Raw genomic sequence first — 72089 nt, forward strand, 5'->3', positions numbered from 1 at the left:
CTGTTTCCCTCCCACCCATGCCCTCCATGTGGCCCCGGGCACTGGTAACCCACGCTACGTCACTGGGTTGAAGTGAGCCATGTCTAAATGCTATTGAAAGCACCAAGCCCTACGTTAATCACAAAGAACATCTTTTGTTTGGGTTTCAATTTGTGATGGTGTCATCTCTCTCTCCCCCCCCCAAATAATAATAACAAAATTGGGCTGGCTTTAGTGCAGAGATGGGAAACTTTTTCTCCAGTAAGGCAACATTCCACTAGGGTAATCTGCCTCTGGGGGAGGCCAGAGAGGTTGGTGGGTGATCCAGTGGCAAAATAAATTTGGATTTACTGAACAGACTGCCCTGCTTCAGTTTTCATTGTGGCTACCTCCGATTGGAATTCTGAGCAATTCTATGCAGATGTAAGTCTCTCTGCGTTTGATGGAATAAACATACAGAGGATTATATTACCCCCCCCTTTTTTTACTATGGCAAGTGAAATTAATTCTTGTTTGACTTTAGTGTGCCACAAACGTACAAGCCTACAAATGCATGTGCACACATAATACACACAGAGAGAGCGGAAGCATACCAATTTGTACACAGACAGTTGAGTAAAAACTTCTTTCCCTCAAGGAATACTGCCGGGGTAGTGGTGAGGAAAATGGTTTTTTAAAAAACCTTTTTATCAAATAAAATATGATGCTTTCCAGTTGTTCTGAAGCTTCATAGAAAAGACCAAAAAATAGACACTTTATAAAGCCAGGAAAAATAAGGAGGGGATTAGCAGAAAATCTTGGGGGGGGGGTGGCTTTTAAAACTTAATTCTTTCCTTGGTATGAGGCAAGCACCAATGATCTGGTAACAAGAGTGGTTGGTGGGGTGGCATGAGTGATGGGGTACTGGTCACCCGGCTTTCCAACACCAAACATCAATGCCTGTTACTGAAAGTAGGAGAGACTTGAGACTCAGCTACATTACCGGTAGTCAGAATACAACGTTTTGTATGCATTGTAAACATGCAACACCAGATGGTGTTGTAGAGCAGAAAACTTTTCTATGCGGTTTTACATAGGTTTTTTTTTCTTTTGTTATAAGGATTTAATTTACAACTTATTTATAGCACCCTAGGTGAGGTGTTCAACACTGTGGTGGAAGCATCAGGGTAGCTCTGCTGCCATGCCTGCAGAGCAACAAGCTCCCCACTGCCTCTTCCCTCATTCACCCCTGGTAGTTAGATGAAAGGCTCAGGGCTGGTAAGCAAGATAAGTAATGCCACCCTTCCTGCTCCACCAAGCACTGCTGTCTGAATGTTCTTCTCTTGTTCACACTGAAATCAAAGCAGAAGAAGGACTTAAGAACGCCCACAGTGTCTGCTTGCTCATCTCCCACCACTAAAACTACCTCCCACTTACTTTTTCTTGCTGTTCCAGTGGTATGAAAAATGGAAGAAGGCAGGTTGGTCTCTCTTCTTCCCCTCTCTGATGCTAAAAATTCTAAATAAAAAAAAATCCTTCTAGTACCACCTTAGAGACCAACTATGTTTGTCATAGGTATGAGCTTTTGTGTGCATGCACACTTCTTCAGATACCTGAAGAAGTATCTGGAGGTATCTGAAGAAGTGTGCATGCACACGAAAGCTCATACCTATGACAAACTTAGTTGGTCTATAAGGTGCTACTGGAAGGATTTTTTTTATTTTGTTTTGACTGCGTCAGACCAACACGGCTACCTACCTGTAGCTAAACATCCTGTTAATTCTGCTTGTGCTGTGTTGGAGTTGGGTCACTGTGCATCATGTTGTTATATTGTAACATGCCCTGGGATTATTTTAAATAAGTGTGAGGCTAGAAATTTCTTAAATAAATAAATACTTTTTTCTGAAATAAGTAGTGGGGGAATACAAAACTAGTGGTAATTCTTTCTTTCTTCTTCTTAGTGCTGAAATTGGAACTTCAGGTTTAGGGCCAAATGTGACCCTCTGGTCCTTGGGACTCTCACCAGGACACACCCAGTGCACAGCTATGCCATCTTTTCCCAAGGCACACCTCTCACTAGCCTTGCTTCACACCCTCCTTGAGTGTTCTTGCCTGGCTGGAATATGTCCTTGAACTCTGATCCTGCCTATTGCTTGTCTGAATGAAGGATGGAGATATGTGTGGGACTGTGTGGAAACTAGTCTGCCATTAAAAGGTAAGGTTTGCTTTTATTGTGCCTTCCACTTTTGCCTCTGACCCCACCCACCCACTGCCATATGCCCCTTCCAGACAGCTGCCCACAAGGCAGGTCACCCTCAGTCTGAAAAAGAGTTTCTCACTCATCCTGGAGATAGAGAAGAGACATAATTTCTCTCTCCCCAACAACAACATCATTTGTACAAACCTCTGATGTTGCAAAGCTAATGCAAGAGAAGAAGTCAATCCTGCTTTGTAGACAAATGCAACACATGCAACGGAAGAAATGTCAGATCCAGAGTTTCCATTAATGAGGCATCCCTGCCTGCATAGCCAATCCATTTGCTGTACGCTCCCTGGGAGGGGGGGGGCTTCTTCTCTCTGATTTATATGCAAGTTATCTGAGACATGCTGAGAAAGACAAAGAAATAAAACAGATGGGCTTGACAGATGAAACCATCACCCTCTGGTTCTTTTTTGGCCAAGAGAGCCATTAAACCTGTGAACTAGTCGCTTGAGGGGTGTAGAACACCATCAGGTACAGGTTGATGTGTCATTAGGCAGAGGAGAAAATAACAAGCTAAGCTTTCTTAGGCTGCTGCAGACTGATGAGTATAAGGCTGCAATCCTCATGCTGCTAACTTTGGAGAAGTTCCAGCAAATATTACTGTTTTAGGTGAGTTCTTGTTGAGATGGAAAAGCTGGGTCTGAGGAGCTACATGCCACTTTATACTGTCTCTTCCCAAATCCCACCTAATAGAAAATTAGGGGGTCAGGAAGAAGAGTTCTAGGCTGTGTAGACTGATGTCAACACCCTGTACTGCACAGGGAATTAATTGCATGGTGCAGCATTCCATCTTGATAACACCTGCCCCAGAATTGTGCAGGCCAGACAGGGATGGGAATATCTGTCAATTTTGGTTTCTCTCAGTTTCTAGTCCCCCCCCCCCGGTTTTTAGTTCAGTTCTCCACATTTCCACATCGATTTGCATTAAGAAAGCACACACATATTTGCATGCATTTTTTGTTTGGTATGTGCATTTTTGCAGAGCATTCCTATGCACATTCTACCATAGTATATACATATTGGTATACATTACTTCGCTGAAGCATTGCAAAGTGTGGAGAAGGTGAGTTTCAAAGCATGGCTGTGTTTCTTTTCACATATCGTTTCAGAAAGCATAAAGCGAATAGGTTTGAAATGTGAACTGGATTGAATTTCTCCCCCACCCCCACCCCCAAGTCCAGATACACCCCCAAGTCCAGACCACTGAGAACTTAATATTTATTATCCTGTTGATGTGTTACAGACCTTACAACAGGCTTGTAAGGTAGGTCTCTATTATTATTATCTCCATAAAAGGTAAAGGTAAAGGTCCCCTGACAGTTAAGTCCAGTCGCAAATGACTCTGGGGTTGCAGTGCTCATTTCGCTTTACTGGCCAAGGGAGCCAACGTACAGCTTCTGGGTCATGTGCCCATCATGACTAAGCCACTTCTGGTGAAACCAAAGTAGCACACAGAAACGCCGTTTACCTTACCTATTTATCTACTTGTACTTTGATGTGCTTTCGAACTGCTAGGTTGGCAGGAGCTGGAACCGAGCAATGGGAGCTCATCCCGTTGCGGGGATTTGAACCGCCGACCTTCCGATCAGCAAGCCCAAGGCTCAGTGGTTTACACCACATGCCACCTGCTATTGCTACCCTATTATCAGGTATTGTGTTCTCCTAATTGTGTCTATTATGTATTGACAATTATAAAAGCATCAAACAGCACTTCGCACAGGTTTGCACTGGATTCTTTTCAGGATTTGGTTAATTGCTAAAATAAGCTATACATTGCTGTGATTAATTTAACAGAGGATTTTTAATAATAATAATAATAATAATAATAATAATAATAATAATAATCTGGGGAAATGTTTAAGCTTCCTCATTCATTGGCTGCTCTGATAAAAATGAAATGATGCTGTTTCCAAGGTGGCAGTTATACAGCTTTGAGGATAGAGTGCTCAGAAAGCCTCCATTGTTATAGAAATGTCAACAGATCTGACAATATCAGCAAAGGGAGAGAACTTCTGGATGCATACATGCTGAACACATTGACACCTCATGGCCTCCACCTGATTGATAGCACCAACATTGCCAAGCTTTGGTGAATGAAACCCTTCTGTTTTGTTAATTGTAGATGTGTGTGTGCACGGGTATTACTTCCATCAGATGTGTGCCCAGCATAGCATAGGGGACACCAAAGATGAATAGAAGGCACACACCTTTATCACAACATAGGAAGCAGCCTTATACCTGGCCAGACTATCTGTTCATCTAGCACAGTTCTGTATATTCTGCCTGGTGGTGGCTACCCAAACATACTACCGGTACCTGTGATCCTTTTAAATGGAGATCCTAGGGCCGAGGTGGGTGCATTGCTCAAGGACTCCCTCCCCCCCCCAAAAAAAATCTAGTGAAGGCCAGCTCCTTCACTCATAGTAAAAAATCATGACTTTTATATAATTAAAATGGTGACTATAATAACAAATCTGAAACCATTTTCAGTGCTTCTGCACATTGCTAAGCATACAGCTTCTCTCATTTGTTTGATTTACAGCTGATATTCAGAGACCACAGTTTCTAAATGGGGGTGGAAAATTGAGTCATGTTTCAAATTAGTTCACATCAAGCCATAGCACCACTAATGCAAAGGTAAGAATGTTTTCTGAAGTGGGGAAAACAAAGTTAGAGGGGGATATTGTCTTGTTAAAATTAACCCCAAGCTGTCTCAAAAATTAATTACACCGTGGAGGAAGCTTTTCATTTTTCTAGTGTTCCAGTGTCAGCTTTTTCCTTATCTCTTACAGTCACACTTTTGACAATTGATTAGTACTGTTACTCTACAGAAGGAAAACACTAACGAACAGAGAGAAGATAGGGATTTAATTATTTTGGCGTTTTTGAAGTTGCTCAGGGCCTTCCAGAGTATGTGTCCAACCATGTTTGAAGCTTTCTGCAATATTCCCTGGCTAGGGAAAGCTCTTTAGTGTACCAAAGGAGAAACACATGGTTATAGATGGATAAATCTGTCAATTTTGGTTTCTCACAGTTTCTCATTTTTTCCAGTCTTCAGTTTGTCATATTTCCACATTGGACAGATGTTTTTGTTTTTGTTTTAAAGTCTATATGAAAATTAAGTGCCCATGTCTCCTTCTGATATCCACATTTCATGCTATCTTGCCCAATATGCACATTTTTTGTGAGCAATGTTCACTAATATAATATACACTTTTGTATGCACATTTTCCAAAACCATATGGATTTCTGTCCACATTTTCTTGGGCTTGAATAACTTCTGTCTGGATTTTACCTAAGATTCAAGTACGAATGAGGGAGAAATCATCACTCTGAGCAATTAAGCAGTAGGCAAGGTGCTGAAACGGGAGGAGACCAACTGAAATGGTTAGGGGTGGACCAGTGGTGGCCTGCAGGACACTCACTTGCCTCCCATAGGCAGAAGCCAGAAGCTGCTTTTCCCAAAGGGGATGGCAGTGTAAACCCCAGGCATCAAGGGACAGGAACAGTAAAGGAAGACTGTAGAGGAATCATAGTCATGCCTGATAAAAATCCTCCTATCCTCAATTCTGTCAGGCAGCTTGGAAGGAATTTGCGAATCCACCAGAAAATAGGACACCAATGATTGCTATCTCCCTGAGCACAACCCCAGCCTTTATTTAATGGTAGAACTCAATGTGATGTACATGGTAGAACTCAATGTGATGGGTGTATTCAATACTTCTCCTACTCAGTAGACCCATTGGAATTATTGGACATGAATAGCAAAGGTTCGTTACTTTCAGCGAGAATTAGTTGTACAATGGTACCAACTTAATCCGTTCCGGAGGTCCATTCTTAAACCAAAGCATTCTTAAACCAAGGCGTGCTTTCCCATAGCAGCGGGGGACTCAATTTACAAATGGAACACACTCAACAGGAAGTGGAACATGTTCTGCTTCCAAGGCAAAGTTCACAAACCAAAACACCTACTTCCGGGTTTGCAGTGTTCTTAATCCAAGTTGTTCATAAACTAAGCTGTTCTTAAACCAAGATACCACTGTATATAACCCCTGATTCCAAGATAGACTTTCACCCACTGATCAGACTTACATAGTTTCAGCAAGGTTTTTGCATCCTGTGCTCTCAGAACATGCAAAGACCGGCTTCTGCAGAAAAAAACTGGGAACTTGTAAACAGTTGCATGGACCTGCCTCTTGCTGATTTCAGCAGGGTTCATGTAGATTTGTGAACAGGACTTGTGGACTGAGAAGGCAATTTTTGAACAGGAAAAATCATCATAATTCATCAGCTAGATAGGTTTCTCAAACTAAGAAATGTATCACAATTAGTTCCACTGGAGCACTGATTGGAAATAAATTTCTTATAAACATGCTCCAGGCAGGTCTCTCAAACACCATACCAATTAATACATACATTTCAACTTTTCTGCCATTGGAAAATTGTATTCCTTATTCAGGCAGACAATAAATCATTATGAAAATACATACATCAGTGAAGCAGAAAATGGTAATTAATTGTACATGGGTATGGAAGGATTAAGAAGATTGAGCATAAATGGAAATGATCCGAACTTGCATTGGCTCAAGCTGATTTTCAGGCACCAAACCTTATTTGTTTACATGCATTAGTGCCCTTTGGATGCCCTAGGAAAAGGATAATGTGCTCTGAGCAAACAAAGGTCTGCTACAAGCTGATTGCATGTAATCGTTCTGCGAAAATATGCACGTGTTGGGGAGGGGGGTTATTTCTGTAAAAGCGTGACTATTATTTCTTTCCAGTAGCACCTTAGAGACCAACTAAGTTTGTCATTGGTATGAGCTTTTGTGTCCATGCACACTTCTTCAGATAGGTAGTTGGTCTCTAAGGTGCTACTGGAAAGATTTTTTTTTTTTTGTTTCGACTACGGCAGACCAACACGGCTACCTAGCTATTTGCTAAGTGTAGATCCCAGTGTTGTGGGCAACTAGATTTTCCTCCTGGAAAATAAATGCAAGGAAGATCTGCAGTTGGAATTTTATTATAAACAGGAGCAGATCTAACATTTCTCCCAGGTGGAGGCAAACACTTTGAATAACAATCTCTCTTTTCCTTTAAATATCAGTTTCCTTGACTTCCCCCCCCCAAAACCTTACATGTCAGTATCAGTGTGCATACCCCTAACTAGGATGAGCAAAGGTATGCAGAAATGCTTGTGTGGAAGGGGACTGTGGATGCACCTATGCATTGCACCTCTCCCATAACCTGTCGGCCAAGTACCTTCTCTATTCCAGTGCCTATTGAAGCTCTTCCCACTTCAATAGGCCTTTTAAGCAGATATTTTCATCTCAGTCTGTACCTGTATTGGATTTGGAAGGTTTATTTAAGGTTTTTTTCTTTTAGAAGTTAAATAGTGCTATTTTTATATAAAAAATGCTAATCAATTTGGGGATGTTTTATGTTATAGCTTAGTTAGAGCATGGTTCTGATAATGCCAAATTTTGGTGACATTTTCCCCCTGCAAACCTGTGGATAACTGAACTTAAAGAATGAGAAACAGAGAGAAAATGAAAATGACAGATTCATCAATTGCTACCTCCACCTCATTCTGTTAAAGTTTCCACCCAGGAACATGCTAAAGGCCAAGAGGAAAATCCCTTAAACAAAAACAAATAAATAATGCATTGTTAGTGGTTTTGCCAGTCATGTTTGGTTTGGCATACTTTGTACAACCTTGTCCTGCTGGCCTCAATTCTTCCTCCTAACCACTGCATTTGGCACCAAATAACCAAATGATAAGAGGCCTGAAAACACAATTATATCTTCTCATTGCAGACTGGGTTCAAAAAGAGGTAAAAGCAAATGCAGATGTTCAACATTAATGTTCAAGTAGCCATTAACACTAATGTTCAAATGGTAGCAAGCAAAGAGTGTTTGCTCAGGAGGAGGAGTGGATGTGAAAGAAGAAGAGCTAGATCAGAGACATGAGCACAGCAAACGTTTTTCACTGAGAAATGGCGACATAAATAATGGTCCACTGCCCACACATTTATAATTCTAGAGAAAATGTAGGAAGGCAGGGAGGGCCTCAGCCAGTCACCTAAAGGACAATGAATGCCAAGAGGTTAATTGATTGGTTGACTTCTAGGGTAACTGTTTGTGCTTTTGGGGTGGTGGTGGTAAAATGTTTTTTTTATTATCATTTAAATTTTGTAACGTACATAAAAACAGAGAGAACAATTACAGCAGACAAAAATTAAAAGCTGAAAAACAAAACTATGAAACAGGCACATAGAATGAGTAGTTGCACATGAGTTAAAATAACAAAGCCCAAGTAAGGACTCCGAACTTTATCAGATTGCATAGTTCCAGATTTGCCAGGCTTGTGACGAGGGCTGTCTTGAAAATGATGGTTTTGCTGTATCTATCATAAAGGAATGCCAAATCATATAAAAAATGTCTAGCAGTTCTAGTCCTTGTCAAAATCTCAAATTATGTGTGATTTTCTCCATTATAGCTGTATTCCAGAGTGAGCGGCACCAAGCGTCCAGTGTAAGATTCATGCTGCCAAGGTCATGTATGAGACCAACTGTTCGTGCTTTTGATGGACAACTGAGAGTGGTATCAAGTAAGTAAACAGGCAGCAAATGAGGCACATAGATACAGCCTTGTGGCCTCTCTCAACAGCATGCTGTATGTTTGGAGGCAGTACAGTCTGGAAGCTGTAGAGCAGGTAGTGACCCTGAATTGGCTAGTATGGTGTGGATCCTGCTTGGTGGTGTATAGATTTACAGTGTATAGTATCTACAGTACTTTCCCTCCAGACTGAGAGCATGTGCTTAACGCTGGCTGGCATCAACACTCAACAAAGTCCTGCCACTAAGCAATGCTAGGGTACATGATAACTGAATGCTAATGAAAAAATTCCTTCAGTAGCACCTTAAAGACCAACTAAGTTTATATTTTGGTATGAGCTTTCGTGTGCATGCACACTTCTTCAGATACACTGTGTGCATGCACACGAAAGCTCATACCAAAATATAAACTTAGTTGGTCTTTAAGGTGCTACTGAAGGAATTTTTTTATTTTGCTTCGACTCAGACCAACACGGCTACCTACCTGTAACTAGAACTATGAATGCTAATGGTATAACTAGATATAAAAACTGGCTGTATGATTGCTACAGAACTCAGTGGTACTCCTAAGCTGAATTTCTATGTTGATTCTAACATTTATCACAAAGTTGGGGGAACTTTTTTTTCAGCCTAAGAGCTACATTTTTTGGGGTGGGGTACCTTCCAGGGTCTGTATGTCAGTGATAGGTGGAGCCAGAAATAAAAATGGGTGGGGCAATTGATGTAAACCTTTGTATAGTAGGCTACTTTCTACCCATGCTCACACATCCCACTCTATTCTTTTCCATGCAAGCAAGAAGCAAATTTAAAGACACATTTTAGCCAGGTAAAGACATCTCCGGAGAGTATGAATCAGGATCACTGAAGGGCCTGATCTGGGGAAAGGGGACATGGCTGGGGAGAGTCCCACGGGCCAGGTGGATAGACTTGTAGGAGACACATTTGGCCCCTGGGCTTGATGTCCTATGTCCCTGATTTAGCATTTCTAATCATTTGATCAAGTCTCCCTTAGGACTGATGCACTAGAAATACCACTGTATTGTTCCATTATTTTATTTTTTATTTTTTTATTGTACAGAGCAATCAATAGCAACAGAGTGAAACACTTCGCTGCCTGGGTAGTAACAGCAATAGTAGAACTGAACTCTTTGGAATAGCTTTAGAAGCAGAGAGGACAATTCCAGGTGTTATTAGGACTAGAGTGATACACTTACATGGTAAGCTACAGGAGAAAGCTCTCTCCTCTGGAGAGGATAGAAAATGTGGCGTCTTTATGTGCAATGGATTCAAACTACAATAAAGAAGATTCCACCTAAACATTAGAAAGAACTTCCTGAGAGTAAGAGCTGTTCGGCAGTGGAATTTGCTACCAAGGAATGTGGTGGAGTCTCCTTCTTTGGAGGTCTTTAAGCAGAGGCTTGACAGGCATATGTCAAGAATGCTTTGATGGTGTTTCCTGCTCGGCAGGGGGTTGGACTGGATGGCCCTTGTGGTCTCTTCCAACTCTACGATTCTATGATTCTAAGTTTATTCAGCTACATTGACCCCCCCCCTCAAATACAAAGAAAGAAATGAGGTATATTGATGCAATTGTATATACAGCTTCATGAAGATTTTGTGAAGGCTACAGTCCACTGTGCATGCTGCAATTCTCACACTAATTTTTAGAAACTCTCCTGCCGGTAGTTAAACTGGAATTTAGGAGGAGCAGAAAACATGGTGCAGAGCACTGGATCAACTGAAGTCATTGTGCAACAGAATGTGTTTGCACAATAGAACTTCCCTTCTCTCACCTCTCCCTATTGTCCCCTTCCCTCAACCTTCTGGAACAGATTTCAAAAGATGGAGAAGAGGGAGGGGAAGTTCCATTGCACAAGCAGAATTTCTTATACTTTTATAAGGAATTTGTCAGATTCAGCCCAGAAAAATGAAAGGAATTGAACACAAAGGGAAATTTGCTCATACCTATCTTTCACCACTAATGTCCCAAGAAACAAGATACAGGATGTGTAGCGTATCTTACTCCAGAGTTACTCTCCCTCCACTCCCCTTCCTGGGATGCTTGTTTTTGGGATAGTGCATATTACTTGGGCATGTTACTTTTACCAGTTTCCTTCATAGCTAGGGTGACTATAATTTTGGTTTGAAGGCCACATATCCTGTGGAAAACCCTGTGTTGGGGCTGCATGGTAACACTGGGAGAGGATTAAGTGTAAAAGTGGGTGTAGACTGACATCTTGCTAAAAATACCTATTTAATTGAAATGAATTCATTATTTTCTCTTGCATTCAACACATACTTTATTTTTTGCCTTTATGATGAAAAGCACTAATAATTCATTTGTGCTTAAAAAACAACTCACCCACACCCCACAGAGGACGCTCACTTATAATTTATGTCCGATAAATTTCATCTTAATTCATTTGAAAAATAGTTACAAAGGGCATGTCTTCATCATGATTCAATATTTGCAATAGCATTTCAGTTGGTTTGAAAAACCCTGTCAGAGGACTACAGGATACAATGGATTGCTTGCCTAATCGGATTTGGCAATTTTCATGAGCTGATAAAATATAGATGGTCCTAACTTTTATTCTCTTCCAACCAGTTTGCAAAGCGCACTTTGTGTAGCTCAAGCAGAGAAGGGCAGATTATGTTCTTCAGTTCTCAGAGTTACCATCTGTGCCGCACATGGTTTCTTCCTCTTGGTGAGTGTTGGCTCAAGGTTTGGGGCAAGATTCCTTCCATAGGCTCTCCTCTCTCGGTGCATTGCCTTCCACATTGCAGCAAGTGCCCATTGGGACTGGTAGGGTAGAAAGCAGGGAGCCCATGCAGTAAGTGGAGCCAGAAACAATGGCAGCTACCTAATCCCAGCTTCATTCCCATTCTCCTCCCTGTTGAAACCCAGTAGAAGTAAACTAGTAGAAGTAAACTAGCAGCCAAAGCCATCTCCTGGACTGGAAGGAAGGCAGGTGAGAGGGGCAGGCTGTGGACAGGCTGAGGTTGGTGGGGGAGTGCTCCACTTACCCCAGTGGACCACCCTCCACTGTCACTAGGGTGACCATTCCTAGTCATGCAGCTCCTAACACAGGAATATTCCCTGGTGGCTCAAGAGTAACACACACACACACACACACACACACAGAGAGAGAGAGAGAGAGAGAGAGAGAGAGAGAGAGAGAGAGCTAGAGAGAGAGAGAGCTATGAAATAATCTGACATTATTGCTCCACAATTGCTCCACAATTTGGAGTGAAACTTAAAAAAAGGTCTGTGTGTTTATGGATGGGTGTGTGTGCGTGCACGCACACACACACACACACACACACACACACACACACACACACAATTTATAAATGACAGTACCTGGCATCAGTATAGGCATTGACATGGCCCCACAAGTGCGTGGCAATTTCAAAACAGATGGTACCTAAATAAGCTGTAATACTCCAAGGGCAGAACTGAATACTTCCCTCCAATGCCTCCTCCTTCAGGGCTTGTTTTAATTTGGTGCCATGCTTCATATTTTTGTTGCCTAGATCTTGTTAACTAAAGAACAGGTCGAGCCCAAATAAATTGAAGCTGTTCTCAAAGTGATAGGTTTGGCATGATTTCACTGCACAACAGCTGGGTCATGATTTTCTTTCTTTTTTGTCTTTTCAAAAGCTAGAGATTTCATGGAACTTTCTTCAGATGATTACGCCTCTTAATTGTTTCTTACACAGGCTTCTTGGAGCATGCAAATTGGTGTAGCCCAACAGCCTGCTTCTTTATGGGCTGCGCGAGGAGTGATTTGCGTGACTGCGACATGCAATGGACATGCAGATCATAGAACAAGCTCATCAGCACACAATCACTGTTACAGGGGAGGAAGAAAGTGGCTGATTAAAAAAGGATAAAGCAGAGACAGAAGCTCATTCTCTCCATGCCAAGCATACAAATGCAGAGGTTTATGAACTGCATTCCAGGGAGATGGGAATGGAGGGTTTCCTCAACAGATGCCAGTCTGGATGTGATTACAACTGGGATCTCTGTGCTAAAAGGCTAAGGACTGTATTCCCACCTGCGTGGGGATGTCAATGAATTCTGACAAAAATAGGTTCGCTTATTGCCTACTGTTCCATCTCTAGAATGGAAATCAGTCCAGTGAATATGACTGGTATTCTATGTTGCTGCTGCTTTCAGTCGACAAATGATGCATAATTGATTACAGGTTCCCTACCTCCTAATCCACCTTGTGTTTCCTTTGCTTTGAAATGCATTGGGTGGACTACCATTGTGAAAATGTGAAAATATATACATAATTTGCCTAATTAACTACATAATTAACACACAATCAATACATAACCAATTGTCTAAATGATGAAAAGTATGTAATTTTGCCGCAGCTGACAGTGAGATGAATGACAGTGACCTGCAGTGGAACAGAAACAGTGTTGCTCATCAGCAACCTCCCAGGAGTGGGCATGGCCAGAGGCAAATGCATGCATCACAAAGTAACAAATGTGACCCTTACCTTTGCACAGTTATCTACATTCCAGCATTATCACACTTCATGGACAAATTTCAGCCAAGCAAAAGCACTTGAGCATAACATGGGGCAGGGCCTGTGTGAAGTGTGGCCCAGAGAAACTCCTGAGGACCAAATAGAGAGACTGAAGGGCTGTATTCACATACATATCCCATTCACCGCTCCTAGTTTAAAACTACATCTGTCTAATTGCATATTGGGGTGCAAAGTCTGATTTTTTTTTTACAGGAGAAACAGTGCATGGGGAAAAATGGGTTCTAAGCCTGCTGTCCTGCTGCTGTAGCTTATGTCTCGGTAGCCTTGTCATGGTAGGCACTTTTCTTTTCAGCTGAGCTCCAGTACCAGAAGTGAGTTCAGCTGCTACTTTGGCAGAGAGCCTTCCAGCAAGTGGCAGGTGAAGGAAAAATCATAACCCTCTGCTTAAATAGTCACCTTGCTGTTTTCAATCAGACCTCACCCAGCTCTTTTCTCCATCATTAGGATATGTTTTATCTACATATCTGTTGCCATCATGCCTGGCCTAACATTGGAGAAAGTGCTGTCAAATGAGCCTCTGGCATGATTCTGGTAAAGTGCTTGCAGTAACTCTGTAGAATGAAGAGTTAATGATGGTAAGGTGGGACCATATGCATTCCAGAGGCATGAGAAGATAAACTACTGCTTGTTGTTTGAGTTATTGATAAAATGGCTGATTCTTGATAGAGAATCCATGTCCCAGTTGTGTATTATGCTGTATATGAAAATCCTAGTGCCTGAATTACCGGGGACAACCTTTGCAGCTCCATTGGCAGGATCCCAGGGAACAGAGCTCCAGAGTGAAGACTGCTGGCCTCCTATCTACTTCTGGAGTTTACAAATGTAGGAAATGTCAAGCCTCCACACCACAGTCTGATAAGGGGTAGCCACTACCAACCCTTTGGGCATCCTGGCCCAGCCGTTTCTTCTGACTGCTGTTGCTGTCTGTTCACTTGACAACAATGAGCACGTGAGCGGGGGGGAAAGAGGAAGGAGGAGAAGCTGTAACCTCTGTACACTTTGTGTTCTCCCTCTTTCTTAGGAATGGGCCCAGAGGGGGATTTCAGCAAATGGGGAATGGAAATAATAGTACGGAGGAGGAGGAGGGGGGGGATGTTCTCAAGAAAGGCACCGAGAGCATCTTACCCAAGGTCCCCCACAAAAGAGAACTCTTCAACCAGCACTGTTGTCTGCAGAGCAGGATAGGTATTTGCTAAAGGTAAGGTAAAGGGTAAAGGGGCCCCTGACCATCAGGTCCAGTCGTGTCCGGGGTTGCGGCGCTCATCTCGCTCTATAGGCCGAGGGAGCCAGCGTTTGTCCGCAGACAGCTTCCGGGTCATGTGGACAGCATGACAAAGCTGCTTCTGGCAAACCAGAGCAGCACACGGAAACGCCGTTTACCTTCCCGCCCTATTTATCTACTTGCACTTTTTTGATGTGCTTTCGAACTGCTAGGTGGGCAGGAGCTGGGACCGAGCAACGGGAGCTCACTCCGTTGCAGGGATTCGAACTGCCGACCTTCTGATCAGCAAGCCCTAGACTCTGTGGTTTAACCCACAGTGCCACCTGGGTCCCTATTTGCTAAATAATAAGTAATAAAATAATAATACAGCATCTAAAAGAAGAGAAGATTCATAAGAATGAAAACAGTACTTAGAAAATAGGTTATTAAATACACAGTCTGTGCCATAAGAATAGCAGCATATTCATAGAACTATGTTTCTTAAAATTATAGCTTTAACTTAGAAAGGTGGGAGAGAGAACAACGTTTATATACTGTCACAGGAGTCACTGAATGGGTTTTTTCTCCTCCTACCTTCATTGCTTATATAAATCCGATGGGGCTCTACTGTATAGTCAGTGGAGGCTGGTTCATTAGGGTGAATGGGACATTATCCCACTATCTAGTTTGCCCTCAGCCAGCCCCACCTGCCTGCCTCTTGTCTTTCAATCAGTTCTGTGGGTGGCACTGCCTGTCAGCTTTCCCCTAATCCTTAGCCTCAGTATTTCCCTTGTAGAACTCAACAGGGGTGAGGATGGGGGCAAAGTTTGTTGGCTCCACCTGTCTTTGGCTCCGGCTATACTGTCTATGCGGGTGGCGGAGTGGTCTAAACCACAGAGCCTAGGGCTTGCCAATCAGAAGGTTAGCGGTTTGAATCCCTGTAACGGGGTGAGCTCCCATTGTTCAGAACCCAGCTCCTGCCCACCTAGCAGTTCGAAACCACATCAAAGTGCAAGTAGATAAATAGGTACCACTCCGGTGGGAAGGTAAACGGCATTTCCGTGCGCTGCTCTGGCTCGCCAGAAGCGGCTTAGTCATGCTGGCCACATTACCCAGAAGCTGTCTGCGGACAAACGCCAGTTCCCTCGGCCTATAGAGCGAGATGAGCACCACAACCCCAGAGTCGTCCACGAATGGACCTAACGGTCAGGGGTACCTTTACCTTTACCTTTATACTGTCTACAGTGCATACTTGGTGAACTTCCTTCGCAAGTATAAAACCTCTCCTCCTTCCAGAGGGGAGGAGTTGTGAGCGGGAGCCAGTTGCTGCGCTGACAGGGGGGCATTTCGGCCCCCTGCCCCAGCTGTCTTCGCTGCTGCACCGTGCCCCCTGCAGCCAGCCAATGGGGCTGGCTCGGGGGCAGGGTTTAGCCGCACTTATGCGGCCACAGCAGCACAGAGCCCTCATCGTGCACCGGATTTTCATCGGATCTCCCACCCACTGCCCATTTCTATGCTCATGACATTGCTATGGACTTCGGTTGGTTGCCTTGGTTGCCCAAGGGGCCTAGTAGGAATTTTTATCCATTTGGCAAATTGGCTCCAGACTCTTGGTTTTTCGCCTACCTTGTAGCAAATCATCACAACTTTTCTGGTATTGGTGGTTAGGCATTGGAATATGTGTGGTATATTGGAAGGCAGGTTCGGGCCATTGCCTACCCCTCCACTTATTGGGTATTCCGTTAAAGGAATCCGGCTGTCGTGGATCCTGTCTGATGCCCTGCTTGTGGCCATGGCACGACCCCTGATGAAATCAGGGGGAGCTTCCAATTGTATTTGCACCAACAAGCTCTACCTTCTGGTTGTTAACCCTTGAATGACTCCCCGCTGAGTGGGGTGGAATCAGGTATACATAGTTTGTTTGATCCAATGCCTAAGCCAATACCACTCACATGCTGTAACCAATAAAGGTTGTGGCCTTTTTTCACCCATTAACCTGAATACATTGTGACCTCGTGTCTTTCTTTCTTCAAGTGGGCAGTGGGTCCTCGACTCACAAACAGGCAAGGAAACCACAAAAGCACAGAGTTGTAGGGGGCCTTGTAGATCATCTTGTCTTGACTCTGCTCATAGGAAATGCAGAGCTGGAGCATTCACCATCAAATGGTCGCTCAGCCTGTGCTTGAAGACTCTGCAGTGAGGGAGAGGTTCATTGGTTCCATTGCAAAACTACTACCGGTACCACCAATAATTACCTATATTCTATATTCTCCTCCTCCTCCTCCTCCTCCTCCTCCTCCTCCTCCTCCTCCTCCTCCTCCTCCTCCTCCTCCTCCTCCTCCTCCTCCTCCTCCTCCTCTTCTTCTTCTTCTTCTTCTTCTTCTTCTTCTTCTTCTTCTTCTTCTTCTTCTTCTTCTTCTTCTTGATTCCTTATCCATATGTCACCATAAGGTTCCAGGCCAGAGTGCAACAATATAAAAATACAGGATTGCAGTAATTAAAAGAATGGAATGGGTTCTCATATAAGCCAACAATATAAGCCAGGAGGGATAACTTCTGAATGCATATGCTGGACACATTAACACTGCATGGTCTCAATGTGGAAGGTTGAATGAAGCCCTTCTGAGCCTTCCATCCTCAAAGCCCTATAACTGAACACAGCATCATTTTTATCAGAGCAACTGATTATGTTAGAAGCGGAAACATTTTGCTATAAGAATTTAAAATGACTGTTTTGTTAGACACTCTCTCTCTCTCTCTCTCTCTCTCTCTCTCTCTCTCTCTCTCTCACACACACACACACACACACACACACCCTTCATGTGTCAAAGGCCAGGGCAAAGCAGTTTGTCTACTGCAGGGATAGGGAACTCGTGTCCTTCAAGATGTTGCTGGAACACAACTTTCATAATCTCTGACTGTTGGTAAATGGGAGTAGACACCCTCAACTTCTCCAGCCCTGGCCAACAGCATGCAGAAGAAGCTGTATAATGAGGATGGCAGGCACAACACTGTAGGGGGAAATCCCATATCTTGGGGGCTGCCACAGAGAATGCCCTCTCCCTAGCCACCACCACCCTGAGTGTCTGAGGGTGGTGGAACAACCAAGAAGGCCCCTTCTGCTGATCTTAATGCCCAAGAGGAACTGTGGGGAATGAGGCTGCCTTTCAGATAACTGAGATAATCTATAGCTCAATGGGGGCGGGGAAGCACATGCCTTGCACAAAGAACATCATGCAGAAGGGCCATAAAAGACTGCTAAAATCAGGGTAAACAAGGCTGAATAGACACTACTGAGCTAGTTTGGTCCATGAACTGACCCAGTAGTTGGCAACTTCATACATTCAGTTTTTGAACAGAAGAGACCCATTATCTTAATGGCATTCTCATCTAGCATTTCTGGACCTAGGTTCTAAACCCCCAAATCCCTGCAATCTCCCAAGTTACAGTGTGCAGGGTACAGAAAGTCTCTTTGTGTCTGATGCGACTGCAACAACATGGTGGTGGACTAGACAGTTTGAGCCATCAAGTTTGTTCTTATATTCTTATCCAGCAATAAAGCTTTGAACATACAGGAAACTGGAGACGGTGCATTAGCCCAACTGACATCAATTTATTTTTTGTGTATTATCTTCTTTCTGAAAAGTGCTGGCCACTATCTCCCCAAGTTAGTTTGTGCAATGTACTTAGAGATTAATTGTGACCGATGCGGCTCAGTTTCCAACTTTTTAAGTTCAATTTGATTTGGGATCCATAAATTATCTTGGCTGCCACAGAGCTGATTTCAAACACCACAAGCAAAAAGGGGAAAAGGGGGAAATGACTATTTTGAGGCCAGGTTCTAAAGGGGTGCACATTGTAGAATGCATAGAACTACATTTCCCAAAACAACACACAAATTCAATATTCTTTGCTCCAGTTTCTAGCAGATAATTTTGTTGGCTTTCTCAGCAAATGTTGCTAATGCTCTGAAGATGAGAGAGGATTCAGTATGAGAAAAGCTTTACAGAGCTCATTCATTAGAAAGTGTTTTTGTTGCATCTGGCTTCAGAAGGGCTGCATTATGAGAAAACAAAAATGCAATCCGTTCTCCCTTTCCAAAGCAGTCAAAAATCTTTCTTAGCACCTTGATAGCATCCGTCTATTTCAGAGCACCTTACCAATGTGATTAATCATCCCAACTGTGTAAGCAATTATTATTCCACCTGAAGGAAAATAATGCTGGTCACAGCACTAAAGCATGTTCATGGGCAACTGGGGAATAAACACCCAAATTCTGATGCATGCTAGCTATTTGACCTTGGGTAGGTCAGTTTACACATTTTCTCTCTGTCTCCTTTGCAGCATGGTCAAAAGGATATTTGTAGCTGTGTTTTGTTTTGGTGTTAAACAAAAATAAAAGCATTGTAAAAAGAAAAAAATGCAGCAATTATGTTGCAAAAGGCACTGGTTGGAGGAAAATAATGAAGTGCAGGGTACAATTTTATGTTCTCTTGTGGAGAATCCCAGGGAGGATAAGATATTGTGGACCTCTCCATCTATAACTGGTGATACCCTCATTTCAGCAGCCATAGAAATCATCACCAGGGGGCATCTTTGGGGCAAATCAAGGAGACTATGGATTAAAAGCTCATTTGTACAGGGGAGCCTGGGGTAGGGGCAGCACAAGCTCTAGAGCTGATGTAGTTACTTCATTCCCAATGTGTGTGTGTGCTTCTTTGGGAGACTCACTCACTTTGAAGGAGGAATGTCAGGGTTTTAAATGCATGCTCTGTCGGGATGGGTGGGTTTGCTCCCATGTAGAAATGAGGTACCGATTCTAGATGACAAGGCAACACCCTGCTGTTCAGATGCTGCTGCCTCCTGTTCTTCCTCCTCCCTCAGCTGACCCAAGCGCTTCCCAGCTTTCTCTGATGGGGAGACACAGCACTCCTACACCCCATTCTGAAGTGGCTAAAATAGGGGACAAAGGGGAAGACACAGGTTCCCACCATTCATGCCTTCTTCTGTTTCTCCATCTCCTAATTTCTCCTCATCCATCAAGGCCTGCTAATCCAAGCTTTATCCCAATGGTGCTGCAGGGCTCATGATACCAACCAGACCCTAATATCCAAGTCAGCTCCTCAATCTCAGCAACCGGTCTCACTAAGTAAGCATGCAGGCTCTCAAGACTTGCTTAGCTGCACATTGCTTCCCCTTTCATTGTCTACTTGATCCAGTGGAATGGCCAAGGATATTCTTGGCATGTAGGAGGTCCCAAGTTCAATCCCCAGGTCTGAAATCCATCCAATCAGTGTGGACAATACTGAGCTAGACAGACAATGGTTTGACTCAGTGTATGGCATATTCTTGTGATGTAGAAATTGACCAGGCTATCTTCAGTGAGAGATTTCATTTTCTTGGGCTCCTTGATCACTGCAGATGGTGACAGCAGTCACGAAATTAAAAGACCCCTGCTTCTTGGGAGAGAAGCAATGACAAACCTAGACAGCATCTTAAAAAGCAGAGACATCACCTTGCCGACAAAGGTCCGTATAGTTAAAGCTATGGTTTTCCCAGTAGTGATGTATGGAAGTGAGAGCTGGACCATAAAGAAGGCTGATCGCCGAAGAATTGATGCTTTTGAATTGTGGTGCTGGAGGAGACTCTTGAGAGTCCCATGGACTGCAAGAAGATCAAACCTATCCATTCTTAAGGAAATCAGCCCTGAGTGCTCCCTGGAAGGACAGATCGTGAAGCTGAGGCTCCAATACTTTGGCCACCTCATGAGAAGAGAAGAATCCTTGGAAAAGACCCTGATGTTGGGAAAGATTGAGGGCACTAGGAGAAGGGGACGTCAGAGGACAAGATGGTTGGACAGTGTTCTCGAAGCTACGAACATGAGTTTGACCAAACTGCGGGAGGCAGTGCAAGACAGGAGTGCCTGGCATGCTGTGGTCCATGGGGTCACGAAGAGTCGGACACGACTAAACGACTAAACAACAACAACAACAACATCTTCAGCCATGTGATTTGCCTCTGACCCTTTGGACTGCTGTGGCCTCCCAGCTGCATCCATGTATCTGAACATGCCTTAGGCCCTGCACCTACAAAATTGGTACCCCCCCATCCCTGATTCTGTAAGGAAGACCCATGTGATGAGCCCTCACCCATGTGGCTTCCTCCTTGAAATGATCTCTCAGCAGCACAGGGGCTGTTCTCAAAGATATGCTGGGTGGTCTAAATAGCACAAAAGAAGGCTACAAAAAGATATGTATAGAATTGTTTCATTTAATTCTACTTTGAATTGTGCTTTGTCTCCCTTTTCCTCCCGAGCTGTGCTGCTGCTGCTGCTGCTGCACACAGCAGGTGAAGAGGCTGACATCTTTTACACTCCCTGGCTTATCATTGATTGGAGACAAGAATTCAGAGACACTAGCACTGGCAAGCCTCCAATGATGCCCACCCACACACGTACAATGTTTAAAAATACACCAAATTGTATCTTACAGATGGAGATAAGGAGGTAGGAAAGATAAGCCTGTTAGAATAGACAGGCAAACCTATAACTTCACAGAAAGGTTTTCTGCGGGTAGGAAGTGCTCTGCTCCCAATTTCATTGCAGCTTGGTGTTTACATTCCTTTGACCTTATGCCGTGACTCTGTGGTCAAGGGAGACACTTCTCTCCTTTTTTGCCACCAGTATATATTACTGAATTCAGAATTCTTAAGCAATGGATTTCAAATTATCCCCTCCACATGGATCCTGAATGTCTGCTATTCAGTTCTGCTTTCTGGGAAAACAGAGAGACCCCCTCAGGCAGCAGCACACAAATGCTCTAGTTTTCCCTGACTGTAGGAGCATGCACTGTTGGGTGCCACTTCCCAAAAAGACTGAGCTGCTGGATGTGGCCAAAGGGCAGGACATTTTCCATTTAATGGCATTTGATCCAATGACTATCATGACTTCCCTGATACAGGTAGGTAGCCGTGTTGGTCTGAGTCGAAGCAAAATAAAAAAATTCTTTCAGTAGCACCTTGAAGACCAACTAAGTTTTTATTTTGGTATCTGAAGAAGTGTGCATGCACACGAAAGCTCATACCAAAATAAAAACTTAGTTGGTCTTTAAGGTGCTACTGAATGACTTCCCTGAACATCTGGTCAACCATTGCTGAAAACAGAATGCTCATTGAGACGGACCCTTTTTTGAACAAACCATGTTATTCTTACATCCCTTGGAAAAGAGGGTACTGTCTTATACTGAGCGAGACCATTGGTCAATCTAGCTCAGTATTGCCAGCATGGTTTCTTCCAGCTGTTGCTGGTTTACAACCCCCATCATCCCTGACTATTGGGCATGCTGGCTGGGGATGATGAGAGTTGGGAGTCCAACAACATCTGGAGGATACCACATTGGCTATCCCTGGTTTCCAGTGGCTGGGCAGTGGCTCTCTTGGGTTTCAGACAAAGGAACAGTCCTAGCCCTAGCTGGAGAGGCTGATGGTTGAACCTAACATCTGCATACAAAGCAGATGCTCTACCACTGAGCTATGGCTCTTCCTTAAATTATTACATTGGTGTCAACAGACCTAATCTAAGGTTTTATCCACACTTCCTCTTGTTCCACTGCTTTCCCCTGGGGAAACCTGCTTTTTAGTGCTCAACTGGAGCAAACAACAATCCAGGTTTTCTCTGGATTGATGTTTGCTGTGATTGAGCACTAAAGGGGGAGGGGCATTCCCTGGGAAAGGAATAGGGCAAGGGGAAAACTGCTCAGTCCCATGCTTTCTAGGCATGGGACAAGCAGAAGTCTGGACGAGCCCTAACTCTGTATCCAAGCCAATGGCTTCTTCTGAAATATAGATTTCGAAAGTAGTTTAAAGTATATGTTTAACTCACTCCAATTGAAACTCCAGGGCTTTCACAGTCCTAATGTCTGTGTTGTGCCCAACATTTGTGTGGGCAGGAGGGAAGAAACAATTTCATGGTGCACAGAATTCCAGTGGTGGGACATAGCAGAGTGGAGTGATGTTTAATAGGAAATTGCTGACAGCTCTCAGTACCTCTCTGAAATTGGCCCATTAAGAGCATATGGCATCGTGCAGTGTATAGCTTTTTACAGCATTAAAACTCCACAAGGAATTGCATTCCAGGTTTGTTAGCTATGAATGGAACATAAATGAGAGTTTTTAAAGTCCTCAAAGATGTTTAAGAAAACCCTTTTAATGCATTCATGGAATGCAATGACAGCATTTTTATTTTTATTTTTTACATCTCATCTTGCCAGTGAAATGTTTATGGCACAAATCATTTTATAACAAGTCTTGATATGCAGGTGGGATTTATGTCCCATTGTGGATCTGCTTCACTAGATACAGAAGGCATCACAAAACAGTTTGCTGGGACATTGGAAGATTAGTAAAGGCCTCCAATTTTTTGGAGTGGGTTTGGGAGAGAAATCAGGAGGAAATAGGAAACTCAATTGCCCAAAAGCATAGGCAGAAACTTAAGCCATGACTTCCAACCACCTTTGACTCCCACTCAACACAGCCAAACAGTATATATGTAGGCATTGTCCACATGACCTGAAACCTTGTCTGGACAAAGGTTCATGATTGTGTGGACAGAGTGTACATATTTGGGCTGTGTGCACCAGATTCAGTCAAATGCTGTACTGAAATTGGGTCAATTAAGGGGGATCTGGGCTTCAGTCAAGTTCAGAGGTGACAACCCCAAATCTCCATTTGGGGAACATGCTGGGGCTGCCTGCCTCTTCTTCTTGCCTTATATCCCTCCCTGTGACAGCCCCAGATTGCTCCAGGCAGCCCAACTCCACTCAAGATAATCTGGGGTGGGGTTGCCACCACTGAACATGCAGCCGGCAACTACATGACCTCTCTGCCCCTGTATGTGTTTTCCATGCAAAGTGTGAAAGGGAGGGTTGTTATCTGCAAATCCACATGGAAGAGGTCTGTATGCTTTACTCCAGTGACACACCTTCCCATTCCAAAGTTCAAAAAGTCTTTCAAGTAGATATGTTCAAAAGGGGGTTTGTCAGTTCCGCATATGCAAACAAAAGGGGGGGGGATAACCCTAATGCTCTGTGCATATGCATTCTCTAGGACATGTGGTAGGCTGGGAATTCCTATATTGCAGCAAAACTACCATTATAATTCATAATATTCTTGTTTGTTCTGAGCATTGATGGAGTATGCAATTGTATTAGAGAATTATATTGCACAGTGTATTTTGAATAGATAATGAAGGGCTGGGTGCCTACTCTAAAAAAGTTACACCGCTAAATATGGAATTCAAATCTCCAACAATGGAAACCATAATCTTCAGTAAGGGGTTTATTATAACCTGACATGCATGAGCATTGTTAATGCAAGGAGCAGTATTATGACAGAAGAACATAGGAAACTGCCTTATATCAAGTCAGATAATTGGTCCATCTAGCTCTGTATTGTCTACAAAAGCAATTGTCATAGGCTGGAGCTTATGAGATAGTACTCTAAAACTTTCGGAGGGCACCAACTTGGTGAAAGCTGCTTTATGTTGACTGGCAACAGCTTTCCAGGGTTTCAGAATGGTATTTTTCCCAGCCCTACATGAAGATGACAGAAACTGACATGAAGAACCCAGGCACAGAAAGTGCCCTTCTGAGTCTGATGTTCAATTGCTACTGGAAACTGCAGAACATAAAGCAGTTGGACCACATTCCTTACTAACAAGATACCTCTCTAGCCAATCAGTTCAAATCTGCAAATAGCACCAGGCAGCCAGAAATGGTGAAGATAAACCAGATGGCATTGATGCTTAGCTTCAGATAAAGCATAGACATGTCCCAACTTTCTCTCTCTCACACACACACTCCCCAAAAATGTTATAGTTGTTGAGAGAGAGTGTACCCCTTTGCACAGGTTATCACTCTGGTATCACAGGGAAATGTCAACAGTTGAAATAATGGCTCCCGAGCCCCCCAGAGCCCAAATAGTTTTTTAATAGTAAAAACAACAACAACCCCCCCCACAAACCAACTATGCATGCCTTATGTATTTGTAGTTTGCCTGTCAAGGTATTGACAAGGTATTTTATAGCAAATGAAATTCACCCCATAATAGCCTCCCATAAATTCAGACACTCTCTATATATTTTTGCTTTTTCAATCTTTATTAAGTTTGATCATTTGTACAGTTATTCCATTCATTATTCAAGACATAATAATGCTACACACCAAAAAGAAAACCAAAATCGCTCAACATCAAATATAATACTGCTACATTAAGTCTTAAAGTCTTTAGGAATGACTTCTCTCCACCTCAATGCAGCTCCTTGTCATTTAGTCATGTCCGACCCCATGGACCAGAGCACGCCAGGCACTCCTGTCTTCCAGGAGTGGCTCCTTACCCATCTATCTCTTTTCCATAATTTTTACCAATCATCCATCTGGATGGAGTAACCAAAGTGACCATTTAATCATCACATCCTTAACTTCTTCCACCTTAACCTCCCAATCTAGCAGGAGTCTGTACAAATTCAGACACTCTAGGTATTTCGGAGTTGGGCATCTCCCATCAGTTTTAGGCAGTGTGGCCAATATTTAGATATAACAAGAGCTGTCATACAAAAACATATGGATGGGTGTGAGATTTGGAACGAATGCCTTTAAAAATTATCCCATGACCCTGGGCTTGTTCACACTCTCTCCTTCACATGTGATGGGAGAATTACCTGATGAATAGCAGCTGCATGTGTGGACTAACACCAATGATAAATATTCTAGTTTACATGATCTCGGTCAACAAGAAATTTCTTGGCATTTTCTGATCAGGTGAAAATGAAAGTATCATATCACCCAGCTGATATCACCCAGGTGGTCATGAGAAACTAAAGCAATAAAGTATTGTGGTACCTACCAGTATTTTTGCACCCATTACTGGGCTGGAGAACTGCATTGAAAAATCCAGAGAAGTGTGAATTTTGACAGATGATTTATTACCTGCCTTCAGCAGCAGGTCCCAGGGCAGGCTTCAACAATTTAACATTAAAATAAGTTGAAACATATTGCAACCAGAGGAATAGGATGACCCTGAAAAAAACGCATCTTAGATGTCAAAGGCCAGAGTAAATAAATGCTTCTATTCACATATTTTATTGCAATTTAAATTGGTTTTTCTTGTTTGCATTTTAGTGTTGTAACCTGTCCTGGAACTTCCGGTTCAAGGGTTTGTTTGTTTTTAATAAATAACATTATCTATATATATATATATATATAAATGTAGGCATTGTGCATGTGGATGAAACAGCCTTTCTCCATAACCGCTGAACCGAATTGAAACAAATTTGGGCAGAACATACCTTGCCCATCAGGGAGGGATCTGGCATAAAAAATTATCAAAAACCACACCTTTCACACCTAAAATAATGATTAAACACAAAAAGTGGTGCCCAAATTAAATGTCACCACCAGAAGCTCTGAAGACCACAGCAGCTGCGCTGCCAGATGACATCACAAAATTCCACAGCAACCAAATGAAAACAGTCCTTTTGCAGCAACAAGGCCCAGCTTTTTCAATAGGCTGCAGCATTGCCAAGCAGGGAAAAACAGAATAGGGCCTTTCACAACGGGGGTGAAAGAGTAGGCCGACTGCTGCACCAGAAGTCGCACTGCAGCCATTTTGGAACTGGGCAGAGCAGCATCAAAAGTCGCTTCTGAGCATGCTCTGCCCAGTTCCAAAATGTCCGCCGTGTCAGAATAAACCGGGAAAAAACAAAAAAAAAACGTTTTTTTCGGCTGGGGACAGCTGGAAAAACGGGGGTTTCCCAGGGAAAATGGGAGACTTGGCAACTATGGTGAGGGCCAATGTAAGAAGATACCAGGGGGAGGGGCCAATACTCCCCAGGGACAACAGAGGGCTCAGACAAAAGTGCATGCTGGGAAATAGAACCCAAATGCTGACAGTTCCTTCTCCAAGGGTGGGGGCCCAAGTATGGAAATACAGGGGGGAGGGAGCAACATTCCCCGTGGACAACAGAGGACTCAGACAAAAGTGCATGCTGGGAAACAGAACCCAGAAGCTGACAGTTCATTCTCCAAGAGTGGGGGCCAAGGTATGGAGAAACAGGGGGAGGGGCCAACACTCCCCAGAGACAACAGAGGGCTCAGACGGGGTGGGGGGAGGAAGGGGCTCAATAGCTCATGAGTCAGGACAGGGTGGGACCAGTCACAAGGATGTGTCGGAGGGGTGGGGGGAGGAGGGGGCTCAATAGCTCATGAGTCAGGACAGGGTGGAGGGAATCACAGGAAAGAACCACAGCAACGTGTGGCCGGGCCAGCTAGTTATTAATAAAAATGAAAAATTCTGGGAATAAAAATATATATGCAAATTTAGTAGTTTCACTTTTAATTGGGAACTGAATACAGTGGTACCTTGGTTCTCAAACTTAATCTGTTCCGGAAGTTTGTTCCAAAACCAAATCACACTTCGCAAAAACAAAAGCACCAAATATACTGTAAGCTCCAAATATCACCTTAGAACATTGCAATTGGGAATGGAAGGCTTGAATTACAAAGGAGGGAAGCAAATGAGCAGTGCAACAGGAAACCCAGGGGGACGCAAATGAGCAGTGCAACAGGAAACACAGGGGGACTTAAAACGGAGCATGTTTGGCTTCTGAAAAAAGTTCGAAACCCAGAACACCTACTTCTGGTTTTGCAGTGTTTGGGTTTCAAGTTGTTCGTGAACTAAGCTGTTCAAAAACCGAGGTACCACTGTCATATTTCACCTCCATTTCTACTCAGTATTGGGGTAGATATTCAAATCCTTTAAGCATATTTTCCCAGGGTTAACAATTAACAAATTTGTAGTGGACTTGTGTCTGGGTGGAATCCAAGCAGAACTAACTATCATCCAAAGCCAGTCCCAGGGCCGTCTCAAGCACGTTGGGCGCCCTGGCGCCATGGTGCGGAGATCACTCCGGCGCCCTGCCCTGTTCCGTTTCTTGCTGCAGCTGGTAGGTGGGCGCAGCGCACAGCACAGTTTCCGCGCGGCTCCGGCACCCCGCGCCACCCAGACTACCCCTAGAGCCGGCCCTGGCCAGTCCCACCCAGCTCATTCCCCTCTGTCTTCCACCCTCTTCCCTCTTTCTACTATCATCTTCCTATATTTCCATCATCGCTTTCCTTTCAGCTGCCCCTTCCTCCTTATCTTAACATTCCATACTGCAAATCAGGATGGGGAACCTGGTCCTCCAGGTGTCATAGACTCAATTCCCACCATGCCCAGCCAGCATGACCAGCTGTCAGGGATGATAGGATTTGTATTCCAACAGTGGCTGGAGAAGAGTTTGGATTTGATATCCTGCTTTATCACTACCCAAAGGAGTCTCAAAGCGGCTAACATTCTCCTTTCCCCTCCTCCCCCACAACAAACACTGTGAGGTGAGTGGGGCTGAGAGACTTCAGAGAAGTGTGACTAGCCCAAGGTCACCCAGCAGCTGCATGTGGAGGAACAGGGACATGAACCTGATTCACCAGATTACGAGTCCACCGCTCTTAACCACTACACCACACTGGCTCTCACCAGTGTGAGAGGGCTACAGAATCCCCATGTCTGCTCCAAGCAACGTCCTCAAAACCTAAATATGCTTCTTTACACTAGTCCAATGAACCAGGAATTCTGAAACTCAAAAACCCAGCTGAGGAGTATTTCAGAAGCACTCCACCATAGAAAATGTTATTCATAAGGCAGTGATAAGCATAGGCAATACCACCTATGATTAAATGAGTGTCTTATGACCTTTTTTGTGTGTTTTGGATCCGAGACATCTGTGGTTACAAAGCAAACAAATGCTTGCTTTGAGCCAAAAGCAGCATTTTCAGCTAGAACAAAATGTTCTAGCCTTACTTTATCATCTTTCTGACAGATGGCACGGTTGTTTATGTGTACGAAACAAATGCATCAACACAACAGGAAGCCCACTATTCCATTAAGATTTTATAGGAGTGTCTGGATAACCTTGGGCAAAATGCAATTCCCCCCCTCAGTCCATAAGAACATAAGAAAAGCCTGCTGGATCAGGCCAACGGCCAATGGCTAATCTAGTCTAGCATCCTGTTCTCACAGTGGCCAGCCAGATGCCTGTGGGAAACCTGGTCTCTGTGTATGAGGCAAACTTGACATTGACTACAATATTGATAATCACTTGTAGAGGTACTGGGCAACTATAGAATTCACTATCAGAAGATGCAGCGATGGTCATTCAGATATGGGGATTTTTGAATTAGTTTTTAGTGGTTATTAATGTTAGTGGTTCTGGAAGAATTTCTAACATTCCTTTCTTCCCAATTATTTTTATTGAATTTTCAGATTTTAACCCAATTTCACAAATTATTTCCAGATTAATGCAATTTTGTTTAAGTGACTTTCCATGCACCGTTCTTGATGTGTCCTTATCTTCTTGATGTTACTGCATTTACATATTATTATTCACTTATAGTTGCAGTCCATTTTACAAAATTATCAGTAGTCAACAGTTGCACTTTTAATGATTTCTATTGCATTATTGCATTATTTAACCTTTTCATATGAAAAGTTTATGAAAAGAGTTTCTAACATTCCTTTTACAATACATTTACCTGTTGTGCTGTGGAACTGTGTTTTTCTTGACCAACATACTAACATGTTGTGATATATTTCATTAAAACTAGTGGGTGTGGCATGACACAACAACATCAGACACAACACTTTGTGTATGTGTGCTTATGTTTCCTCATGATTCACCCATAAAAACTGCAGAAAAGAACTGTATGTTACTTCCCCAAATTTTGTCCCATGATTTTCTGGGCAAGCAGGGTTGTAAATAGACATTTCCTGGAAGCAATTAGCATGGAAATGAGTGCTGAACTTCTACTGGATTCCGCTAGGTTTTCAGAAGTGAAAGATCATGTCTCATGTGAAAGATCACACAAAACACAAAGATTAACATGTAAGCAATCATCAGGAAAATAGTGCTGTCTGGCTGAAGCCTGAGATGGCTTTAAAAGTGGACTAGACAAATTTATGGAGGAAAAACCACTTCCGTGCCTTTGCCGGAGGTGGAGTTGTGGGCAGCCCGACGAGTCCATTGCGTGGGGGCTGCAGTGTCAGCCCCCACGCAATGGAAGTACCCGCCTGCGTCACCCGCGCCCTTGTCCAATAGGGACGAGGGGGCGGGGCCGCGGGGTTTAAACCCCACTGCGCGGCCGGAGCTCGCTCTCTCCCTCTTATTTCGCCAGCGCGAGCAGAAGCATTCATTTTCGGTGGATTTGTTTTATTTTCTAGCTCAGTTTTGCCGGATTGCTTACTCCCCTTTTCTTTCTTCAATTCAGGTCTCGTCTGCGTCTGCGAAGAGGCTGCATCTGAGCCGCGGTGCTTCGCCACCCTTGTTTCAGCCGCCTATCAGCTGTTCCGGTGCCGGGCGCGAGTCGCTTCGTCGCCTGGGGGCCTTCGTCGGAGCTGCGCTGTTTCAGCCTCTCTCCGTACAGCTGCTAACCAGCTCTTCGGGTACCGGCCACAAGCCGGTTCTTCGTTCGGGTCCCACCGCCTGGCTTCCTGGTTCTGGTCCAGCAGCTCTCCTACTGCAGCTGTTACCACACCGAAGCGGCTGGTGCCGATTGGAGCGGAGGATCCCGCTTCTCCGGGTGCAGAGTTGAGGCGGCTGCCTCCTCTCCCTGCTCTCCTGCGAGGAGGACCTTCGCAAAGCCGGGCGACCGTTTCCTGCAGTTTTTCTTGCCGCGGTTTGGGTAGCAGAGTTGAGGCGGCTGCCTCCTCTCCCCTTGCCTGTCGGAGCTCTCTCTTGCAGCGGTCGCGGACTCGGTGAGTGCGTTCCATTCTCCCCCCCTTGATTCTGGGCTTTTCTCCCCCCTGTTGGTATACTCTCCAGGAAGGGATCGCGACCACGTGGGTTGGTGGCCGTAGCGGTTGGGCTCTCTCCCTCAAAGCCCGGTTTTGGCTTGCTTATAAGGAAGCCATTTTGAGTGTGGCCAGGAGGGCCTCCTTGCGGTACAGTGCGGCGGCCATTTTGAGGGTGGCCACGTGGTTCTGCCGACGGTCGCCATTTTGGGAGGGTCTCTTCTTCATGGTACAGTGATTGCTGGGCTCTGTGCAACCACCGCCATTTTGGGAAGGGCAGGGCTAGCTGTTTTTGTCCTGTGTGGCCAGCGCCATCTTGTGTGTGGCCTTTGTTCTTGCCGGTAGTAGCAGATCACTGTTACTCCCTTGTATTGGTTTTCAGGGGCGCCCTGGTTTTAACTTATCTTAATCTGACTTATCCTGGTGTTTTGAATTAATTCATTGCATATGATTAATTAGTGACATTTCCCATTGCAGTTATTAATTATAGGTAGACCTGGTTTCCTTTGCGCAGCGACTTTTAATTATTGGGCGGTCTTCTCTTTGGTATTTGGCTAGGCGATTAATTATATAGGAAAATACATTGGTATTGTGGAAATTGCTATAATTGCTGCCATCCGGAATTAATTTGGGGTTTTGATTACCATTGGTGGGCATTGGTTCCCGCCTTTTGATTTGTGGATATTTAACGCTAATAATATCGGGAATTGATTCCAGTATACAGAGTTAGCTGTTTGATTATTGTATATTTTATCAGGGCCTCTTTGGAATTCATTTGAATTAGCTAGCAAATAATTAAGAAGTTGCACTAATAATTGTTTTATGATAATAATAAAATTCATATATATAGCCAGTAAATAGATGAATAAGTAATAAGCCGGATAATAAGAGAATCCAGGCTCGTATGTAGATAAATATAGTCAATAATTGTAAATAATAAATAAATTAATAAAAATTAAATAAATAAATAAATAAATTAAATAAATAAATAAATAAAAATTAATAATAATAAAAAAATAAAGTAAAACAAAATAAATAAATAAATAAATAATAAATAAAAAAAATAAATAAATAAATAAATAAATAATTAAATAAAAAATTATATATAAATAAATAAACATTTTATAGATATATATATATAAAGTATTGTAAGGGAGGAAATTATTTCATAGCGTTTGTTAAAAGTCCTTGCGACCATGGCTTCAAAAGGCAAGCAGGGCCAAGCTAAAAACCTGGCAGCTAAGGTCAATTCTAAGGCTTTCGCCCAGGCGGTTAACGCACTGCAATCTATCTGCGGCCAGCTGGGCCCCCTCTGCAGCACGCTGGTCCCACTGGCCGAAAGCCTACAGGATGAGTCCCCTCCTAATTCTCAGGATTGTGTAGCAGATACCCAGTTTGATGACCAGGATGGGCCGTCCACCTCTGCTGCCTTTTTCTCTACCTCCACCTCCGGTGGGGTTAGTGACGGGGCTCAGGGACCGCGCACCCGGTCGCAGAGAGCGCGCTCCAACACTCCCAGCCAGCAATCAGTGGCTTCAGGGTCTCAGGGGCCTGGCTCTCTTAGCGGGGCGGCCCAGTCTGTTTCAGGTCAGCAGGGGACCCAGCCCGCGGCGGCTGCGGCACAGCAGGGGGTGCAAGCGCGCGATTCGACCACGGATGACGAGGCGGCGGGGCGCGCGTCTGGCGGAGTCGCGGAGTCGCGGGACGGAGATGACCGACGCCATGGAGGAAAGGCGAAGAAAAAGTCGGAGAAACGTAAGAGGAGCAGAAGAGACGATTCGGATGACGACACAGGTACGTCCTCGGATTCGGAATGCGAAATCCCTATGGAGGATTATTGGGGTGTGGGGGAAGACCAGATGGGTTTCCCCCTCTGGGTGCATAAAAGGAGGGCCAGCTCCCATCGCAAGTCATTTAGGGGTACACTGGAGTGGCGCGACGGTGCGTTAATTCCCGACGAAAAGTACGCCACGAACTCGGACACAGATATCCTTTTGGGTTCTCATCTGTCAGACAAAAAGAGGGAAAAAATTTTAAATGGGGACTATATCGATGTGTTCACCATTCTTCCTCTGACTCAGATGATGGGGAAAGGGGAGAAGCGCCGGGATTACAGGGGTCGGCGATATAGGACGCCTCGTGCCGACCGCACTTTCGAGAATTGGCTAGAGGGCATACACATTTGGGCGGCCGTGATCTCGGCGGCTTACCCAAAGCGAGCGGTGCACCTGTTTGCATACATGGCCGACGTTAGGTTGGCTCACAAGATGGCAGGGGAGACGGCAGCTTTGAACTACGACGAAGACTTCCGCAGGAATGCTTCAAAAAACCCAAAAACGCGTTGGGACCAACGACACCAACACTACTGGAGTAACCATGTAGTGCCGTATGTGGAGAAGAAACAAACTGACCCCCCGAAAGCAGGCAGGTTTGAGCCCAAAAAAGACCCGCGGCGTAGGGTCTGTTGGGAGTTCAATAAAGGACTATGCCAGAGGCCCAACTGCAAATATACTCACGAGTGTGAGAAGTGCTTGGGTCAGCATCCGGGGGTATCCTGCTTCAAGGGGAAACAGTCCTTTCGGGGGGCCAGGGGCAATTCTCACCAGGGCCCCAGATACCCCCCCGGTGCCTCCCACGGGGCAACCTCAGGTCAGAATAGATTCTAACTGTTCTTTAGTCAAGGCCTACTCCCCAGTTAAATTAAATCCCTTAAAAAAATTGCTAGCCCTATACCCTAACAGATCTGCGGCAGTGTACCTTGAGGAGGGTTTCTCTTTAGGGTTTCGCATCCCTGTCCAGATCCCGCCTTCCACAACTGACCCACCAAATCAAAAGTCAGTTAGGGAGCGACCCGACATAGCCATCAAGAAAATAAATAAAGAACTATCGGCGGGCCGGGTCGCGGGCCCATTTTTAACTCCACCTATAGCTAACCTTCACATTTCCCCGCTGGGCATAGTTCCTAAAAAGGCCCCGGGAGAATTCAGGTTGATTCATAATCTCTCTCACCCTAGGGGTAGCTCAGTTAATGACGGTATCCCGCAAGAGCTTTGTACGGTAAAATACGCCTCCTTTGACCACGCTGTGAAGCTGGTTCGCCAGTTCGGCAAAGGGGCCATGATGGCGAAGTGCGATATCGAATCGGCCTTCCGCCTCCTTCCTGTACACCCCCACGACTACAAATGGTTGGGTTTTAGGTTCGAGGGCGCTTATTTCATCGACAAAGCTATGCCCATGGGATGTTCCGTCGCTTGTTCGGCCTTTGAAACATTTAGCACATTCCTGGACTGGGCCCTTCGTGCTAGGACTGGTCTATCGGGTGTCACACACTACCTGGATGACTTCCTTTTCGTGGGGGGAGCACACAGTACTGATTGCGCAGACCTCATGGAGGCCTTTGCTGCCCTTACAAGTGAACTGGGGGTGCCGCTAGCAGCTGAAAAAACTGAAGGACCTGTGTCTCGTTTGACGTATTTAGGCATTGAATTGGATACGGTAGCCCAAACCTCGCGTTTGCCGGCTGAAAAACTCACAGCCCTTAGGGAATTGATTAGACAGCTTATCCCCCGCAAAAAAGTCACCTTGAGGCAAATTCAATCGCTACTAGGGCACCTTAATTTCGCTTGTAGAGTAATCTCACCTGGACGCCCCTTTTGCCTGAGGGTTGCCAGGCTCACTGTAGGACTAACCCGACCGTTTCATAGGGCTCGCTTACCTAAAGGAGTGAAAGCGGACCTGGTGAACTGGCTATCCTTTTTAGAGCACTACAATGGTGTATCTTTATGGCAGGATAACATTACTCTATATTCGGACTTTCAGATTCATTCTGACGCAGCGGGCGCATTGGGTTTCGGGGTATATTTCAGAGGGAGATGGTGTGCGGAACCTTGGCCGCCCAGTTGGAAAAACACAGACATTACTCGGGATTTAACATTTCTAGAATTCTTTCCCATAGTGGTAGCAGTGCATCTTTGGTCGGACGACTTCAGGAACCGAAGAGTCTGCTTCAACACGGACAATCAAGCGGTAGTCAGTGTGCTTACCAGGCAATCGTCGCGGTCGGAGAGGGTGTCAGCCCTCCTACGTCATTTTGTGCTGCGCAGTCTCGAGTTAAATATGCACTTCTCAGCCAAATTCGTGCCGGGGCAGAATAATAATATCGCAGATGCTTTGTCTCGTTTCCAGATGGACCGCTTCCGCTCATTAGCACCAGATGCGCAGCAGTGTCCAGAGAGGTTCCCGGAACACCTATGGAACCTTGGAAACGGGAGATCCTAAAGGGAGTATTTGCTTCCGTGGCCCCCGCCACCCTCAGCTCCTATAAACGGGCTTGGGCGGACTTCCTCGCCTTCCGGCAGAAGGGCGCTGGTGTGCGCCTCGAGAGTCCACCAACCCCCGAGGAGGTTATGCAATACGTGGTATACCTCAGAGGGCTGGGTCGCGCCGCCAAGACTCTTGGCACCCACACTGCAGCTATCACCTTTTTCTCGAAATCTCTTTATCTCACCGACCCGTGCGACAACTTCCATTTGCGTAGAGCAATGGAAGGCTGGCGTAGGCTGCAGCCCCCCGTTGCCGATTCCAGGCGGCCCATCACATTTGAGATGCTTACCCAAATCCACAGGCAATTGAGAACTCTTTGTTGGTCCAAGTTTGAAGCACGACTGTTTTCCGCAGCCTTTTCGATAGCTTACTTCGGGGCCCTTAGGGTCGGGGAAGTGGTGTGTGAGGACCACCCCGATGGTGTCACCCGGGGTCTATTATTGCAGGATCTATCACTGTCCGAAACCCAAGTTATTGTGCACGTCCGCCACTCAAAGACGGACCAGAGGGGGAGAGGCGCTAGCATTCGCCTCCCGGCAACAGCCGCCTCTGGTCCTTGTCCAGTGAAGGACACTAGACGGTATCTTTATCTCCGTCCGCCGGGTCCTGGCCCGTTACTCATTCACCATGAGGGTGCTCGGCTCACTCGTCAACAGTTTACCAGGGTACTTCGCAAAGCCATTGCGGCTTGCGGGTACAACCCCACCGAATTTTCTGCCCACTCCTTTAGAATTGGCGCTGCCACTTCCGCTATGCACCTAGGCTTGTCATCGGAAAGGATCCAGGAGATAGGGAGATGGAAGTCGAATGCTTACAAAAGGTACATTCGTACGTAGGTTGACTCTGGTGACTCTGCTGGCAGTGCTGATCCGACTTTTCATCTTTATGTTTCAGGTTACCATTTCATCCGGGTTTGGATAGCGGGGCACAGCATAGTGCACTGGGCCCAGAGAAGAGCAATCGAAGTTGGTCTGGGATGCGGGCTCGGCCTCCCAGAAAATGTGGAGGTTTCCTGGATATCCAGAAGGGGTATGCGCTGGATCGAGTTGCTGCCGATCATCCAGGCTCGGGCTGCTTCACTTGGTCCCCCAGATGTCCTGATTGTGCAACTCGGTGAAAACGACCTGGCTTATCGCAACGCGGTCGATTTGAGGAAACATATATTCAAAGATTTTGACGTTATGAGGGAGAGCTTCCCGCGGATGACGTTACTGTGGTCCTCTTTGCTGGAAAGGCGCTGTTGGCGTGATGGCCGGTGCCCCAAAGCCTTGAACAAATCCAGGAGGCTTTTGAACTCAGTCGTGGCCCGCAGAGTGTTATCCTTGAATGGCCGGGTTATACAGCATCCCACCTTAAAACGAAGTGAAGCAGCCCTTTATCGCGATGATGGCGTTCACCTTTCTCCGATCGGGAATGACGCCTGGCTACTGAACGTTATTGCTGCCATTCGAGATGTCCTGGATATTGTAGATCTTAATTAGGCGAATAAGAGAGTAGGGTCACACTTCCCCGATAATAACTGGATTCATCCCCTATAACGAATCAATCGAGTGCTAAACTGTTAACTAGGGTTGTGCTGAAATCAATATCTAGGTGGTCATAACATGTGAGCGGATTGGCGGCGAGCCTGGGGGGGCTCGAGTGGCGGTTAGGCGTTGGAAATTTGCATAACAATAAGATGGAGGAGGGGCAGATTGCGTCATCACCTGCCCAAATTTGGAGAAGTAATTCCGTTAAAGGATTCCGGGGGCGAGGCTTGGTCCAGAGCCTGGAGTCGCCAGGGCCGTAAGGCACGCCCCGTACGGTGGCCACAGAAGGAGTTCCGGTTGATCGGCATCGCCGGGTTCCTTACTGGTGGTTAACTTCTCACGGACTTCAACACACGGGTTGGAGTCGGATTTAGTCTGATAGGTTCCAACGCCTAAGCCAATTCCGCTCAACATGCATATTTAATAAAGTTGTGGCCTGAACCACCCAATTAACCTTTAAATTCTGTGTCACGTGTCATTATTACACTGATCGGAGGGCATTGCTACACAAAACCACTTCCGTGCCTTTGCCGGAGGTGGAGTTGTGGGCAGCCCGACGAGTCCATTGCGTGGGGGCTGCAGTGTCAGCCCCCACGCAATGGAAGTACCTGCCTGCGTCACCCGCGCCCTTGTCCAATAGGGACGAGGGGGCGGGGCCGCGGGGTTTAAACCCCACTGCGCGGCCGGAGCTCGCTCTCTCCCTCTTATTTCGCCAGCGCGAGCAGAAGCACCCGCCCACCCGCCCCTTAAAAAGAGAATAGGGGGCGCTGCTACGGACCTAGTCGGTTGCCTGGTTAGTCAGTGGACCGGGTAGGACTTTTCCCATACTGGGCTAGCCATGATGGGTTTTTCGCCTACCTCGTAGCATGTCGTCACAACTTAGTTTAGGCGGTTAGGCGTTGGAAATTTGCATAACAATAAGATGGAGGAGGGGCAGATTGCGTCATCACCTGCCCAAATTTGGAGAAGTAATTCCGTTAAAGGATTCCGGGGGCGAGGCTTGGTCCAGAGCCTGGAGTCGCCAGGGCCGTAAGGCACGCCCCGTACGGTGGCCACAGAAGGAGTTCCGGTTGATCGGCATCGCCGGGTTCCTTACTGGTGGTTAACTTCTCACGGACTTCAACACACGGGTTGGAGTCGGATTTAGTCTGATAGGTTCCAACGCCTAAGCCAATTCCGCTCAACATGCATATTTAATAAAGTTGTGGCCTGAACCACCCAATTAACCTTTAAATTCTGTGTCACGTGTCATTATTACACTGATCGGAGGGCATTGCTACACAAGAGCCTTTAAAGGCTAATGAGAAGAGACTTAACCTTCCCTCTTCCCTGTGTCTCTGTTCCTGTTGGAGCTTTTCAGAGCTACACCATATTATTGGGGGTGGGGTATGTGAGAGATCAGCTGTTGCAGCTTCTGAGAAATCTGGTTGCCGTTTCCTGCATTTGACACTTTTGAGGAACTGCCTGCTGGTTATATACAGTAATTTGTTAATACCTGTCTAAAATCTGAATAATTTTTTTCTTTTCATAACAGACTCTGGTTTAACATGCCAGCATAAACAATATCAACTAATTTATTTTTGGATTTACATTTCCTATTGTACAATGAATTTAAAATGTTATAATGATAGTAGTAGCAAATCCAGATGCTCTCTAGCTGGAATGGGGTACCTCTGCCTCTCCAGATGATGCTGGAATGTCCAACAGCTGCAGCCAACATGGCTCATGGTCAGGGATTATGGCAGTCCAACAATATATGGAGGACCACAAGTTCCCTATCCCTGCTCTATAGGATGAGATAATAAGCACATTATCCAGCTTCATAAAACATGCTGATCAATATGACTAGAAAAGAGTGCAAACTTACTTTCTTCTCCTAGGACTTTTATTTTATTGTGCATTTAAGTATTGTGTTTTTTATTTAAAATTGGCCACTTCATTCATGAAGTGACTCATTGTTCTTATTATCAGCACAAGTGAAGACAAAAAGGCAAAGCAATTATTAAAGGATCTTCAAAAGCATTACAAGAAGGAATAACTGAATTAGAGTGATGCAATTAAGGGATGTCCACATGTCCACTTGAGTTCCATTAATGAAGAATCTGACTAAAACCTAAAAGTTTTGTTTACATTTTGCCTTTACTTAATAGCTAAGTTCAATATGAAGAACTCTGCTGCACAAAACAAAATGATTAAGCTTATAAAAAGTTGGGATGGGAGGAAGAAATATCTTGTCACATCATCTAACCAATGATTGTTTTTCATTGTTATTTGCAAATATGTCATAAATTGATGAGGAAACAACTGACTATATGAATATTCCTGAATCCATAAGGGGAGTGAAAGAGTGGCTTATTAAAAACTCCCACAAGTTTATTTACATACTGCTAGGATAGAGGCGGGGTGGAGGAAGGGAGTGCAGTCCGCCTTGGGTGTCACCACTGAGGGGGTGACAAAATGTCAGATGACACTCACCACAGGGCCTGCAGTGCACCTGAACCACGCATCTCTTCTGGGAAAGATGCAGTGGCTTGGGCACACACAGGCTCCGTGCTGCCCAAATGGTCCACCCGTTGCCTCCCCCCAGTTGTAGAGTGGGTGAGTGGGAGGAGGCAAGCAGACTCCGGAGGCCCTGCCATGCACCCCGCCCCTATGGGCGGCTCGCCCTGCTCCTGGGCACACCACCCCAGGCGCCTGAGCAGCTTCCTCCACCGCTGGATAGAGGGAGACTGTAAACACTCCCCTGATGTCGTTGGACTTTAATTCCCATCAGCTACAGTCAGTATGGGCAATTTTCAAGATTGCTGGTGGGTGCTGTAGTACTAATAAGCTAAACTGAAGAACGGCAATCCCTCCAACCTTAGATCTATTAACCTGGTCACAGCAATTTGCCAGTCATATAAGAAAAAAAGGATTTATAATGTTACCTCCTGATTTTGCATGAATCTCGCTTAAATTTTATGAAATGCAATGGGATTGACATATGGTACTGCCTTTGCATATTATAATTTTGGAACCTTGGAACATCCTATTTGGATCTTCATACCCCAACATCCAACCCCAAGCAGCCACCATCATGTAACAAGAAGTGTAGAAGTTCTCTTCCTGATCCTTCCATCCTGTCACCCCACTGTCAGCCTCCTCTTCCACTTTGCCTATTTGTTCCTTCACTCCCCAAGACCTTCTGAGTCAAGGGTAATCAACATCTTTAGACCTATGGGCACACTTGGAGTTTTGAAAGAGTGCTGTAGTGGATGCCCCTCTCCACACTGAAAGAGAAGAAGAAAGTGCATACAAGCACACACACTTCACTTTTCAGAGTCAGTAGAACTTTACTCAGTGAGTGTCCATAGAGACTGGTAGGGTGGGAGGCAGGGAGACCAATGACAAGCTGCAAATAAGACAGCAGGAAGATTGGGGCTGGCTGATGGCAGACGGTGATAGGTAGGTAGGGAAGTGCCCCATTCTCCTAATGGAATAGCCTCCAGTGACTTTGCTGCAAAAAGCCCAAAATTTAACTGCCTAATTCTTCAAAGCTATTACAACTAAATGTTCTAAGGAATTTGCATTCAATTTTGAAGTGTCAAAAGGAACCTCTGAAGTGGAACAGATAAAATGTTCCAAAGTCATCCATAGATAGGAGAGTTCTAAGGGGCCCAAAGTATCCCCACACTTACATCCATCTCTGTTTTGGAGAAATGTAATGAGACAGACATCCTGCTGCAGAAGAAATATTTGCAAAGGGAGATAATGGAGAGGCAGTTAAGATTCACCTTTAGCTGACTGACTTCTTAAACAGACTGAATCTTGGCATAAGTGCCTTAATTCAAACGCTTGTCACCAAAGAGGCACTTGGAAAGGAATGACCACTGCAGAATATCCAGCAATTGGAACTGAAGAGAAAGCAAGTCAGAGCTTATTGACAAGTTGATGCTACATCATACATTGAAGGCTGGAAATATATGAGTTCATCCTGAGAAATGTAAGAAGGCATTGTTTTCTTCTCCACCATGCCTTCATCACATGCAACACTGTTTCTGTTCCACTACGGATCATCTTCCACCCAAAACTACATTATCCATTGTGGTGAAGTTTCATTACACTGTCATTATGTTATTCTACTCCATGGAAAGGAAACACAAGGCAATGGTGGATGGCGTATCATATGCAGACTGAAAATAACAGCAATTAATACTGAATGTATTCACTGGATTAAATTCCATTCCGAATAGTGGGATGAATAAGCAAACATCACCAATTTATGCTCTCATTTTTGGTTTAATCCGAATTCAGCAAAATCCCTATTCACTCTCCACATCCTCCTTTAGTGCTATATGCTGAGGAACAATGATTTATTTCCCATGAAACACCCTGGCCATCTGGGGGGAAAGCAAGCTCAGAAGCAGTAAATCAATGTATATTTTTCACTATGGCTGCCATCTATATTGTATCACACATGTGGCAATGAGGCCTCTCAGACTGACTTATTGAGCTGCTGCAGGGGTAGCCAATAAGGTGCCCTCCAGATGTTGTGGACTCCAATTCCCATCAGACCCAGCCGGCATGGCCACTGGACAGGGAGTCATAGTCCATGAATGTGTGGAAGCAGGGGCACATGCGGAGCTGAGCATGGTGCAGCTTCAGTGGTGAGTTCCTTCTCCTCTTGCTGTGGAAGCAGCCCCTGGCAGGGGGGCAGTGGCAGGAGGAGGAGGAACCGTCAGCCATTGAACCCATGCAGCAAAAACATGTTCTGTTCTGCCCCCTGGCTCATCCTACTGTCCTGATATGGCATTGACCCTCCCCCCCCATCTGCCTCACAGGTTGGCATTTCTGTCTGGAAGGAACCAAGTGTCATGAATTGGCTGGATGCAGAGGAGTGGTGGGAGGCCCAAGCTGGGGATCTAACCCACAGGGGAAGAAGGGATAGAGCCAGGAGATTGGGGGTGGGACAATGATGCATGGTCAGAGGGAGAAGAGGGAGCAGACCTGGAGGAGAAGGTGTCGGAAGCTGAAAAGGCAACAGGGTTTAGTGAGCAGGAAGCTCCATCCCCCAGTCTTCCAGAACACAGAGAGAAATGAAGATGGTGGAGCAATGAGAGACAAGACGACAGAGCCTTAGACTGCTGGGAAAGGAACCAGGAGAGGATCCTTTGGGACCTACTGGGAAGAGTTGCTATGATCACTAGGTGTGTGTTGTTCAGGTTTATTTGAATAAAGAGCTAATTTCACTGACACTGGGTGCCTTATTGTTTTATTGCTGACCTATGCCTGACTCTAGCTCCTGATATCAAGGTGGCTGTCCCTAAGTAGGGATCAATACATCTGTCAATTTCATTTCTTTAGGTTTATCATTTTTCCAATTTTAAATTCAGTGCTCCACATTTCCACAGCAATTTCCCAGATCTAGTTAATTTAATTAATCAGCATTTTAGTGCAAATTTCTCCTATTAAACGCATTTTATACACAGTTTTATGTAATATACACATTTTCCCAAGCAATTTCCCCTAATAACATGAATTCCTGTATGCTTTTTTCACTAAAATATGCATTTTATCCACATTCCCCCCTTAATATGTGCATTTACATACATATTGTTTGGCCACAGAAGGATAGCTATGTGCCAGTCCACATTTGGTTTGAGAAGTAAAGATAATGTAGATTCATATTAAAATTCTCCTTCCATTCAATTCCTGAGATATTGGGATGTCATGGAATGCAACAATCCTGATAATCAAGAGGCAGTAAAATGAGATGGTTTGATGAATTTCAGATATAAGATCTAAATAACGAGCCAGCTGGCTGCAGGCCTCTAGCTGTGCTTGCATTCAGAAATGAGTCTAGAACATTGCCCAAAGTCTATGAAACCATGGAAGAGAAAACAACTTCAGTAGCGGGTGGAAGTAAGGATAGCTTCACCATGTCCCTCCAGAGGGCTCAGCTCCTTACCCAGTTCCAAAGCTCTACCCTAGTGAACTACACCCCAGGTCCTAGCTTCCTCCATACTGGCTCCCATGGTATGGCCATTGGCTCTTGGCCTGGTAGTCAGCTGCCATCTGCTCACATAGGCAACACCAGAGAGGAGTGAAAGGGGCAAGCGTTTGCCTAAGAAATAGCAATCTTTCCTCCTGTTGGTGTAAATCTTGTGGAAAATATAACAGACATAAATTGGAAATTTAAATAAGGTTTCAATAAACATGCTCACTTGACCTTTAAAGCCCTAAACGGCCTCGGTCCAGTATACCTGAAGGAGCATCTCCACCCCCATCGTTCTGCCCGGACACTGAGGTCCAGTGCCAAGGGCCTTCTGGTGGTTCCCTCGCTGCGAGAAGCTAAGTTACAGGGAACCAGGCAGAGGGCCTTCTTGGTAGTGGCACCTGTGGAATGCCCTCCCACCAGATGTCAAAGAGAAAAACAACTACCAGATTTTTAGGAGACATCTGAAGGCAGCCCTATTTATGGAAGCTTTTAATGTTTAACAGATTATTGTATTTTAATTTTTTGTTGGAAGTAGGCCAGAGTGCCTGGGGAAACCCAGCCAGATGGGCGGGGTATAAATAATAAATTGTTGTTGTTGTTGTTGCTGTTGTTGTTGTTGTTGACCTACCAGTATTTGAATTCTCCTATCTGATGATTCTGAAATGTTTTAAGATTCCATTTAAAAAATCAATAGGATTTACTTGGGAGAAAATATGTCAAAGAGACTAGTATGAACATAAAATATACAATCATTTATTTTTCAGACATTTAGCATGTGGGGTAAAGTTCACCACATCACTGTGATGCAGATTACCTCTTCAGTGGTCTCCCTTATGTTCCCACTGGCTACTCGACAAAACCATTAGATCAGGGAAATGCATTTGCTAAGGCAAGAAGTGTGCGTACAGGTATTCATGTGTGTGCATGAGAGATAGAGTTATAAAAACATGATATTTAAAGCTGGGGAGGAACATCAGATGTACACTAATCACTTTCACTTCAGATCTCTCAAAAGGAATGATCTGCTGCAACAAGCTTTGAGAGTTGTTCCCTTGAAACATATCACAAGTCACTTGCACATCTTCCTTTGGCAATTTCACCAGATTTGGGGCATGTTTATGCATCCTTTCAAGTGTCTCGAGTAAAAATTTTTGCTGCTGCTGTTGCTATTTTTCTTTGCTGCCTTAATTTGTTTACCTGTTACTAAACTCACTATTGATTTAAATTAACTTTGCCAAGGCTCATTAGCTCAGTTAACTTGCATGCACTTTAAACACACTCGCATATGTACACAGGCACACAGAAACCTGAGTTGTTTCCCCACCTGTTTGAGTAAATAAAATACCAGCAGCTCTTTACTCTGTAGGAAAGTGTGCCTGGGTGGGGGGGTGGGTTCCTCTTGTGAAATAAAAGGCAAGATATCTGGAAAAGGGATATGGAGTGTTTGGGAAACCAGGAGAGGAGTTCCAGTTTATAGAGCTAGATAGAGATATGAAAACCTACCTGTGAAGGACTCTAGATCTGAAGTGCGTAATAACCTGGTGCAATGTCTGACCCCATATGATGCCAAAAGCCTCTGATTTGAAGAGGATAATGGTGGCTTCATTTTCCAATCTTGCCCAATCAAAAGGCTAGTGCCTTCATCCTACACGTGGAAAGGCTCCTTGTTGCTATGTAAACTGCTGGTACATAAACTATTTTTATATATGCAAATTGTTTTATAATTTGTTAATTGCATGGTGAAATTGTTCTGAGGTAGTTTGTCGGAAGTGGCTCATAAATGCAATACAATAAAGCAAAACAAAGCAACAAAACAGAAGCTTGTGCAGATTACCAGGTGACTGAAGAACATTATAGGGCATGTGGGGATGCACTTTCAATTGCCAGGACTAACTACATCCATATTCCAATGGACACACCTGGGGCAGCATGGGGTAGTGCAGAATCAATCTGTATTGAGCTTTGGTTTTCCAAATGGAGCTAGTCTGTGAGAAGGCATTTTTAATAGACATAAAATATGCAATCAGTGTGTAGCCTAAGTCACATACCCTCCAACATTTCTCCAATTAAAATAGGGATGTCCTATTCCACAACAACAACTTTACTATTTATACCTGGCCCATCTGACTGGGCTGCTCCAGTCACTCTGGGTGGCTTCCAACATATATAAAAAATAATAAAACATTAAGCATCTAAAAAAAAATCCCTATACAGGGCTGCCTTCAGATGGCTCCATACCCTCCCAAATTTCTTCCGTGAAAATAGGAAAAAGCGGAACATTTCAGGATCAAATCAGAAACCAGGATGACTTGTGTAAATTTGGGGCTGTCCCTTGAAAATAGAGACACTTGGAGGGTCTGAAATCACAGCCCATTGCCTAAATTGGGCTCTTCGACAGGCTATTTTGACTTGCATAGACTTTTGACTTGAACATGACAATAGCATCCCTGATTCATATTCTTCTGCTATGATCCTTCTGCGGACTGCTGTTGCCATTAAGGTGATGCTTCAGGCTGAATATCCCTCCTTCAGTTGTGCCAGTTTTCCTGTATAGCAGGAGTGGGGATATTTTTTAGTCCAAAGGCCACACTGGTTTGTGGGAAACCATGCATGCAGCCCCACCGGTGGCAACAGCAGCAGCTGCTGCCTGCAGCAGGACACTAGCAGTGTCCTTTGGTGCTAAGCAGATGTGACTAATATAACAGACTTCAAGTTCAAGAATTTATCTGTAGCTTAGATAAATGTTTTCTCTAGAAGTATGAATCACCCCCCCCCCAAAAAATATGTGGCAAACGTTTCATGGGCAAGTGTCAAATTCATGATAATGTTGATTGGAAATGGGGGATAAAATGTTTCCTGGCAAATGGCCTGTGGCTAATCTAACATGTGAATATCCCTTGATAGACACCCACAAATAAATGCCTCCATAACAAGACCTTCTTCATGTGACATTTTGCGTGTGGAGGTACCCCAACACCACCCCTCAAATAACTCACACCATAGACAGAATTTTTGTTTAATGGTTTTTGGCATGAATTTGGCCACAACTTTTATTGAAATACAAATATCAAAGAACTGAGTGGTTGCGTAGGCATTGGTTCTCCAACTGTCACCTAAGGACAGAAATGAACTCGCCTTGTCAACAAGGGGAAACCCTACAGGGAGAGACAGGGAGTCAGGTCCAATAGGCTCTCCCCTCATGCTTCCAGGGGCTCATGCGTGTTGCTGGTCCCCTACCGGGGTTATGGACACTGCATAGAGCCCCTGTATTCCTGACCGGAATCTCCCCTAACACAAGGGGCCAACGCAGTCAACAGACCCCATATACAACCAATAACCAATGCCTAACTGCCAACCTTACAAGTTGTGACTATTTGCTATGCAGTAGGCAAAAACCAGATGGCACCAGCCAATCAGCCAAATGGAAAAATTCCTACCAGGCCCCTGAATACAGGCGACCCCATGAGAGGCACAGCAATGTCAACACAGAGGCCTAAAAACAGCGGAGGGAGGGTGGGGATCCGAAAACGCAGCCAAAGAGAAAGAGAAACCTCTCTCTTTGGCTTTTGTACCAAGGGGGCTGACCCATCAAATTGCAACATCCAAATTTGCCCAGCAACAGCCAAGGACCTATTCCACAATGACAACGCATGCCCACACTATGGAACTCAGGAGTGGTTTGTTAAGCCCCCACCACAAATCGTGCTCACCATGATGGTGAACCCACATTGCTATGCATTAACAAGGTGCAGATCATCACCATCCTTGTGGGAAGTTGTAATGCCCACACCTAACAGTGGCGACACCCTAACAATTTGGTTTTTTCAACTTACATTTATCATTTACAGGCATGACAGCTGCTACTGCAGTCTCCATTTTTTAAAAAAAGAGGATTCCATACTGATAAATACCATCTCGCATCACCTGGCTAACAAATTTATTTCCGGAGGGAAACGTGGGGGTTGGGGGCGCCAGAGGGATCTGTGCACCACGACGCCAGATAACCTTAAGACGGGAGCCAGTGTGCTGTAGTGGTTAAGAGTGATAGACTTGTAATCTAGGGAACCGGGTTCGAGTCTCCGCTCCTCCACATGCAGCTGCTGGGTGACCTTGGGCTAGTCACACTTCTCTGAAGTCTCTCAGCCTCACTCACCTCACAGAATGTTTGTTGTGGGGGAGGAAGGGAAAGGAGAATGTTAGCCGCTTTGAGACTCCTTCGGGTAGTGATAAAGCGGGATATCAAATCCAAACTCTTCTTCTTCTTCTTCTTCTTCTTCTTCTTCTTCTTCTTCTTCTTCTTCTTCTTCTTCTTCTTCTTCTTCTTCTTCTTCTTCTTCTTCTTCTTCTTCTTCTTCTTCATGCGAAGCCAGAAGCAAAAATGGGCAGAGAATTGGATGCGACTCTTTCCTTAGGCTGCATTCCAGCCAGTCAGAGGTTTCTAACACCAACCCACCCACACTCCTTTCATTCCTCCATCTTGGTAGGCAAAATGCATTATCCTAGTTCAATAACACACATTCCAGTCAGGCAAATGCATTTGAGGAGGGCATGGAGCAGAGGTGATAAGAAGAAGCAGCCTGGGAGGAGGGACTGTTGCCCAGAGAGAATTCTGAGGGCCAGGTAGAAAGGTTTGGAGGGTCATATGTAGTCACCAGGCTTGAGTTTCTCTACCCTTGTTGTACAAAGACACCCCACTGTATCATTTTTATTAATAAGAAAACCCATTTGAGCCCCAACTTCAGCATACATTTAAAACCATATTAAAAAGGTAAAGGGGCCCCTGACCATCAGGTCCAGTCGTGTCCAACTCTGGGGTTGCGGCGCTCATCTCGCTCTATAAGCCGAGGGAGCTGGCGTTTGTCCGCAGACAACTTCCGGGTGATGTGGCCAGCATGACAAAGCTGCTTCTGGCGAACCAGAGCAGCACATGGAAATGCTGTTTACCTTCCCGCTTTCGATGTGCTTTCGAACTGCTAGGTGGGCAGGAGCTGGGACCGAGCAATGGGAGCTCACCCCATCGCAGGGATTCGAACCGCCGACCTTCTGATCAGCAAGCCCTAGACTCTGTGGTTTAACCCACAGTGCCACCTGGGTCCCTTTAAACATCTGTAGCTTCCCCCAAAGAGTTCTCGGAACTGTTGTGAATTAAGAGTGCTGAGGGTTGCTAGGAGGTCCCTGTTTCCCTAGCACAGATCTACCATTCCCAGAGTGGTTTAACAATCAATTCCTCAGGGAACTGAAGTTCTGTGAGAAGAATAGGGGGTCTTCTAACAACTCTCAACACCTTTGACAAAACACAGCCGCCAGGATTCTTTGTGGGATGCCAAAACTGTTAAAAGTGGTGTGATACTGCTTTAGATGTATACTACAGATGGGGCCCAGGTCTTTCATAAATGATGCCCTCAGTTTTAGTTGCCAAACCTAGCAAATGTTAAATGCTGGAGGTGCAGTGACAGGGAGGAACAATGTCTGCGTCATAAATGAAAAGCAGCGAAGGAAGTGTCACAACTTCATTTTACAAACATAATGCATTGTCATGGCAACATGACTCCTAGCATTCTGGTTGTTGTTTTTTAAAAAAATGGAGCACTGAAATGTGAAGAGTGATGCAAACACCTTCCACAATGTGACAATTATATAAAGAAGCCTATGTTGATAGTACACAGTAATTCAAACAAATATATCTTGAGATCTTTTATACGTAGACAGAGATTATGCATAATATTGTCTATTACCGTAGTTTGTTGATTAATGCTATTTGTTCAAAACCTCACTAGGAATTGAGGCAGAATTATATGAGTTAGAAATTTGACTGATCGTTATACAGTTATGGAAAACCCTTAAGAGTTTAGAGGGCTAGAGAAAGAGAACCAAGAATTTGAAACCTTTTGCGCACATTCAATGGGCACATTCAAAATTTTGAGAAAGTCCAACAGTCGTAAGCCACAAAATGGCTGTGCCATATCACAAAATGGCCGCAGTGGGGCCATGGCATGACGACAGCCACTACTAAAAGAAGAGGAAAAAATACGGGACCACAAAACTGGATGCTTTCCCCATCAGCCACCCCATCAGTGGGGGAAAGGCATCAACCACTGACATACTCACAGATAGAAGCTCTTTGCCCACCTACCCTGTTCAGAACAGTTAGGAGAGTAGGCATCCAATCTTGGCATCTGATGAATAGTGGGTATGTTCAAGGGAGAGCATCTTCAATGCAGGATCTGAGCAGGAAAAGCAAACAGTCTCTTGTGTACTGCTGAGTTTTGAGGGGATAGTTACTGAGATATTCTGCAGACACCCTAGGAGGCACCCTAGACCCATCCAGAGAGGAAGGGGAGCTCAGGGACTTAGAGGGCTAAGCTCTAAGGGGTTTAGCAGGAACTGGCTGCTTTTTTGATTGAGTTTATAACTTTATTCTAACAAGATTCCCACCTGGTGCCTCAAGCTAGCTCTGAATGGGCTTTCTAGTGGGCCTTCTGTACCCATCAGGGACAGACTGGTAACCACTGTTAGGCTTAACACACTTACATGTTATTGCATTGGCAATTAGGGCAGGGAACATGAGGCTTGTAGACTAGTTCAAGCCCTATTGACGAAGGCAGAAAAAGTCTCTGGAAATATCACTGCAGCTGTAGTGTCTTGTTCGCTTTGGAAACAGACATGAAACAGCAGGAAGAGGGGCCTGGAGGACCTCTTCCATTTTCAAAGCAGCAGCATTGGGAAGAACTGTCTGATGGTATGTGCTGCTGGACAGAGAAAACCACTTCCACGCCTGCGACGGAAGTGGTGTTGTGGGCAGGCCTGACCGAACTCGCGCGATGGGGGTGAAAGCTCAGCCCCTTCGCGATTGGCCGTTCCCGCCTCCATCAACCCCAGGCCGACTAATGAGGTCAGCTGGGGGCGGGGCTTGTCTCCTTCAAAACAGCCTGGAGGCGGGAACTTGGCCTCTTTGCCCCTGGAGAGGTCAGGACCGTAAGGCACGCCCCAACGGTGGTCACAGGAGGAATTCCGGTAGATGTACATCACTGGGCTCCTTTCTGGTGGCTAATTTCTCCCAGACTCCAACACACGGGGTGGTGTCAGATATAGTCGGTTAGGTTCCAATGCCTAAGCCAATACCACTCAACATCCGTAACCAATAAAGTTGTGGCCTTATTCTCCCACTTAAAATCTATCATTTGTGTCTTGTGTCTTATTCTCACAGGGAGGGAGGGACATTGCCACACAAGATGCTGTCTTGGAAGGTGGTAAGCTCTTCTTCATTAGAGGTTTTCTAGCAGAGGCTGGAGTATGGTGAAACAGTAGATTTCCTGCATCGGCACGGGATGATCTCTGCATTTCCTCCCAACTCTCGTAATTCTGTCAGGCTGCATATCGGGCAGTTGAGGAACAGAATAAATACAGAAGGCTTGTCTCTTTGACTTTGCTGCTTAAAACAATTATATTTTTATAATTGATGAAGGAAAACACAATTTAGGACTAAATTAAGTTAATCAATGTCTTTTCTGTCCATGCCTCATCCAAGCACGACTTGATGATATTGGGCTGTGAATCCTAAGCCAATATATAAATATGTTCGCGCCACTTTGATCCATAAGGACAGATTGCTTGGCAAGGAATAGCACAGGGCAATGATGCCAGAAGAGAATCCCAAGCAAAGCATGCTATGGTCATGGAGCATCCTAAGTTCTGCCTCAGGGTGATTCATTTGCTGCTTTCATCCTTTTCTTAACTTTTTTGTGTTTGTGGGCCATGTGTTATGTAAAGAGCATTGGAAACATGGTGCCCTCCTTGAAATAAATTGCTTGGCCCAAGTCTATCCATCAAATTATATAAAAAAATACTGCTTTTCAACTGGGATTTGCTCCTCTTCAGACATGAAGAGATGATATGTGGATAGATGCTTGAACGAGCTTGGAAATTGAACAATTGCTGATGTGGAAGAGCATCCTCTCGGTTAGTGATGAATCGCCTCAGTCGGCACTGAAGCATCCCTATCTGTGCAAGCAAGACTTGCACTGAAAGATGCAATGGAGCTTTGGCATGTTTTTAGGCCAAGTACAAACCTGCGTCTGTTATCACCTGTTCCCTAAATCTCTTCTAAAAGCAAGAGATGCCAGTGGGGTGTCACTGCTTTGCTTTCTCCCTGGCCCCACAATCAATAATCTAGCAGAAATCTTCCCCAGGGTGCAGAAAGGTTTAAGTGATGCAGTCCCTATGTGCCTGCCTGCTACCTCTATGACTTGTTTCACACACCTCACTATAGACTGAGCAGGACAAGATCACTGTAGAACTTACATGGTTTCATCAATGAATTTTCACTGTAGTAAGTTTACATGTCTACGGAGGTTCATATACCCCATCAGACCAGTCTATCAACTCCAACATGGACAGAGCACTAGAGTTGATAGGTCTTCCTCGGGGGTACAGAAATTCTCCCCATGTGTCATCAAGTCAGCAATCTTTTGGAAACTAGCTCTCCTTTCCTCACTGTCATCTGAGCCCAAGAGTGGCTAGACTATCATTTCACTGAATGCATACCACTGTGTGGTTGGCAAAACAGCATCCACTACAGCCTTCTTCTGCAGCCTGAAACACGGCGTGGCATGGGCCTTCCACCGAAGATTGTTTTACTTTGATGTTGAACAAGCAGGGGTAGTACATGCAAACAATGCATTCTACTATTAGTCTTAAGTTGTTGAGGGTTTTGCCTTTGATACCATTTTTTGAAACCCATATGTGACAAAGCCTGTTTACTGTTGTTAAAAACCCTGAATGGCTCACTGGACCAATTTTAAGAAATGCCAGATCTGTATGAAGTTTTCCTGTCCTGATGGCCTGTGTGATCCAATACCCATATGCTTGATCTGCAAACAGATCCTTTATGACAGTGAAGTAAGGGGTCCTCCAGTTGAGAATTTGGTAAATAAAGGATCAATTTCAAGATCTATAGCATCTTGCCAATGCTACCTGCCCACTCACTGTTTAGAAAAGATCTTCCTATTAAGCATTGTGATCAAATGCCACAGGGGTCACTCACTGGTGTGGAGGGCACAAACCAACGAGATGCTTATGACTAAGCTAGACCTCTACCCAATGCATGGTACCACACTCCCAGCCAGTGCTAACATTTGTAGAATGATCTCCAATGGCCTGCAGGTTCTTATCAATGTCCTTGTTCATGAAATCTACAAGACTATTAGCTGGTTTTTCTCTCGAGCCTTTCTCCAGAGTGAAGATATCTTCCACCTGGCTCACTGCACACAGAATAATGCCATTCTGTGATGATGCTGGGGAACTGCTGATCCGAATTGTCTGCTTTCAACATAACTTTAGTTGTATCTTCACGGCTGTCAAAGAAGATGTAGTCAATTTTACCTTCTGACAAAAACCATCAAATTCCTGATCCGGGGATTTCATGAGTTTTTCATTGTATCCAATGAAATTATACTCAGAGTAGACCAATTAAAACCAGTGAACCTCAATTAATCACTACCCTTAATTTCAATGGGTCTACTTTATGGGTGTGGTGGTGGTGTTATTCACATTTTTGACATAACACCACACAAATCAATAACCGATTGTTCAAAAATAGAATGTATTTTTGGCCACTGTCACATATATTTCTTTAATTTCACTTTCAAAGAAATAGTCCAAAGACTGAGGTTTCATGCCCATTAGTTGAAGAAGAGCTAGTTACATTTGTGTAGAGCTCACATCTATGTATATTTATTTTATGCAGCTGCTGTGCTCCTGTTGCTTGTCAGTTTATTGGTGTGCAACATAAAATTGTGCCTATTGTGTCTGCGTGACTCATTCCTTTCAATATCCCAAACATCAGAGTGAGGTTTTCTGTCAATTCAGTTTGCCATAATTTGGCATCCAATTATTCAAATTGGAAAGTCAGGACTTTCCAATAATATGCCACCATTAATGAGTCTACTTTGAGAATGACTAAAACTATGTATATGTACATTAGAAGCTTGAAATGCAGTAAGGTTGTTTCCCTCTGCTACTTTCCAAGTCACTTTTTTATTTCACTTGTATGTCGCTTTGGAATTCACTGACCCCAAAGCCATACCAGGCTCTTTCCTTGCTTGTTCTTGACCAAGGTACTACTGTTCAGTTGTGTTACTTGACCAATGGCTGACCATGTTCTACCTCAGTAAAGACAATAATAACATAAGAAGAGTCCCATGGCTGGATCAGGCCAATGACCCATTTAATCCAACATCCCGTTCTCACAGTGAACACCCAGATCATGTTTGCTATCTGGGACTTGCACCTACTCACTCCTGGTGACTTGACTTACTGAGAACAAAATTAACCTTTTAAGTTACATGCTGAATGATCTCAGCTGTTGCACTTCCAATATTCTTCTTGGCTTAATTAATTAATTAGTAAAGGAAGCTAGAGAGACCGTCTATTGTCTGCTGAATGCCTGGGATTAGTGCCTTGCTCATTTAGTTTTTAAGGGAAAATCTTCTTTGTACCTTTACAAAAAAAATCAGTACAGAAAGATTTTTTAAAAAATAATAATTAAAAATATATTTTTATTAAAGATTTGTTAGTGTACAAAAATACATGTGTTGTCTCTCTTTTCATGTTGTATTTTCTATAATTCAGTTTCATTTGTTGTGAGACATTAGTATTACATACAATGTTAGGTTAGGAAGAAAAGAGGGGAAAAGAAGGGGGAATGGTGAGTGGGGTTGGGTTGGGTGGTTATGTTTCTATTTTTCTACTTAGTGGGGGAGAGGTTCTGTCAGCAACACTTGTGTGGATTCTCTTACTATTTGCTCGTTGTGTTTCCTTGGTGGTGAGAGTGGTTGGGGTGGTCCAGGGTATATTTTAAAGAATCCACTTCTTTTTCTAAAAAAATCTGTGTTGTGCACAGTAAGCAGCCTCCCTACCCTCCCATACTTACAGAAAAGGCTGGGTTTTCAGGAAACATGGATCCATGGAAAGGCTCCAGAATGGAGACCATTGTCAAATGAAAAGCACCCCTTTCCCACCTGGAAAACAAGGTAAAGGTGACAAAAGGAACCTGTACCCCACCTGTGAGAATTGCAGACAGATTTCCCTTCCATTTTGATATTTTTGGGGTGCATTTTCTTTTACTCAATAATTGGTGCATAATGGTCAAAAACTGCACACCCAAAAATGGCAGAGCTCTGTTTTATTCTGGCAATGCTCTACAACAGGGGTGGCCAACTCTCAAGAGACTGTGATCTAATCACAGTTAAAAACTGGCAGTGATCTACCCCCTTTTGGGCGGTTCAGGTCAAAGTTGTTGAGCTTTTTTTAAGGAAAGAGGAAGGCCCTTTTTGGGGGGGTTCTTGTTGTTGAGTTTTTTCAGGGAGGAACCACAGTTGCTTCAGGGGAGCCACAGTTGTTTGGCTTCTTTGGGGGGAGCCAATGATCTACCAGTGATCTACCACATACGTCCAGTGATCTACCGATAGATCATGATCTACCTGTTGGACATGCCTGCTCTACAACAGTGGTGAAGATCCTTCAGTCCATGGAGCTAATTAAGTATCCCCATTTACCCCACAAGTCTGTTTTCATGGTTAACTGAGGTATGCCTGATGTCATATATGAGGTCAGTTGCGAAGCAGGCCAGGATGTGGCCTGCCAGATTTGTACTTTCAGGTCCTGAAGATCAGCTGTGCCTTTGCCCTCACTGTTTAATTTCACACTGAATGTGCAAAGCTGAGTCACCAGATGCCATTAGGTGAATGGCAGGTGGGAGGCCCCCACTGCCCATCTGTCAGACTTGGTCCAGGCAGGTGGGGTGGAGAAGATGCAGACAACTATATGGAATCTACCATATCTCCTGCTCTGTGATTTAGGTTTTCAGCCTACTCTCATTATGATACAGAAACCTAGATTTAAAATTGCAAAATACAACTGCAAGCATAGCCACCTTTGTAAGTTGAGTCAATCAGATCAGGGCTCACAACAAAAGCCTGGCTTTAGGAGACCTGTCAGAGCAGAATACATTTAACAGTTTCCGATGGGAAAATGCATAGAAGAAAATGACAGGTTTGCTTTTCTGTTGTCTGCTAGCAAGAAATGTGAACTTTTCAAATGTGGCTATTCCTCAGATAAATACAAGGGCAGCAAAGAGATTGCTGTGGAATCTCTGCACCCCTACAATTTCAGTGGTGGTTTGCTGACACTTGAGAGTGCCTTCACAAAATCTGGCAAGAAGGCGAGATACAGTGACCCCCCCCCGCATTGCTCCCGTGAAAGATTGCCACATCAAAGCACACCACTCAAGGCACTTCCAACTGTGGAAATAACCTTTTGTAGACCCCTAATGGGGAAGCTGTCAGTGTAATGTGCTCATTATTGCATGGAGCTGCTCCTCATGTTGATCAGAGCAGCTGCTTAGAATACCCTGAACAGCAAACTTTGGTGAATGTACGTGAATGCCAGACAGGGTGTGATAAGGTGGCATAGGTCACTTTAATTGGTGTTGCCTCTGGATGACATGAAGGCACTCTTTTTACACTTAAAGCCACTCCTAACCTGAGATTCATTCTCGTGTTGGGTACATGTCAAGATTAATAGCATGGCATACTATTTCTTTTTTACCAGATAAATAAATAAAACAAAACAAGATCCTAGAAACATCATTGTTTCACCCTTGATCTTTCTTCAATATAATTTGTAGTCTAGGGACTAAAAACACACGGAAAATGCATACTCAGTTGTGACTATAGATAGACCAGTACACATGTATTTACAGTGGTGGCTCCTCTTTCAGGGAGACTGGGGCACTGCTCCGCCAAACCCAGTCTGCTTTCAGACAGTACCTATGCTTGCCTTCTCACAACTTGTCATAGTGGTGTCATTGGCAGTCAGTTCCCTTCTCCTCATTATCAGCGCTACCCTTGTTGAACTCAACTGAGAGAAGAATGGGGACAAATCTTGGATGAATTGGCTGTGCCTGTAATTAGCTCTGGCTTTACCTACAGTTCACCTCCTTGCCTTCCACCCTATTGAGAGCCAGTGTGGTGTAGTGGTTAAGAGCGGTAGACTCGTAATCTGGGGAACTGGGTTCGCGTCTCCGCTCCTCCACTTGGCAGCTGCTGGGTGACCTTGGGCTAGTCACACTTCTCTGAAGTCTCTCAGCCCCACTCACCTCACAGAGTGTTCATTGTGGGGGAGGAAGGGAAAGGAGAATGTTAGCCGCTTTGAGACTCCTTAGGGTAGTGATAAAGTGGGATATCAAATCCATCCTCCTCCTCCTCTTCTTCTTCTTCTTCTTCTTCTTCTTCTTCTTCTTCTTCTTCTTCTTCTTCTTCTTCTTCGAATAAAGAGGGAGAAAGGCCACATCCTTAAAAGGTTTCACTCCCACAAAATCTATTTTTTCCTAAAAGCCATGTCACAAAATTTTCCTATGTTTGAAAAGAACAGGTGGGGGAGGGGTGCAGATGTAGTTCATAAGAAAAAAAATCTACTTGTAAGAGAACTGACAGGAACAGACCTTTTTGATGACAACTTTGTTCAAGACTGCTCTGGCTGTCACTCATTCAAAGAACTAATTAATGCATTACAACATTACGACATCCCCCCCCCAAAGCAAGATAAAAGCCCCCCCCCCAATAATATTTGCTTTGTTTCTGTGGTGGTGTTCAAAATTAATTACAGTATGGTGACATTTAAATAGGTATATTGAAATAATTAATCTGTTAACATGCCTGCTTATGGCTTATGAATGGGTCAATGGAAAGAAGTGATTTCATGTTTTCTGACTGGCATTCTCTTTTCTTTTCATTTGCATTTTAATCCCACCATTAAGGTGGGTTTTTTATATTAAAAATTACAAAAAATGTTTAATTTAAAACCTTCAAAGTGTGTTTTTTCCTTCACTCTTTTATCCTTCACAACACTTCCTTAGTTGTGTTGAATAGCCTATAAAAAAATTAAAAAGAAGAGACAAGCACATACCATTTAGATAATATGTTTAACTGAAGTGAACAAATTAATCTTTCCCCCTAATTTATCCAGGTCGCTTCACCAGTGAGAGATCTGTACCACAAAAAACAAAAACAAAAAAAACCTGGTCGCAAGATCCAGCTAGGTCATACCACCAATTTTATGCTGTATAAAACCTTGCACTAAATAAACCTTCTGGATAAATTTGAGAATGGGTCCTACGGTAGCTCAGTAGTAAAGTGCAGGTAGGAACATAGGAGTTGAGTTCTGATTTGAAGCCAGATCCCACAGAGAAAGTGGCAGGTCATGTTAGAGGCTGCAGGACCATGGATAGCTCTCCAGTTCAAAAGGATTGGGTGACCTGCGTTCAACACTACTGCATGCCACTGCAACTCAGAGTGGAGATGGTGGATAAAATGGCCAAGGTAAAAAGCATTGTCATGATTCCTGAATCCACAGTAGCTAAGAAAACAGACCAAACTCAGGGCTCTGAACTGACTGCTGGAGATCAAAAGACTACTGCACATGAGGCTGTCAAACAGGAGCCCTCATAAGAACTTTCCTGATCACCAAGACATGCAGTGCCAGAACCCAAACCCTCACAGACACCTTCTCCTGGGCTGTCATATGCTTCCTACTGTACATTACCAGTCCAGTGGTGCAGGAAGTGCCTAGGAAATAGTCTGTGAAAGGGAAGAGAAGTGCTTATCTTCAGGCCAGAGGTTTGGTCCGCTTAAGCTCCAGAGTTATCCACGTGGGGATGGAGAATACCTGCTTTGCATACAGAAAAAGTCCCTACTTCAATACCTAGCATGTCCAATAGACTCGATAAGTACCTGTGCCTGAAGTTATGGAGAGCTGCTGCAAGTCAGTGTGGACAATACTGAGTTAGATGGCTTGAATCAATATAAGGCAGCTTCCCTTGTTCTTAATCAGATGCAATGTTTAATGATTTTAAAGGAAAAATAGATGTCAGCAGTGAGAAAGGTATTTGGGCTTTTTGATAATTCAATGAAAAGCTGTTAAAGGATATCAGTTTCCCATCAGCATAATCTGATCCTTACTAAGCAGAGAACCATCAAGCATCAAATATAGCAAATGGTTAAGGATTGCAAAACTGTGTTCCATCTTTTGTTTCTCCTTGCAATTGCCCAGTTATTTGACTGATACTTGACTCCAACTCATTTCATCTCTCCCTGTAATCAAAGAGGCACACTGATAGAGAAAAAAATATCATTAAGACCCCAATTAATCAGGGAGGCATTGATTTTAGAACAAACAGAAAGTGTTTAGAAATGCAAGCATATTATCTAGTTCTACACTAGAGCAAAATAGGTCTGTGTTATTCAGAAACCTCACTGTGAAGTCTGTCTGTATTAAATGAATCCACAAGTGCTCTTGATATATTTTTTCTGGTGGCTGCTATTATTATTATTATTATTATTATTATTATTATTATTATTATTATTTATACATTTCTTAGTCACCGTTCTAAAAAAAATGACCCAATGGTGGGCACACACACACACTTTACTTCATAAAATTAATAAGAATTAATAATACTATTGGAATTAGTGTTTTGGTTTGTTACTATGTTATGCATTTTTGCATTTTTATATTGTAAGCTACCTTGTGAGCCTGTAAAATATTATCCACCACTTGATTGTAAAAACACACACAAACAAATCTCAAAGTAGATTACAAAAAGATAAAACAATAAAATGGAGAAAGAATTCACAACTATACTTTACAAAATATCAATGTTGAAATACTAAAACAGATTAAGATGACCTTCTTACAGCTTGCTTGCCCAGATGCTTAGAAGGAATGTTTTTAGCAGTCACAGTCACCAGAAAGGGTAGTGAAGGTGCCTGCTTGACTTCAATTGGCGGGGGGTTCCAAAGTGCAGGCACTGTGACACTCAATGATCAAATTCCTACAAATGCAGAAGTGTATAGAAATACAAAATTTAAAACCAAACAATGGGCTGCATACAATGCTAGTCTTACTCAGAGCAGACCCATTGAAAATCATAGGCACGACTAATTTGGGAACATTAATTTAAATGGGTCTGGTCTCAGTATAAATTAGTGGGATATAACCCAATAGAACAACAGCGAAGCCATATAATTAAAGCACTTACTCCATAAAGAAAGGCAACAGAATCAAGACTAGAAGAATCTACAGATGACCAAAAACAAAGACTGCTGATCAGCGACAACAATCCATCACATACTGTCACATGCCAGAGTGAAGAGGAAAGTTTGGAGGCCAAAAATACTCTGTATTGCCCATGCTGGGGCAAGCATTCCATATATCAGGCATTCCCAAACTTGGCCCTCTAGATGTTTTGGAACTACAACTCCCATCATCCCTAGCTAACAGGACCAGTGGCCAGGGATGATGGGAATTGTAGTCCCAAAACATCTGGAGGGCTGAGTTTGGGGATGCCTGCCATATATCCATTCCCAAGTCATCAGGCCAATGGGTTAATTTATGTGGTTAGAGTTTAGTCTAGCAACCAAACTGCTCACTGTGCCAGCCTGCTCCCCACCCAGAATGCTCCCCACCTGGAATGGCTTTTTCACATAAAGTTTGGTTCATATCTCTGCCTAGTCTGTAAAATCAGATTTCTTCCTTCTGCGTAGAGAGAATAGAGATGATGCTGTGGCTCTTGACTGACACAACAAAGGAGGTATATGTTGACAACTGCAGTGCTGACTGATGCCTATTGGAACTAGTAGGGAGCAAGGCAGGGAGGCCAACAGTAGGTGGATCAACGCTGGTAGGTGGATCAAGAGCAAATGACAGGTGGAGCCACCTTCTGAGCTGACTGCAAATAAGACGGCAGGCAAGTGTTGGCTGGCTGAGAGCAGACTGGGGATGGTTAGGCAGTCCCCCATTGGACCTAATGGATCAGCCTCCACGGCTTTACTGCATCCTCCCCTTCCTTTGTTTTTCTTATAACCTGTGGAGCTGTAAAGCTGTGATTTCCTACAGGGTCTGCCATAGATGTTTTTCTTAAATGAAACTGCATGCTGCTGTCTTGCTATGCAATGTTGCAGAGCTTACTTCATTATCACGCCCCGACAGCCAGAGGAAGGAAGCAGAGCACCGCAAAAGGACTGTCAATTGCCAATCTCAGTTCAAGTTCAGTATAATGCCTCTGCCTGTTTTGAATGCATCTCTACGCACGGACATCACCACTTGCAGTTTACAGGTGATGCTTTCCATACTGCGTCTTTGAGCAGCAAGCGGAGGGTGGGGGAAGAGGCAGTGAGCCGGAACTCCCTGCTTTAGCTGAATAGCTTGCCAAATTGTTTGGCTGCTTGAGCTCAATAATATATTTTGAGACACTTGGCTGTGTGCAGCTCCATAGATCTGGTTGGCTTCTTGCACACTCCTCTACGGTTCATGCTTCGCTTCTCGGGCAGGGAAAATAAATAAATATTAAGTGATAAGCAGCTATAAACACCGCCATCTGTTTGGAAGAATACACACACTCTATTGCAGCCTTTTCCAACCCGGTGCCCTCCTGATGTTTAGACTAGGACTTCCATTATCTAACAGCTACTCATCTTGATCGTTATGTTCTACCACTGCTGCCCGAGGCAGTATGTTTCTGATGATCAATTGCTGAAAACTGCAGGAAAGGCTAGTGCTGTTGCGTTCAGCTCCTTCTTATGCGCTTCCCATGGGCATCTGGTTACCAACTGTGAGAACAGGATCCAAGGTTAGATGGGCCAGTAGCCTGATCCAGCAGGCTCTTCTTATGTACTTAACCCTGACTATTGGCCATGGTGGCTGGGGTTCGTATAGTGCTCAACTATATGTTCTTACATTCTTATTAAAACAGGATCAGACAAATTAATGGAGGATAATAATATCAATGTCTTCTAGCCAGAATGGTTATGGTCTACCTTCCCTATTGAAAACAGTGTGCCTCTGAAGCTGGGAATTACAAGTCTGGTGTTTGCTGTTGTCACACAGATAATAAGGCATCTGGTTGGCTACGATGAGAACAAGATGCTGGACTAGGTGGATTCTTGACTGATTCAGCAGAGTTTTTCTTAATGTTCTAAGGTTGTAGAAGGCTGCTCCTATTCACCTACGACAGCTACAACTCGCAGAGTGTACCTCTAGCCAGGGAACTCTGGGGATTTTAGCTCTGGGAAGGGAATAGAGATCTCCTACCAACTCTCAGCACCCTTAACAGACTACAATTCCTAGGATTCTTTGGAGGAAGCAGTGACTGTTTAAAGTGGCATGATACTGCTTTAAATGTCTAGTGCAGATGGGGCCTAGGTTAGGTTGAGTAATTTAACTGAGCCTTCTCTGAGGGAAACTTAGCTGAAAACCTTGAACTGGAGCACTGCTGTTAGGAAGCGAGGATACACTGCATGATTTTGCTGCAGGTCCCACTTGTCACCCCTTATCCTAGAGTCTGGCTGCTTTGCATTTCTTTGTTAAGCATTATTTAGCAAATTTATTAGGAAACAAGTCTGCAAATTCAGCATTTATTAGCAAAGGAAAATTAAAATGCTACGCTGTTATTCCAGGAGGGAAAGCCTCTTCATGTGGGAACTATGCAAAGATAAGTACCCAGGAAGGGACAAAATCAAATAAAATGGTGAGTGTGACAGTAATATTGCAATGATATTGTACTACTACCAGAATTGGTTGCTGGAATATTATTCTCAGCAGTTTAATAAACGAGAAATGGGATTGATTCAACAAGGTGTACCCTAAATGCTACTGTAATATTTTCTACATTACTTTCTTTCACATATATCATTTTACTCATATGAAAAGACATCATATGAAAATAGGCTTCATTTTTTAATGAAAAGAACTCTGGGGGGAAAACTTCCAATGGCTTCCATTTTCCTATTGGCCAGAGCTTCTTTGGCATTCTTCAGCTTTTTCCTTTTTCAGTTTACCTGTCGTCAAAAAGAAAATGGAAAAAGTATGTCAAGGCTACCTGTACCTTTGCATATTTCATAATTCCCCTACTTGCAGAATTTTGTAGACAAGCTTCAAAAATCCAACCAGTGAAGGAAAAGAATCAGATTTCATTTGGTTCTTAAAATGGACAATGTTTCCCTGTACAGTATATATTGATTGGGTCTAGGGCCAGCCTGCTCATGAGATGGGGTAAAGCAGCCACTTTGGGGGTGGAGTCCCCCAAAGAGGCAACCATGTGGGCACCACACCACCACCTCTGCCACTGCTGGAGAAGCAGCACCAGAATCAGTACTGATTTATGCCAACATCTCGGGGGATTTTGATGAAATTTTGTGAGATTGCATGGAGCCTGAGAGATCGATTTCAGTGAGATCTCATGAGCCCTAATTAGCTTTGCAAGCCAAACATTAGAACAATGGTTCCTAAGAAGGGCCTTGCTTCAATATATTACAGGCTGTGGTGGGATGTGGTAGCAGGGAAATCCCAGGCAGTGCTGGCCTGAAGGAGAGCACCAAGATCTCCCGCCTCCCCAAGCTGGGCATGCTTAAAAAGTCTTGCTGGACTACTCAGCCATCCGTTTCTGCAATCTCCATCCATTCTGCCACCTGAACTGAAGCCGCTTGCTTTGCCTTGCTGAATGGTACATTATACGGTACACAAAAGCACAGAATCAACAGAGTGGCAGAAAGATGTGGTTTTGTTAGGGCTGGATTAAGACCTATCGAGGCCCTAAGTACTTAAATGGTTTTGATGGCCCCAAACAATAATAATAATCAGTAAAATAAAATTGTGCTTTTCAAAATGGAACAAAACCTACAGTAAGATTGCAAATAATGTTTGTCTTTGCATATTTTCACTTTATTTATATCTGAAAAAACTCTCCTACTTTTTCCAGTTGCAAGGTATTTGATCAGAACTAATCTTACATAATATATCTGTTTCTATACTTAGTAGAGTTGATGCATCCAGCTCCCTTGTTGCATAGTTGTTCTGTTGGAATTGTAATATACTTCAGCTGCGTAAATGAACACTCAGTTGATCAATTTGTGACCACTAAAATTAAAAATCTGGTAAAATAAAATTTCTGTGGTGCCCCCCTTCCCTTGATGTCCTAAGCATGTGCTTATTTTGCTTAATGATTAATCCAGCCCTGGGTTTTGTGGAGACCCTGATCTCAATTCAGAATAAGGGGTGCAATTGTTAACATCTTTATGAGAGGGGGTGGTCCCTGCCTGTTTGAAGGAGGCAGTGGAAACCACTCTTTAAGAAACCTTCCCTGGATTCAGAAAATAATCTCCCTTTTCTGAGCAAGGTTCTGTAGCAAGTGATCGCAGACCAGATTCAGGCACTTTTGGAAGAAACTGATTTTCCGGATCCATTTCAAGCAGGGTTTCAGCCTGGTTTCGGCACAGAAACTACTTGGGTCGCCCTGTATGATGACCTTTGTTGAGAGAGAGAAACAAGGGAAACATGTCCCTGTTAATTGTTCTCGACCTCTCAGCAGCTTTCGATACCATCAACCATGGTAGCCTTTTGAAGTGACTCTCTGAACTAGGGGTTGGTGGCACTACTTTGCGGTGGTTCCAGTCCTACCGGTACTTGGATGGTCATCCCCAGAGGGTGTTACTTGGGGAATGCTTTTTAGCCCCATGGAACCTTCAATGTGGGGTTCCAGAGGGCTTATTTATATAAATATATAAATAAAGCAAGTCAAGTGGCTTATTTAAGAAAAGAATATTGTGAAGCAGAGGGAAATGCTATATTGATTAAGGTTGTTTATGCAACTCTTTCTACTGGCAATGAAGCTTTAATTTTGCTTGTCTAAATACTTAACAGAAATGAATGCCCAACAAGCAAACAGAAGCAATGTAGATTTCTGGACCCATTCTACATTTGTGGTGTCTAAGACTGTATGGAATTGGCAAGCACCCTTTCAAAATCAGTTGTTTCATTTCAGCTATAGGTCCACCATTATAGTAGACAGCAGTTGAATATCTGCAGAAAAATACACACTGTTACAGAGTGGGCAGACCATCCACCCAGCAACTCATTTTATTCAAGAGGTATAGTGTTGAATACCCCTATAAAGAAAGGGTAGTGATTGAAGTAGGCTTGTTAGAAATACAAAGTCACAGTATGCTATTCTGTGCAACCCTATTTTTAACTCTGAACTACTAGGGCAAACTTCTTTATGTTTGGATTTCTTTCTCCCCTCCCCTAAGAATGTCTTGCAACATACCTGCCAAAAAAGAAGCTTCTTTTGGCGGGAGGGATTGGATGTTTTTGCATGTATAATCAGAAGCAGGACCACTGAATTCAATGGAGTTCATATGCTGAAGAATTAATGAAATTACCTGGAGAAACAAAATTGCAAGATGGACCGTTTCAAAAAACAATTCCTCCTCAAATTATTCAATCAATTCCACAATTTTTGTTTGATCTCCATATTGTATTTAACAGTCATGGCTCCCTCCAAAAAAATTCTGGGAGCTGTAGTTTGTTAAGCATGCTGAGGTTTGTTAGGAGACCCTTATTCCTTCAAGAAGTAACATTTCCCAGAGGGGCCGCGGACTATTTAACCAAACTGCAAATTGCAGCTCTGGGAGGAGGAATGGGGGTCTCTCAGTAGCCTTAGAAAACTACAGTGGTACCTCTGGATGCGAACAGGATCCATTTTGGAGCTCTGTTTGCAACCAGAGCAGTGCACAACTGAAGCGACGAATCTGCGCATGCTCGCCGCACGATTTGGTGCTTCTGCGCATGTGCATGACGTCATTTGGCGCTTCTGCGCATGTGTGAATCACTGAACCCAGAAGTAACCCGTTCCGGTACTTCCATGTTTGGCGTTTTCGTATCCCATTTTCGTATCCCGTGGTGTATGCAACCCACAACGAACGTAACCAGATGTATGACTGTACAGTTCTCAGGATCCTTTGGGGGAAGTCATGCCTCTTTAAAGTCACATCAGTGTTTTAAATGCATAGAGCAGATGGGGCCCTAAGTGAAGCCATAGATACCATAGAATTGTAGAGTTGGAAGGGACCTTTAGGATAATCTAGTCCAACACCCTGCAATACAGGAATACACAGCTGTTCCATATGGGGATCAAACTTGCAACCTTTGTGTCCTATAAAGAGAGGCAACTTTCATCCACTTCCATGGGAAGTGGGAAAGGGAATACGAATTCTATACATTTTCAGGAGGTGAAGAACTTTCCATATGATAGGAGGTAGCAGAGGGTTAACAAAGATTTGCCAGCACAAGTAGATCCCAAGAAACCCTCCTCTTTTTTAAAAAAAAAAAATCTGTAAAGAAAGTCACATTCAGATATATATTTAAATACCTATTTTTGAATGTGTTTCCTTTTAAAATACAGATTTCTAAATACATGTTAAACAGTTCTAAACAATTTTCTCTAAAAACACAAACATGCATATATATTTTTGCATTTTTCGAGGAAAACTGCATTAAAAAGTTCAGGAAGTGTGAAAGCTCATGGATGACTAACCGGATCCATGCATTGGTCCAGAAGGTCAGATCAGGCTGGAATTTGCAAAGATGAAAATCCTCAAGCATCTCTGTGTACAAATGCATTTGTGCAAATGTTTCATTCATTTTAGTGTAAGCAACATCCAATGTATGTCAGATGACAAATGATATTTATTTAGCCAAAGCAACATGAGGTTTCAGCTGCCCAGCCTTAAAAAACATGAGAATTCACATGGGAATGATGCAGTGACATTGCACAGCAAGCCCCAATCTGCAATTTTAATGTATACTAATGGAGCACAGTGACATTGGGGTTCGTTTATCCAGTAAAACACTCTGGACTGACATCAGGAATCATCTAATATAATGATAAAAAGCTCTTTCAAAGGCTAAAATGATTCAGCTGACAAACTGGCAATTACTCCCACAGACTCTCCAAGCCTGTCTTTAAATAAAACATTTGTTAAAACATTCCACTCTGTGCCTTGTGTCACCTGCAGAAAGATTAATTCTATGGTACATTCTCTCTGCAAGGAATTTTCAGGCAGTGTTTGGTGTTGTGAAAACACACACACAAAATTTTACAAGATCTCCACTTGTGATGCCTAATTAGCATTCCTTTACAAACCAGTGATCTCATTATCTAGTTTGAGTCATCATTTAAAAAAAATTTTCTTTGTATTTTTCTTCCTTTTACTAATTTGTAATTAAGATGTGATTAAATTAATCCCATATTTTAAAATGCGGATTTGGGCTTTATTATTCAATGCAAATGCAAACACTTATCTTCTATAGGTCTTCTAAAGTTATTTCCCTGGACTGGAATTCTGTAACCATTTATATCTGGGGCTCTCAAATTAACAACTGATTTAAGAAGGGGAGAAGAGCATAAGAGCATACAGCTCTATGCCACACTCAGCAAACACAGAAAGTATGCAATTCCCAACTGGTGGATGGTAAAAGTATGGTGAACTCATTCTCCAAGTGCTGACCCTTTTGCAGAGAACAGGGGTGGTGAATTTCAGGCCAGGGGGGGGGGGAGTCAAATCTGTGGGATGTTAGCATCCCAAATGCATATGTAAAGTGTTAATTGCAAGAGTTGTAGAACTCTGTGATGTCATACGGCTGAGACAGTTACTCTCATAATAATAATAAATTATTATTATTTCAGTTGGTACAGTTATGGCAATTAGTGAACAGTCTTAATGGTTAGAGCAGCAAGCATGTTACGTTGTCCTGCTGTCTGCCTCGGAGTATCAGTCAGCCTGTAAATGTTAGTCATATATGTTATGGTTGTCATATATTGAAGAGCAAAAAAGAGGGGGCACTATGACGGGCATTCAAAGCAAATAAATGCAATTTCTCTCAAATTTTACCCTGAAAAAGAGGATGTGTCTTGAAAAAAGAGGACACATGGCAACACAATTTAGCAATTTAAGAAACATCTGCCTGCATTGTATATTTAATCTGCAACTCCAAGCACAATAAGTAAAAGTTCTTTCTTTGTTGTTGTTTTTGTTTTTGGTTTTTTTTTTAAAAAAAAGCTTTAAAAGAAGTGTCTTGCACAATTTACATAGCATGGGGCAAAAGAACCAATTAAAGGGTCAAATGACTGAGGGCTGATTTCTGAATACTCTGCAAATGAGAACTAGGGTTTAATTCCTACAAAATCTGGAATTCCCCACATCAGCGGTGTAGCATTCTCAAAATCTTTAAAGCAGTGTACTGTACAATATAAAAACAAACAATATAATTAGAACAAAAATACAACCTAAAACCAATACAACAGCAACTTAAAGGTAAAGGTAAAGGGACCCCTGACCATTAGGTCCAGTTGCGGACGACTCTGGGGTTGCTGCGCTCATCTCACTTTACTGGCTGAGCTTCCGGGTCATGTGGCCAGCATGACTAAGTTGCTTCTGACGAACCAACGCAGCGCACGGAAACTCCGTTTACCTTCCTGCCAGAGCGGTACCTATTTATCTACTTGCACTTTGACGTGCTTTCAAACTGCTAGATTGGCAGGAGCTGGGACCTAACAACGGGAGCTCAACCCCGTCGCAGGGATCCAAACCACTAACCTTCTGATCAGCAAGCCCTAGGCTCGCCACCCACATCCCTACAACAGCAACTTAAGAGCACACACACAAAAATAGAATTTCAGGAGATTGAAACACATAAAAAGTTATGGGCCAGGGAACGTCTGGGCAAAAAGATAAAGCTTTACAAGGCTCAGCAAAAATAGAAGTCTTAAATACTTGGGGCAGAGACTGTTCCCAGGCCGTAATTGAATGTCTCTTTTCCAGTTGTGGACTAAGACTGGATGTCCTAGATGAGTAGCACTCCATCTAATGCAGTTAACTATTCTTGAGCCCTCTCAGAGGAAAATGACTATGCATTTTTATTTTTGCTGAGGAGATACACATTCATGCAACTTGCATCCACTTTGTGGATCCAAGGCCAACCCCCGACCCATCTCTGAATTCTAAAATGGAATTACTGTGATCTGAAGTTTTTAGTCCCCTTCACATATGGAACTCTAAATAGACTTGTGGTGTATGTGCGTAGGGGATGCTCTACCTCAATGCAATTCTATACATGGACCAGTCCCCAACACTGAAGATAAAAAAGCAACCTCTATTCACTTAGAGGTCCAAATGAACATTCAAGTTGCTGCATAGACACTGGAGTCATCAGACCTTGCTATGTATCACAGTGAGCTTGTCCAAAGGCTTACCCCCTTAGCAGATCTGGGAGATATGCAAGACTTCTAATCTTTTTCTTCTTCTTTTTTTCAGAGCAGGGACATTTCCTTGCCTTAGGACACAAACAACTTTTAAACACTAAACAAATTAAATCTGCTGAGGGAATTTAAATAATTCATGGGATGGCAGGGGACAGCATCAAAGAAAGGGAACATCTTCAGGAGAGAGAAGGAGGATCTCCGTTTAAAAACCCATTATGAGAGTAGAAAAGGGTGCTTTTGCTGAGGTCTACATTTTAGAAGAAACACTTTGCTACCTGATGGTACCAGAAACAAAAGTGCAGTGGGGCGGAGGCAGAGCAAAGCAGAAAGCTTTTCAAGAGTTTCTGGAAGTTTGTCACTGCCTAGAGCAGGGGTGAGAAATATTTAGCTCTTTGGTTGTTGTAGCACTCTACCGCCTGTCAACTCCAGCCAGCATGGCCGGTTGCAAAGGATAATGGAAGCTAGAGCAACAGTTGGAGGGTCCCACCCCTGGCCTAGCCTTTAGGTGCCAGCATTTTGCAGGAGCAAACCAAGGTTGCAAGGAATTCTGTTACTGATGATGGTGTGCTGATAATCATACGGTAGAATTGTAGGATTTTAAGGCACCATAATGGCCATCTGGTCCAACCCCCTGCAATGTAGGGAAATTTTTTTTTGTCCAATTTGGGTTGAAACCCATGAGATTAAGAGTCTCAAGCTCTGCTCACTGAGCCATGATATCAGTGCTCTCAGAGGCAGATTTAGGGGAGCATGACCGGTTCGGTTGCACCAAGCCTTGGGGGTGCCACAACTATGATTTAGAGTGGAGCATGAGCAGTGGGGGTGGGGGGAGAGGACACCAAATTTTGGCATCACACAGGATGCCGCTGAAATTTGAGGCACCAAGGTTTATCGCCACATATGCTCTCTTCATGTTCACTTGACAAGACTGGGGAGGCTTATAAACAATTTTCACCAGCAGCACCAAAACTGAAGCAGCAGCAGCAGCCGCCCTTGTCCAATACCAATAATTCCCTTCTTGTAAAAGACTTAACATTTCCAACATCTGGTTGTTTCCAGATACCCTGGTATTGTTTCCTGTTATATGGTTAAATTGGACATTTTAATTATCATTCTTACTGCTGCCTAGTTTTATTTGTGTTTATGATTGAATTGTTAACTTCTTTATATTATTGGACTTATTTTGTGTATTCTGTACCTTTTGTGAACAGTGTACCACTGTCTTCTTTTTCTTCTTCTGTACATTTTCTTGCTGTTTTATTTCTTTCAGCCTCATTCTGAGGTTGTGCCAAGAGCAGAGCTGGGTGAGAAATTCAACTCAGTTCACATTTAAAGGCAAACGCACCTACTTCACACTTTCCAACACAATACATGAGGGTACAGTGTGCATGTAAATGTATATATCAGTGAAAATAACATATATAAATGCATTACATCAAGGGAAATTGCTTTTCAAAAATGTACATATTAAAAGAAAAGTATGTGTATATTGGGATAAACTTGCATCTAAATGCTGGTGAATTTTCACAGGTACTTTTTTGAAAAATAAATAAATTGCAATCTGACAAGGAAACGCGGAGAACTAAATTCAAGCCGGGGGGGGGGGGGACAAATATGAGAAACTACTGAGACAAACTGAAATGAATAGATGCCAGGAGCCAGAGAGTTTGGGGCTTGTTGCCAATGCTGCAGCATAATGAACCTGACCAATTGTCAATATAGTCAGGCCAGAAGTGATGCAGGACAGGAGACAGAGCTGTGTAATTGGGAATATGATAGGAATGTGCAAAATGATGCATCGCGTGGAGAAAGTGGATAGAGAGGAGTTGTTTCTTCTTCTTCTTCTTCTTCTTCTTCTTCTTCTTCTTCTTCTTCTTCTTCTTCTTCTTCTTCTTCTTCTTCTCACAGAAGTCTAGAACCTAGGGTCATCCATTGATGTTGAACGGCGGAAAACTCAAGAGAAGAGGCAGAAGAGAATGCTTCATTATACCATGCATAGTCAAATGAAGCTACTACAAGATGTAGTGGTGACCACCACCAACTTGGATAGCTTTAAAACTGATTTAGACAACTTCACGAAGGCTGTCAGAGGCCACGGTAGCTGTGCAAACTGCTTCAGTGTTTGTGCCTCAGTCCTTATGATTTGCAATAGCTTGAATAGCTCAGGAAGTTGTTTTAGGTTGCAGTGGCAGGACAAGCATGGGAAAAGGAGAGACAGGGCAGGGAGGAGAGATAATAATAATAATAATAATAATAATAATAATAATAATAATTGTCATTTAGGTATATGGAGCTTTAATATATGGAGTCCCTTCACCAGGAAGCTTATAATCCAAAACAGACACAGGGGATCAACAGAGGAAGTGGGGAAATAAGAGGCATGAATAGGCAGAGAAAGGGGAAGTGATTGTTTTGCTTTGGGTTAGTTACACTAACAGCACAGTCCACACACTGTGAACAAGGATGAGAGAGTTTGGCTTACGTGGATCTAAAGCCCTTTACCTCAGGTGAGCTGGAGATGCACCAGGCTAAGTCACCCTGGCTCAGTCAGCAGACCATAAGACCATGTAACTCATGCTAGTGTGAGTCCAAAAAGGGGCATTCCAGGGGTGTAGTGAGGATGTGGCAGAGGTGGGACAGGGCAATGAGAGATGTACACCTATTCCACCTGGTAGTGGTTTTGAAAGTCAAATGAATTGTGTATTCCCATTTGCCAAGTGTGAAAATTGCATTTGAACACAGTTGTAGTAATGAAAGAAAAGGAAGAAAGGGAAACGGGATTCCTTGTTCCCATGTCCAGTGCAGCAGGAAATATTAACTTCAGATAAACTGGGCAAATCAGATCCCTCCCCCCAATGTTGAATTTATTCCTGGGAAATTAAGGCTGCTTCTGTTGTTTAAGCTTCAGGAACAAAGGAATAGGGACCCCTCTAACTATTACCCTTTGATGCTGGTTGCATCAGGCCACCTATGTATAGCACAGACCACAGTACACTAGCATGAAGGTCACTGGCTGTGTGAGCGAATTGGATTTGACAGAAGCTCTGTGTCTGCCTCGGGGCACCAATAACTAGAGCAGCTCAACATTAAACTGACATCAGCAATATCATTCATAATGGACTTTTCGCTGATCATTTACACGACTTGCTCATTTGCCTTATACTTTGTAATTTCTTTGGTTTCTCGTTTTGGATCATCATCTGAGATCACACAAAAATCAGAACCACTCAAAATGACAAGTGTCTTACCAAAATGCATAGCAATATTCCTTTAAGGAGGAAAGGCAAGAGGAGGAATTTTAAGGCAAACCAAATCTAAAACCAAATTGTGTTCTAACCATCTTGAATTTCTCATTAAGCAGTTAATAATTACATTTGCAGATATGCAAATGTGTCCTTTGAATATTCAAATATATGATGCTTTGTGAATGCAATAGAGCCTTTTGTTGATTTTCTTTCTTTCCTGGGTGCATTTGTTTCACATGAGAACACAGGAAGCTGCCTTATTCCAGGTCAAACCATCTATTTAGTGCAGATTATCTACACCAGTCGTATCCAGCCTTTCCTGACCCAGGACTCACCTTAAACTCAGTGTGGTGTAGTGGTTAAGAGCGGTAGACTCGTAATCTGGGGAACCGGGTTCGCGTCTCCGCTCCTCCACATGCCACTGCTGGGTGACCTTGGGCTATTCACATTTCTCTGAAGTCTCTCAGACCCACCCACCTCACAGGGTGTCTGTTGTGGGGGAGGAGGGGAAAGGAGATTGTGAGCTGCTTTGAGACTCCTTCGGGTAGTGATAAAGCGGGATATCAAATCCAAACTCTTCTTCTTCTTCTTCAAACTACATTTGGGAACCCATTTATCTCTCCACCCCAGCCCCATGGATGTATATGTGGGTAGTGCTGTTTTTCAACCCACCTGGTACTGGGTCCCAACCAGGCTGGCCTACCCATGAGGCAAGGAATGCATCACTCACTGCTGCTGCCACAGTGGCAGCAACGGCTGTGGCACATTCCTTGGAGGCCAGATCTTATTCCCTTTGATACCACCTCTACAGTGGCCTCTTAACGAATACGAGGTGTTGCTGGTCTACTCTCAACCTTGTTCCTGATGGAGTAGGGACACCTTATTTGCCCAGGAGCCAAAATGTATTGGTCCAGCCCTGGTTTCAACCTTCCAGATGAAATCCAATTACAATGGTACCTCGGGTTAAGAACTTAATTCGTTCTGGAGGTCCGTTCTTGACCTGAAACTGTTCTTAACCTGAGATACCACTTTAGCTAATGGGGCCTCCTGCTTCCACCGTGCCACCACCGTGCAATTTCTGTTCTCATCCTGAAGCAAAGTTCTTAACCTGAGGTACTATTTATGGGTTAGCGGAGTCTGTAACTTGAAGCGTCTGTAATCCGAGGTACCACTGTATCTTCTACATTGACTGGTAGTGACTCTCCAGCAGAAAGGTCTTCCATGTCACCTGTTTATGGTTTCTTTTTTCTTTCATTTTTAGCTAGAGATGGCAGGGATTGAACCTATGACCTTCTGCATGCCAAACAGCTGCTTTACGTTATGGATCCTTCTTGTGGAGGAATCCTCAAGTTTGCATGCTCTCCTTCTCAATTTATGGGTGTATG

Source organism: Zootoca vivipara, chromosome Z (genome assembly GCF_963506605.1).
Source record: "Zootoca vivipara chromosome Z, rZooViv1.1, whole genome shotgun sequence".
Classification (NCBI taxonomy): Eukaryota; Metazoa; Chordata; class Lepidosauria; order Squamata; family Lacertidae; genus Zootoca; species Zootoca vivipara.